Source organism: Electrophorus electricus, chromosome 3 (genome assembly GCF_013358815.1).
Source record: "Electrophorus electricus isolate fEleEle1 chromosome 3, fEleEle1.pri, whole genome shotgun sequence".
NCBI classification, from domain to species: Eukaryota; Metazoa; Chordata; class Actinopteri; order Gymnotiformes; family Gymnotidae; genus Electrophorus; species Electrophorus electricus.
Window position 1 is genome coordinate 16,884,547 of NC_049537.1, and position 72,089 is coordinate 16,956,635.

The 72,089-nt window shown below is 37.8% G+C and overlaps 4 protein-coding genes across 6 annotated transcripts; 1 reads left to right on the forward strand and 3 right to left on the reverse strand.

Annotated features, from left to right (window-relative positions):
• Positions 1–9,955: 9,955 nt before the first annotated feature.
• mych (myelocytomatosis oncogene homolog) lies at positions 9,956–13,727 on the reverse strand. Of its 2 annotated transcripts, XM_027010775.2 has the most exons (3): positions 13,566–13,727; positions 12,240–12,797; positions 9,956–11,725 (listed from the first exon to the last, which is right to left on the reverse strand). In XM_027010775.2, exons 2-3 carry the CDS (start codon positions 12,784–12,786, stop codon positions 11,190–11,192), a joined length of 1,083 nt encoding a protein of 360 aa, XP_026866576.2. In that variant the 5' UTR covers positions 12,787–12,797; positions 13,566–13,727; the 3' UTR covers positions 9,956–11,189. The 2 variants fall into 2 exon arrangements, with proteins under 2 accessions (XP_026866576.2, XP_026866577.2); XM_027010776.2 differs by lacking the exon at positions 13,566–13,727 and having other exon boundaries at positions 12,240–12,987.
• Positions 13,728–23,304: 9,577 nt separating this feature from the next.
• On the reverse strand, positions 23,305–32,307 carry ergic3 (ERGIC and golgi 3). 2 transcript variants are annotated; one of them, XM_027010732.2, is made up of 14 exons: positions 32,177–32,307; positions 31,756–31,826; positions 31,548–31,635; positions 30,151–30,270; positions 29,829–29,922; positions 29,116–29,281; positions 28,971–29,028; positions 27,827–27,841; positions 27,423–27,454; positions 27,228–27,324; positions 25,324–25,388; positions 24,769–24,905; positions 24,566–24,621; positions 23,305–24,176 (listed from the first exon to the last, which is right to left on the reverse strand). In XM_027010732.2, the coding sequence occupies exons 1-14, from the start codon at positions 32,265–32,267 to the stop codon at positions 24,097–24,099; spliced, it is 1,170 nt and encodes a 389-aa protein (XP_026866533.1). In that variant the 5' UTR covers positions 32,268–32,307; the 3' UTR covers positions 23,305–24,096. The 2 variants fall into 2 exon arrangements, with proteins under 2 accessions (XP_026866533.1, XP_026866534.1); XM_027010733.2 differs by lacking the exon at positions 27,827–27,841.
• romo1 (reactive oxygen species modulator 1) lies at positions 25,494–27,144 on the forward strand. The gene is made up of 3 exons (XM_027010737.2): positions 25,494–25,641; positions 26,267–26,397; positions 26,477–27,144. The coding sequence occupies exons 2-3, from the start codon at positions 26,267–26,269 to the stop codon at positions 26,583–26,585; spliced, it is 240 nt and encodes a 79-aa protein (XP_026866538.1). The 5' UTR covers positions 25,494–25,641; the 3' UTR covers positions 26,586–27,144.
• Positions 32,308–34,341: 2,034 nt separating the features above from the next.
• On the reverse strand, positions 34,342–40,444 carry LOC113577851 (cytochrome c1, heme protein, mitochondrial). Its single transcript, XM_027010736.2, has 7 exons — positions 40,337–40,444; positions 38,243–38,433; positions 37,728–37,854; positions 35,944–36,101; positions 35,417–35,577; positions 35,145–35,245; positions 34,342–34,682 (listed from the first exon to the last, which is right to left on the reverse strand). The coding sequence occupies exons 1-7, from the start codon at positions 40,415–40,417 to the stop codon at positions 34,578–34,580; spliced, it is 924 nt and encodes a 307-aa protein (XP_026866537.2). The 5' UTR covers positions 40,418–40,444; the 3' UTR covers positions 34,342–34,577.
• Positions 40,445–72,089: the final 31,645 nt, after the last annotated feature.

The following is a 72,089-nucleotide window of genomic DNA, read 5'->3' on the forward strand; positions in this document are numbered from 1 at the left end:
ACCTTCAGCCTTTTACTGGTCATCAGAAAGTTAGCTTTAGGTTCACTGAGGCCACATTAGTATGTGACTCCTCTCATAACCCCTGCTGGTCTACTGGGAGGTGGGACTTGTCATTCCAGAGGAGGATGGGGTGATGTCCAGGATTTGCTGTTATAAGGAGGGTGTGGGCCTCCACTGAGATAATGTTGGGCTCGAGGAGTGCATAATGACCTGAGGTGGAGGTTCCTGCTGATGTTGCATTCACTCACACTGTTGCTTGTATAGTAATCATAATATAGTAATAACGTGTGTATGTTTGCAAGTGTGTGTGTGGGAACATAAGAAGACCAACTACACATGCCTGGGCTCCTACCCTGCAAGCTGGTAGGCTAATTCAAACGGACTGCCAACTTTTCCCTGCCCCATGCAGCCACAAATTTTTTAGTTAAACAGTCCAGCAGTCTAGAGACTGCTGGACTACATGGGTGCACTCTAACCAATATGTAACAAAAGCCCTGCCTAACCATAGAAATCCTACAGACTTCCTGAACTGAGTGGACTCAATTCATTAAGATATTCTTATTATATATGTCTGCACCTGAAATTACCTGCCACATGAATTTTTTAAGATATGAACTGTAAGCAGTCATTCTTGTTCAAGTGGTGAATAAAAATGACTCTAAAGGACACATTCATTTGCAGGAATCAAAATCTGAATCAACACTGTATGTATTAATTAAATTCACAGATAAATTTAATTAATGTGCTCCTTATTCTGTCTTCCAAAAACAGTTAAGAAAAAATCTATAGTACAGGTGCTTAAAACATCAAGCACATGCGATTTTACAATTAAATATTCGTGTGCAGTACGATTTTCAGTTCATGTATACTCTATTCTGAATACCAAAGCACATAGGCCAATATTGTGAAGAGCATTTTTCAATGTACAATGTAAGGATATAAATTCAACAATAAACATTTTCATGAACGTGGGAAGCATTATGAACAATTTCCACATTTGTTCTTCACAGTTTGAACATGAGGGGGAAAAAAAGTAAAAAGAAGACAGGACTGTGCAAGTGCCACACTGAAAATACAAAGTGCAAAATCTGTCACATAGTTTAAATCCTAGACTTTAGCTTTAATTTATGCTCAGCGATAACGATTTTATTAAAGGAACAGTACATTCAAACATGCCTCTGTGGCTGGCAGTGAGTGAAAAATAGAAAGTAAGGACATTTTTATTTTATTTTATTTTATTATATTGTTTACCAAAGGACTGAATAGAGAGTATATGAGTATGCAACAGTTTTTCCCCCCATTATATCCACTCTTCGTAGAGGTATACATTTCACAACACTCACATACTCTTATCCTCCAGTCCTCTGTTTCTAAAGGCTAAAGTATCAAAACTAAGTTTTATGTTTGTATTTATAAACATACAAAACATAAGTTTGATTTCAACCCATAGACTATTCCAACCCTTTCTGTTTTAGTCAGGTTCTAGGAATTGTAACAAAGCTTTTGAAGATGACTTTAAGGATTTAGAGGTGTTATATGGAGTTAGCATATGCAATGTAAGAAGTGGCCAGTCCATTCAGTGGCCAATTCAGAGCCTTAAAAACAAAGAAAACTTTATATTGAATCCTATTAATATCCATTAATAAATGGTTGTACTCAGTCTATATAATGCTATTTTTTAAATATAACTGATAATTTATTAATTTATTAATAATCGAAATGCTGTAAAAGCTTAGAGCACCACCCACACCTAGTTTTGAACATGGTAAACATGTACTCTGCCCACCAGAACAAAGAGTCCCTATTACACTACTCTGTCCTTCAGAAGATGATGGTCTCTTCACACTGCCCTCTCCTTCATGGAGCACACCCCTCTGCTTCACACATTCCCTGTAGCCCTCACACATCCATGCTTTACCAAGGGTCACACCCGTGTGCCTTACCAGGGCTGTAGTATAGACTGAGGGCATTAGCCACACCCTGCCTCAAATTCAGGTGTTGCAGGCAGTAAATGCATGCTTTGACCACCAGACGAACGAGCCAGCTCTCTAGTGTGTGTTTATTGCCTGCAAAACCTGGGTTTGAAACCAGGTGTGGCTCCTGTCTTTGCTACAAGAATGTTGGTCTGAAAGATTTTTTTGCTGAAGATAAAAGTCTTTGAGGTTCCAAAATGTAAGACCATTACACTCTGTGAAACTCTAAGGTATTAACAAAGCACATTTGTAGCAGTTTAAATTCGTAATAGTAAGTGAATATGGTAATGTATACTGAATAAAGTGACTATGGTAAATTTTTGGATGTCAGGATTTTCCGTTCCTTCTTTGTACTGAGAAAGGTTCTTGCACCCTTGCACCATGCTGCTGTCACATCCTCTCTAAAATAGCCTCATTATATAACATAAGCCTCTCTCACAGCTTCAGTTGGTGACCTGACAAATTAGTGACACAGCTAGGGGCAGTGTGAGGAATAGAGGATACACCGACAGCCCTGATGGCGATAATAATTGCAAAGGACATGCAGTTATTGAATTAGTTTGAATTGACTGCTCTCTCTCTCTTTCTCTCATTCCCATTCTCTCCCTCTTCCCCCCATCTCTCTCACATTCACCCCTCTGTCCTCTTTATTCCTCTATTTCTCCCTACATGCTCCCAATTTTCTTTTCAAACACCTTGACCCCCCCTACTAGCATTCTTTAAGAAAAGCATCAGGGGTCGGGGGGGGGGGGCATTAGCTGCAGAATAATTACACTGAGGAGGGTTAAAGAGGTGCAACACATTTTGCCCAAGCCTTGCAGGTAGGATCAACAGGCAAAGAGTCATGTTAGCTAAATACTCTCCAAGAATACACGCACACATATTTGGACACACATAGACAAACATATATCAGCATGCTAGTTTGACCTCTTGAGAGAGAAAATTGCTTGCCAGTATGATGTGATGCCAGTGTGAAATAACGCTGCAATTGTATATACACACAGCTGTGAGTTTTATAAGTGTATAGTTTGTTGAGTAAAGAGGCAGAAAAACACCAAAGCACTTAGGCCAGTATGATGAAGAACACCTTTCGGTGCACTCATTGCCTAGATAAGGCAGATGTTCATCCTCATCTTCACACCAAAACACAGAGGCCAGTACAATGAGAAATAAGACAGATGTTTACTTCTGTATATGTTCTTTAATATTCAGGCATATACAGCTAATGGTGCAAATTTTCAGTCAATGGACACAATTAGACAGGTTCACACACACACACACACACACTCACACACACACACACACACACACAAACACATTATCACACAGATATTAGTATACTTGTGTGTGTCATCAGGAATGTTTATTTTCTAACACATGAGCCCTGTCAACAAATGACTTCAAAATTCAACAAATATTCAGGGTGTGTGTGATGGAGAACCACTAAATGCATGAGTGAGTTCACAGGAAGTACAATAATAGCCTCCATGTGAGTCAAAGGAAATACACAATGTTCTTTATGCTTTATTTTTAACACCACAGTATTTATGGGTCTCTCTCTGTCATGTACATTTACTTTCTAGCTTTTTATCTCTCCCATCTTTAATTCATTTTTTTTTTTTTTTTTTACAGTTTTAAACATGAAAGGACTAATTTCCCCTTCAGTTCATAAGTTGGAAGTTTTTTATTTGTCCAGGCCAGACTTAAGAAACTATGAGACAGAATAGTAAACTGAGGCTCAAATATGCTTAAAAACATGCTATTTCCCTGGGTGTCCTCTTTGGTGTATGCGTGATTGAGTGTGTATAGTTTACAAAAATCATTAAAACATGTCATTCATAAAAAAGTCAGGACAGAAGACTCTGAATGTGCTCCAAGGAAAATACATCCTCTCAAAGCTCCGGTGGGAGCTTTATAGTGTGTCCTATGTTGCTGTAAAAATGTGCAAGGCTACAAGCTTTGTAGAGTAAGGATAGTGGGCTACCAAACACACCGTTTTGCCTGGGGTGGTGCCCCCACTGTGAGGGAAAGTGACCTGTCTAAAAGCCTCTGGGCAGGAGGGTGATGAGCCCAGCTGACTCTCTCAAGCACCCTTATGATGAAGCATGTGAAGAATTTAACACTTCAGCATATTGCTACACTGCAATAACTCTCTCTTAGCTACACCAAAACTCAGAGGGATTTCCAAGAGGAGTCAATTATGTATATGAAATGAAATAAAGCAAAAGGAAAGTATTCCAGGAACGTGGATCTAGAATGACCTTTTGGGGAATTAGGATTCATTAAACAATGACCAGTAAACCTCCCAGCAAGGCCATGTTAATCTTTCCAGGATTAATGATTTTTGATTGAAAGGAGCCTTTTGCTTAAGATCCATAAGAGGACTGTGTGTTTAAAGATTTCTTTGTGCCATAGGAAGGACCACATCTCCAAAAGTGGTGGGGCAAAATTTATGTTACTGAAATATGGTACCATGTCTAGTTTAGGCTGTTTCTGGTTATTGGAAAAAAAAAATGTGAAATTTAATTTCTGGTTTTAAACCCAAAATATTCAAAGCCTGCTGTATGTCAATTTTTCTATTAGCCATTTTTATAAAACCACAAAGTACACACATTGTTGAGAAAGCAATTAAAATGAATATAAAATTTTATAATTATTATATTATGAAATATAAAATTTCATTATTATTATATTATAAACTGTTTTGAAAATAATTTCGTATATAGGCTATCAACTTTTACTATGTATAATTGTTTTAGAAACAAGCTTAATCCATTAGGTTAGAAAGCCTTTATTACTATTAAAACATGCATTCAGTCAGGTGTGTCCAAACCTTTGACTGGTATTGTATGAAGAAACATTTGTTTTTCTATTTAAAGCATGTCCTTCTCTTGTTTGTGCTAAAAATATATAAATAATCTTTATACTGCTGTAAAAGAGGCATCAGCAAGCTAGCAGGCTCACATACATGACCAAATCACCAAGGGAGGCTAGTGTCATGTTTGCAGAAGTCGATGCTGTAACTATGGGGCCAAAAAAAGCTATCAGCATAAGACTACAAGTAACTAGAGCCATCTATGCTACTAGCTTGTAGGCTAGCTATATAAGCAATGATTTATAGTATTTTGGGACAAGTTCAGTAAAATACATATCAGTAATTCACAAAATAATTCAACAATGAGAAATATGGCTCCTGAACCAAAGCTTCTGCCCTGAGGAGTTCTAAGAGACAATGTCCATTCAAAACTCCAAACCACTTTAAAATTATTTAGTTCTGATTTACTAATCTTTATTTTATTTGTTTAGATATTTATTTATTTTCAAGCTTTATATTCCTTTCAGGTGGCCTTTCAAATTGTAAAAATCTGTAAGGGTTTTAATTAAAGTCAGAGAGACCTGCTTTATGTTTATCTGACACTTTTATCCGAAGCATCTTATAATTACAACTGAACACATCCTGAGGGTTAAGGGTCTTACATAAGGACCCAACAGTGCTGGGGCTTGAATTGGTAACATTTTGATTGCAAGTCCTGTACCATAACTACTGAGCTACCAATGTCCCATAGGTTATGTTGTTTATTTTTTCAGTTCTTTATATCTTAAATGCGTATGTAACATATTTGTTCTCTTTGGTTATATATAATTTGACCTAATGTTTTTATTATTATGGGAAATATGGGAACTTTGCTACAAATATCCAGATAAGGATATCATAAAATTTAATCCCAGCTCCTGGCAGTTTCATAAATGTACATTTTCTGAAACCATTACAGCTCTAAGATTCAGAGTTCAGGTAGATGATGCTGTATCTCTTAGAAATGGAGTGGGGTTGGGGGAGGTTCCTGACAGACTGTGCTATTCTTTAACTTGCCTGTTACTTCTCATGGCACACACAGTACAGTTTTGACACTAAAACATTGATAGCCTGCTTATATAGTCTAAACTATTTATATACTCATCTGATTTTGATGATGTCACTGTATTTTAACACACTGGCCTACATATGCCAAAGAATATTATATATTAAAAATACAAGAACAAAGATTTCCCTAAGTGTCTATTGCTGTTTATAGCATATTTGTGTATACCTATCATGGTCATAAACATTTTGTGACAGATGCAATGAATAAATATATAAACACTTATTCCTATATACATTATACATATAGATTTTTTTTTACTAATATACTTATTTGAGAACACAGATTTAAAGAGGCTGACAATCACTACAGCAATGGTGGCAAACGGCAATTTGTCCCATTCAATATTTGCAGCAAATTTAATAAAATTGCGCAAAAAAAGCAGGCTTTTAAAAAATATTAATCTCAAGTGATCTTACATGTTGCCTAATTCAAATGTACAGCTGCAAAAAGGCTTCTAAAATGTATTATATTCCATATTTTCAGAGGCGAGAATGCTGGAGACTTTAAATATGATCTGCCAGATTAAGAAATGCACAGCAAAGTTTATCGCTCTTCCTGGGTGGTTTTCAGAATAAGAGTGCTTTACTAATATTTAAAGTAATTTTATTATCAAAACATATAATATTCTTCATTACAAAAGAAAAATAAAAAAAGCCCTCTAGAAAACATGATTGCTTCTTTTTTGCTACTAGACTGATATGTGATATATGATGTTCAGGTCCTACTGCGCAAATCACTTGTGTTTGTAGCTATCAGGATGAGGTCTCCTGGAATTCACATGCCTCCTCACATGGGTAGTAGAGAGAGAGAGAGAGAGAGAGAGAGAGAGAGAGAGAGAGAGAGAGAGAGAGAGAGAGAGAGTGAGAGAGAGAGAGAGAGAGAGAGAGAGAGAGAGAGAGAGAGAGAGAGAGAGAGAGAGAGAGAGAGAGAGAGAGAGAGGCCTGAATTTAGTTGTGAAAATACACCCTTTGGGCTGTTACACACACCCTGACGAGGTTAGCCACAAGTCCACCTTACACCTGTCCTTGTCCATCTTTGCCATGTTTTTTTATAAACCCCTCTTGTAAACTGAAAGAATTCTTTCCTAACAGGCAGCAGTTTTCCAGTCTTAAGCAGGTAGCAATCAATGATGTAGTAATCAGACTATTCCTGACAAGTCAATGTGTTACATTATCATATAAAATCATTCAACTTCAGTCTTTCACATGGTAAGAAAACGTTTAAACATCATAGAGTACATAATCCTAATGACGGTTTGATGGTATCACTGAGCTGAATTAAAGTATAAAAAGTTATATAATGTATTAGTCATATTTAATGGCATAGCAGTTCTATTGAGTTTCTACTATCATCACGTGTAAAAAGGGTGTTGGTGATGTAATTTAAAGGTTCACTTGAGGATTTTTCCCTAGAGATCTGTGCTGAGGACCTGAGAGTTCTGTAGTAGCTATTTCAGTCCTCAGACCTTCCTCCATGTCTTATTGAATTGGACAGGAGAAATGATAATACAAAAACAACCTTCCTTCGTTCATCACCTTCCCATGGAAGACACCGTGAGCAATTCTAATGGACCATGTAAACTAATAAACCCCTACAATAAAATTACTCACACTTTTGCCAAGTTATGACACAAATAAATATAAATGACAATATATTTATTTGAGCTTTTATACATACAGTTCCTGATAGGAGCTGTGACTACATGGTTGTCTGTAGTCTAAAAAAGCACTATCCCCTGCAAATTCCAAAATTATTGTGTGTGGGATTTGTGGGATCCCCTAATTCTAGATGTGTGCATACAAAGATCATTTTAATAAAGAAAGGTACATCACCTAAAAATGTACTAATGGATTGCCTCATAATTATTTCTGATGCAAAACATGACATCAGAATCGTCACAAATTTGAACAGAAATAAATATATTGCATCAGCTAAAAATGGATGAGAGACAAAATGCAGGCAATGTTGGTTTTTTGTTTGATTTAATTGGAGCCATTAAAGAAACAAACATGGAGATAAAAAATGTTGGTAATTTTCTTTAAAGCACCACTTTTTTGTTATTGTTTTATGTGTTTGTTGTTTGTTTGTTCTGTGGATTGCTAAAGCAAACAAACTGCTATCCATTGGTAATTTTAAAAAGAACAGCTGTTGTGAACACCCCAGGCTTCAAATAGATAAAGGCAAATTCACAAATTCTGCTCTTCTCCTATTTAAGAAGATATGGAAACAGAAGAGCTTTTCTTTACGTTTTCCTGAATGTGCATCCTCTCTATATACTTTCTTTGTCTGACTCTTTCTCTGGCCAGTTAGGCTAAAGGCATCACTCTTTGGGATGAGCATGGCCAAACTGTGAGATAGAGGACATACAAAAGATTGTGTTTGATCACTAAATTGTTGTTTTCTTATCAGTTGTGATAAAGACTGGGGCAGGTTTGGAATGTGAAAAAGGTTGGAATGTGAAAATGTTCCTAGGGAATCCTAAGTGATATCTCACTTCTGGCTACCCTGAGGGGTGTCAGGTGAACATTCATTGACATGGGTGTGTGATATGTGGGCATACGTATATTGCTTCCTCTTTTCAAAAAAGTCTTTGATCTAACTGCTGATAACCTTTTTGCTGAACTGGACCCTAGCAATTTTTTCATAATATATGGAAAAGAGCAAATACTCTTTCACATGATTTCTCAGTTATTTGCATGGGTAATTGGCAGGCTTTGTTGCAGTTTGCTCTGGGGAGTATTGTTTACATTTTTGTGGATTCATATATATTATTATTTTCACAACTTCCAGTATGAAACCTTTCCTTTGTACTCAATAATAGCTATTTGGCTGCATCTGACACTGAAGAGAGTGATTTTCACCTTTCTCCCTGAATGTTTTACTAAAAGATATGACATGACATAGGCCACATACTGATTCTCTATAAAATGAAAGGCATCCAAAGCCATTTGAGCAGTTTCATTAGCACCTCTGTGCTCCAAAGTACCCAGGATCTGCTCAGGTGGTGGTATATTTACATTCTAAAAGATGGCTGAGCTTCAGACAGAAATGCTGTCGTTCCAACTCAGACTGCTTGGAGACTAGCCCTTCTTTAGGCAGCTTGATAGCATCTACTGCCACAAAAGATGAAAGGGAACAATGGAGCTCTAAAACTCGTTGAGACACTTTTGTTCAAGAGCCATCAGCACATTGTGCCATTTGTCGGTGCTATGTGAAGGACTTGGTAGTAGTCACTTTACTACTGAGGGAGAGCTAAGCAGTGAATTGCCATTATCATGGGCTTTTATGATTCGAGGTTTTTATCATTTGTATTTAGATTATCTTGTGAACAGTGTCTTTCAGATTACTGCTCCAGATGTATAAAATGCAGTTGAGGGTAGACGACTAATAAATGGCTAAGATAAAACATTAAAACACTGGGCTAGCTAACAACGCTAGATAAGCTTAATAAAACCATAAATGTGGAGTATAATCATAAAAACATAAATATATTGGCGTATTTCAAGGGATCTTTTTAAGCATTATTTTATGACTTCAGGTCAAATAAACAAATCTATTAAACTATAACCCCAAATGTACTTTCTTTGTTCTATGGAACCAGTAATTGCCTTTGCATGTAGAATGTGGTAAAGTGAAAGTAATGGCACATCAGTGGTCACATTGTCCCAATGTGTCCACCACAACAGAAATCTGTTTTCTACCAGTTCAAGTGTTTTGAGTACCACAGATATGCATGGGTTTTTTTTAAGCTTTCTAGTCAGCCTCCTGAAAACTCAAGAGCAACCACCAGGTTTAAAATGTTATAGAACTGTGCTGAAACACTGCATAATTTTGGATTACTTCAGACAAAATTATTTACAAATGCTCGATTGTTTGAATCGGAACACCCAGCGAACATTTATTTGGAATGTCTGAGATTACTCAGTGCATACCTTTGGCATTTGTGACAATACTGCAATGGCACAGCTTTTAAAGGCCAGGAGTGCATTGTCACTATTACATAGCCCTTAGTGAACAAGTGTGTCCATGTAGAAGATAAGCACTTGTAAGAAGCATATGGAAGCTGGCATACTTGGCAGTACCTTTACTGGGGCAAGAATGTCCAGGTTGACTGGAAAGAACACAAGCTTTTTATACAATGCATCAGGTATTTACATTTTGCATGACTTTAGTGGAGTGTGTATGGAAGGGTAGACACCATAACCGCATCCTTTTATTATCTACTTATTCTAAGCATTACCAGTTGTGGAAACCTTACCACAGAAAGCCCAGCTATGGCATTTATTTTATGGAGGGAATATTTAAGGAGCATGTGAGTCCGGTACTCAACTAAAATAAGCCAATCACTATTAGTTTAACTTGGGAGAGCTTTTAAACCATCAGAATGACAGCTAACCACAGGACCATACATTTTGTTTGAGGTACAATATTCTACCTGTCCAAATATAATCAGTAAGTGTGCAAGTAAACAATGCGAAGGAAATAACGGACTTAGACATTACATGCATTTTCACTTTTTATAATTGTATAAAACAAAGTGCTAAAAAATGCAAAATATCCAAGAAAAAAAAAGGCTAAATAAGTTATAATACAATAATTAACAAATATTTACAAACAAAAAAGCAGAATGATTCTGTACATTTGCCATTATGAAGGCAATAAAATTTCTAGTTTTTTGGTGGAGGTAGATAAAGGAAAAAATTACAATATTGAAAAGACAAAAGAGTGGAATTCAAGTACACACACTCCTTTTTAACACTTCAAACTAAACAGGATAAGCCTTGCTCAAATTTCATCCAACTGGCCTTGTCTTTCCAGTTTAAATATGCCTAGATCAGATTCTAACAAGTGGCAACATGATCTTTCCCTTAGTAAAGAAAGTAACTCAGACATAACATTCTTCCCCAGAAATATAACTACATTTTTGGATCCAGCCCAAAATAGTATAACAGTAGATCATTTACAAAGGGAAAATGTTTATCAAGGGACACAAATTTTTCCAAACTAATGATGTAGATGGGCAATTTCATCAGCTAAACATATAGTATATAAAATACAGCTTTCATTAAGACTAAAGATAACTCCAAAAGACTAATTTGAGAACAACTCTGCATTAAACATGCAAGTTTCCAAAAGGTGGAAAAAACATTCTAGCCATCTCCTTAGAGATAAACAATCAGTCAAAAGTGGTGCAATGCTTGTGCACTGCATCACTGTCACCCAGCCTACATGCTTGAACTGCTCAATCAGCCAGCATACAGGCTGCCTCCAGTCCCAGAACCACCTGCTACAGTCAATGTCTCTTCAGCTGCTCCAGTCTGGCCTTAAGTAGCTCCTGCCTGTCTCTCAGCTTATCTCGCTTTAGACGCAGTCTCTGGTCTTCGGACTCCAGGTTCCGGATGCTCTCTTTTGCCCGTTTTAGAATCACCACCTTGGAGGCCTTGTCATTGTTGGACAGTTCAGGGACATTGTCACGGAGGCGCAGGAAGCAGTTTTTCAGCTCATTGCGCCTCTGCCTCTCCATTACGTTGTGGGTCCTCCGTCGCTCCTCCTCGTCCTCTGTGTCAGCGCTGTGGCGCGAGGCAAAGCTCCGGGAGCGGCTGGTGTGCTGTGCAACCCGGCCAGACTCTGCGCCTCCCCGGACCCGCTTGTGTGATGGTGAGGGGGGCGGGGGGGAGGCGGGGCGAGGAGCAGCGTAGTTGTGCTGCTGTTGGATCTCGAGGTGGCAGCGCTTCAGCGCACGCTGCTGCTCTCGCCGGCTCTCCTCTTGCTGTTGCGAGCGGGTCAGAGTGCTGCAACGCCGAACCGTCACCACATCAATCTCCTCCTCTGTTGAGCACACGCAGAAACCACACAAGATTAGGCAAGTCAACAAACAAGTATATACTACAGACAAAAACAAATTAGACAAGTAAAAAGCACTGTGCTATTACTGCTACAGTAGACTGACTTCAATAACCAATTTAAGTTGCTCAGACAATCAAGGCTTTCCCCTCATATCTGATGTGATGCATGTTCGGCTTAAAGTTAAATCAGAAAACAATAGAAACCTTTTCCATTTCTGTGTTGGTTTCACAGTACACACACACACACACACACACACACACACACACACACACACACACACACTCCGGCATTAAAAGACCTAACCTAATTTGTGCTAAACTCAAAAGAACATATAATCGGAAGGGGAACATATTGTCACGTGTCATTGACGAATATTGTACTTTCTACTAAATAGTTGAGCAATACAAAATAGACGTTAGCAGTCAATATATTCACCCACTTAATTTTTTAAATTAAAAATTATAGCACCACACTGGAGAAAATAAATGTCACAAACCAGAATCGCTTGCAGAAGATTCCCCGCCAGCCGAGAGTGAACCGTAATCGGAAGATGACTCGCTCTGCTCTGGACTGTCCAGCAGCAAGTCCTCGCCATCAAGAAGCTGACATGCTAGCGCCGCATTGTGGCAGTCCAACGTAGAACCGGCAATTTCGGCAAAGATTTCGGTGTCAATGTCGGAGAGAAGGGGGCTAGTGGAGAGTACGGACAATTTACCCTCGATCGATTTCTCAGCAGCACAATGCCACATGCAGTCGTCAGAAACGGAGTTGCTTGAGCTCGCATGGCCAACGTTGCCACTAGTAAAATCACCATTCCAATTCAAGTGGAAAAGGTCGTTGTCCTCGAGTAAAAGTTCGGACACTAATTCCAGCTGATCCACATTCGACAGGGGCTTTCCCAATCCGGTCTTCAAAGGGGGAGACTGGGGCGGCGTGGGAATGGACTGTAAGTCCTTAATGAGACTTTGACAAAACTCATCGTCAAAGAGCAGCGGCTCCGACTCGTTAAGCCAGTCATGCGAGGGAGAATAACTGGGCAGCATGTTGACTGAACCTGGAAGGTAAAATATGACCAAAGCTTAGAAGACAAACCTTCGTTAGTCGTTATTTAAATATATCCAGTATGTAACGACGGTCAACGAATCACGCATGCACGTTTTCCGCCAAGGCTGCTCAAATTGTTAAGTTTCCCGGCAAGTGCAACTTTTTATTACTGTTTACAATGATTAACCCCGCCCAATTTGAGGGGTGGTCTTCAACCGGTCTCAGCCACCCCCCCCCCCAGTCTATGGTGACATCAGTAGTTTTAACAGCTGGAAAGCCCAATATACTGTTTTAATTCCAAAGTTTCCAAATTACACAAGCATATTAAAATCAACCATTCAAATTCAAAATGAGGGCAAATTCTGTTCCCATTAGCTACCCCAGCTGGCAGAGTCGAAGATTTCACACGATTGTGTTTTAAAAGGAAAAATCTCACGCCTCCCCCCCACTTATTGCTATAATCTTTACTCTAAGCCATCGATTTAAACAATGTTTCTTTGCTTTCCTTAAACTATTTGTAAAGATGACAAACGTTTTTTTTTATGCAAACATTTGCAAGATTTAGCAATAGCGACAAACCAGAATGTAATATATATATATATATATATATATATATATATATATATATATATATATATATATATATATATAAAAACCAGTTAGCTAAGATAACCTAGCTATCTTACTCTACCCTAGCTTTGCTACAAAGATTCAGCCGGCATACCGGCAAATGAGGCACTTCTGTAGAACGCCGGACTAACAGTGAAAGGCTTCTTACCTTATTTCTCAACGGCGACGGTAACAATAAAATAATAATTGTACCCGTTGTCAAAACAGTAGCTAGTGAATGCAAGCAATATTTAACGAAAGCTGAGAAATTGTTGAATGCCCAAGAATCATGTCAAAAGACCATGCGGTCCAGCAAGGCAGTAGGTGTGGCAGAGAAGGGATTTAACTTTATATTACCGAAGTGCTTTTCTGTGTCCTTCCACATAAAAATTCGCGCCAATTTCGTCCTGAAAAATGTTGAATCAAAACTATTATCATTATTATACCAAATTATTCTATGCATGCGGTTCTATCAGGTCGTTCTTTTCGTAAAATATGTTAATCATAACAGTTTTCTAAACCAAAGATATGAGATGAATAGAATAGTGCATACGCGGAGTGATACCACGAGGTGGTCATGCACGACAGAAATTCCAAGAAAAATGAGAACAGGAGTTGGCTTACAGTTAACACGTGTCCTTGCTCACAAAAGCCGGGTGCAGTTGTTGGTTAGCGCAAGGGTAGTAATAGCTTACAAGTCTGGGAAAATGAAAGTGCATATAGCACTTCGGGATTCGGGGAATTTGTCGAATAATAACAGACGCATTATATTTGTGCTCATGTTATCTGATGCTAAAACATTCGATCGTATCTCGGCTCACTAAATGACGTGGAATACACTTGGATTTCGAGTCCACGTCTGTTACATAACAAAAGTTCCATTGTGATAATACGTGGAGAAAAAAAAAAACAACGTAACACGTGTGTAGTTATCCCCCAATCACACAACAGAGAATTCTGCTACAACTCTTCTTGCACCATATATGCTATCCTGTGTCTTTCTTAAGACATATATGGATGTAAAGTTTAGAGGAGAATCCTCTGAGCGTTCGAGGCTTTTGTTCTTACATGCAAATGCAGAAAGCAAAGCATTTTACCTATCAAACTAATTCAGTTCATTGTGGTGTTAACACGGACCTGTACATTGTAAAGTATTTGCACATTTGATTCATATTTTAAACCAGGTGTGTATTTGCAATTATTATAGTGTTTATATAATTGTTGATTACTGTACTATAGTAAAACATTATTGGCACGAGGCTTCATTCAGTTATCGTTCAGTTTTGCAGCTCAATGAAGTAGAAAAGGCAGGGAGTATGAGTTAACACAACACCTCGAGGCCACTGGATGGGAATAGAATTCTACTGAATTCGACAAGGATCACGCGCAGGCTGTAGTGTGATACATTTATGATCGACTGAAACGGAGTTTTGACGTTTCATTGTGGTATAAAGAACACGTTTGGGGGTTTATATTAAGTTCTCTCTAAGTTTCTTCATCATGGCGATTCACCACCAATGGCCTTGTTCACTTGTGATCTGGAGCTGAATTTGAGTTTGTGATAACGTCATTGTCTCTTATAAAACACAGTATGGAAATAGAAGTAAATGTAACCTCTCGTCTTGTTCTTAAAACCAAGGATTATGGCTAATTTGGAGAGTTAGTGCCAAACCAGTTTTTGTTGTTTTCTTGTGACTAGCCTATGTGGTTCTTAAGAGAGACAGCTCAGAGAGGTTTCTAGAAAAGAGTAAGTTTAAATGGTTTGCAGCAGTCATTGACTTCACATTCAGCTATCAACTATCTTTACAGTATTTACCACATGCAACCACTTACCTTTAAGGTGAAAGAACAAGCGTAAATAAACCTATGTTAGATAGGCTATAGTATATAAAAACTTAGGGGTGGTTAGACATACGATAAAGAGATTACTCAGTGTATTAAGGTGTCGGTAATACCGCGCATATTATATTAAGCTAGATGTATAGAAATACGCCATACTGATTTCCCTTCTTTACATAATTCTTTACATAATTTCTTCGAATAAGTGGTATATAAAAATGAATCAGTTATTTTTTAAGTAGTTACTCAGCCATTCATTAACTCATTCCGTGATTTATTAGTTTGACAGAAGGAATTGCTGCAGTATAGATGTGCCCCAGTGACTGTTGTATCCTGATGGCTGTAGCTTCACCTGTCATGGCTTCACCCATCAGAGCTTGACTTGTGACTTTGCTGAGTAAGCTAACACTGGTAAACCTAGGGTAGGTTCCCCATCCTGTATTCTGCAGTGAGGTTTTGTAAGTGCAGGTTGACTGTGCAACTTTACAGGCTTATGTCCTCTAGTCTCCCTGATAATGCTGGCTAGAGGGGGACATGTGGAGGGGGGTTCATGTGTGTGCCAAAAGCCCACCATGCAGTATAACGATTTTACTTTCCTTAGGCAATCAGCTATTTCAACACTAGTCACACTTTTCCTAAGAAGTGCCAGGAGGTTGGTGGCTTTTAATGTGTGTGTTGGGGATTGGGGGTGGGGGAGGAGGTGTGTGTGTAAGGAAACACATTTACTGCCTGTAGCTGGGTGATAGGCATGCTAGTAAGCACATACATAGTCCTAACAACGATATGTTGTTAGGTGGTGGAGATAGCCCCAGCAGGATTTCCATTATCTCAGGTTGCAGAGGGCAACTGATTCCTGAGTGGGAGCACAACATGAGGGGTGTGTTAAGGAGGGTGGGGGTGGGGATTGGGGGGTTGGGTGTTAAGCAGCTACTTAATGGGAGTCCTCCGTTTCAGTGGGCAACCTCAACCCATCTCAGTCTGCATCTGAGTTTATGCAAACACAAGAACTACTGACTATGGCCCAACTTCCCGAAGCATCACAGTGCAAAGATAACTAACTATTAGGGTGTCTTTTCTGTTTTTGGGAAACTCCTTGTAGAAGTAAGTGTAATGTAATGTAGTGTAGAAGTGTAGAAGTAATGTAAGTGAATTACATTTAAATTACATTATGGCATTTAGCAAACATTCTAATACAGAGTGACTTACAAAATTGAACAATGAATCACAATTAATGATCTCATGTAAAAACAAAAAATATTTCTGAACACGATTTGCATGTCAGATTTCTCTGAATAGAAGATCTAGATTCAGTTTCTGCATAAGTTCATGTATTAATAAACATGAGTACCTGTATTAATAAACATGATCATATGGGAGATGGAATATGATCCTAGAATAGTTCAAAAATGTAAAATATAATCTCTGGCTCATAATTATTTGAAAAATAAGGTGAATTTCAGGCATCCAATCAGCAATCACTTATTCCAGGTGCCAAAATCTTCCAACTATCCCTCACAAAGTGCATTTATGTGTATGATGAAGTGGCTAGTTTTTCATCTGCCTACAGCCATAAGTGTGCACAGAACATTTTACTTCTGCTTTTGGCATGTCTTTCTCACCACATGGACAATGAAGAAGCCAGCCTTATACAGGACCCCTGCACACAGTGTTCCGAAAGCATGGCAACTAAGATCTAAGAGCCTACTGACTAATTGTGTTTTTGTTTGTTTGTTTGGTTGGTTGGTTTTTGCAATGATCAAATATTTTAGACTGCAAAATGGCAATGAAAGAGTTTTACTATAACAGTTTATTACAAAATGTAATATATTTTTTTTACAATAACTTTATTATTAAATGCTGGTTAATAATATTTTAAAACAGAACTGTGAAGAGTATTGTGGCATATTAATATTGTAAAACAAAACTGTGATAAAGTACTTGTATGTTAGTGATCTACTATCCATGTAATACATTATCAGTATTTTCTTATCAAAAATAATGATGTATTTTTATTTAAGAAAATGATCTTCATTCAGCCACAGCGATTTTGCAGCAATAATGTATATTAACAGAAAACATATGTCTTAATTATCTAATAATGAATCCAAAAATACTGATCTTGATCCTAGATCATTCCCCATTCTCCTTAGGAAAAGCTTCTTTCAATGCCTCATTTCAAAATGAATCATTCAAGCCAGAGGAATTGCATGTGCTGCAACAGAAAGAGCGCTTGTGTAAAGATTTTGAATGTAAAGGAGGAGTGTGTGTGTTAGGGGAAGGGGGGAAGGGTGTAAAAGTGGAGCCTTACAGTCATCCTCTACAGCTTCCCCAAAACCATACACATACAGACACACACACACACACACACACACACACACACACACACACACAGGTCCATCTACCATGGACACTATCAGAGGAACAGAAGGAGCTTAGTGTTAGAATAAGAAACAGACGTTCACTCACACACCCCCACACATGCCCTGGGATTCCGGTCCCTCTGAGGAACATGTGTTTCTTTGAGTTAGGAGTCTCTCCCAGCTGGCGCTGCCCCTAAATGTTCCCTCATCTCTGATGGTTCAGACTACAGCTGGGAATCTAAACATCAGTCACATTTCCTTACAGCGCAATTACTTTTCTGTGTAAAAAAATCACTAATTGGCATGTCTAAGAGGTGTGTTTCTCTATATTGCACAGTGGCGCATTTATTAAATACCAAAATACAGCAAGCTAAGCACAATCATTTAAAAAGTGAATTAAAAGTAGGGAGGAGTAAATAAAGAGATAAAAGAGTCTGAGATGGCAGCTTGGCAGAAAATATTTTGGGGAATGCAATGTCTCCTCCACGAATTAGAGGGGGATACATTTCTTAGAACTTTGAGAACTCAAGAATACATGTGTAACTGTGCAAACACGGATAGTATGGGGAGAGGAGGATCAAAAGAGAACGAGAGAGAGACAGACAGAATCATGACTCAGGTCAAGGCAGAAGTAGAAAGTGGATCTAGTGGAAAGGACAGTGAATGAGTAGAAAGCCAGCGGCAAGGCATTGCCTCAGTAAGTCTATATTTATAGTGTGCAAAGAAAGCATATGTGTGTAAAAGTGCAATCACGATGGTGTCAAACTACCCCAGATGCCAATGGAGTCAGGTGACAGAATTCCCTCAGCAGTGTGCTCCTTCTCGTCTGCACCTTGTAGGGCAAAGAGTTGGCGCATGTCTTCTGTCAGCAGTTGGTGTCCACACGACTTGCCACCCAATGCCAAGCAAGCCACCCAGCGTTTCTCAGAGTCCACCATTCACTGGAGCAGCAGAGCCAGCTTCTCAGAACCACTTCCTCAGGCCTGGCTGGCTTTATATGGCCAACTTACACTTGTGCCAACTGATACACTTGCCAAGCATTTTCTTGGCTTCTCATCCCTGTTCCCAAATGTGAGGACGGTTCACATGGGCCAACATGTTTAGGAGTAGGACTGTATCAATTGACATTGTGTAGCCACAAAAGTGAAAGTGAGTGGTCAGTTTCATTCAGTTGCACCTTTTAATTGAACTGTAGTTCCGATGACTTTTAAAACAATGTGTTTTCATTCGGACAGATGCAAATGAAAAATGAATAAATAAATAAACATTTTAAAACATTATCATTTATAAATACCAATAGGTTTTCCTCAAACTGTGAAATATGAAAGTTAAATAACTCAGACATATATTTAGATGTAGTATCTTAAGTAGCTACTTGAGTTTATCACTTCAGGAAGGAGAAACCCAGTAGCAACTGACAGAGCAGTCAGCTGACTGAATTTAACTCATAGCAGCACTGAGTTCCTGGGCAACATTTGAGCTTTACTTTCAGAGCAGTTAGTGTTATATCAGTTTAAACACCACTGTTAGCTTAAATCTCTCTCCTACCCCTATTTTCTTCAAACAGACCTCTGGCCTTTTGGGAAACCATTTTTGTGCAATTATTAAGTAAATATTGTATGCTCATGAATAAATATAGGGGCACACGCCTCCAGAAGTGTAATGCATAAATGAATGAATGAATGAATGAACAAGTACAGTTATGTAGTCATTAGACTTTCAATTAGTATTCACAATGATTGTTGATCAAATGTAATGTTAGAAGAATTTCATAAATTAGTGCTTAGGATTTCATTGGATTGGAGCTCCTGCAGTACTGTATGTCCTCTTCACTTCCTCATGTGTTACATAACCTGGTTTCACTTCTACCCTACATTACAAAACTCATCTATTGCCATGAATGACACATGACCATTTAACATTTTGTGCTCTTTCAAAGGACAAACCATATTATCAATCAGACTGACTGATTTTATGGGTGGCCACTCACATCTCCATATTGTACATTTTGAAACTTTTTAAAACAATGTACATTTGCCATGTATGTGGTGGAAAATAAAATCTGTCATGTGGCTAGAACCACATTAAACAGAATGGGCAGATAATTAAATCATACTGCCATGCTTCTTATTTAAATGTTTATGTTCGTGGGCTCTGTATTAACACCATAGAGTCTATTTTAAGTACTGCATAAAGAATGTCACATGATGCTCTACAACAATATTGGAAAGTAATAGATTGTCCACGTAAATAATGTAGCATAGGCACAGTGTGAGTATTACTACTAAATTCCTGTAATAAGATGTCCCAGGCTGCAAACTCAGTGACACATCTGAACTCTTTGATAAGTGCACTCATGTGCCTATTTGGTGACATTGCAGCTGCTGGGAATGTGCAGCAATTGTTATGGGATGTCATTGATGGTCCTAGATAGGATACAGAATGGCAGGAGATGGAGGTGATTGTTAACTGTTGTATAACTGGCATCTTGTGATGGCTTGTAGGCTACACTCAATGACTCTACTACTACTACCCCCTTACCTAAGGTATATGAGGAGAGAGTTAGGGCTGTTTACCCCTCACAATACTTGATTTCTGAATGTGCCATGAATGTGAAATTAATACTTTGACTGATAAGGCACTCATCACCACTTTTACATTTGTGTCACCTGTTTCACCCATATCTTTATATAAACAAAATGCCAAGTGCATTTTGGTTATGCCCTCATGTATTTGCAATACATAGAAGCTTTGGTCACGCTAACTGCCTGATGAAGACAGGGCCTTGTATCTCTTTGTAATCTGAGCACTGTTAGGATGGCTCATCAGACTGCAGGGCAACTGCCTACTGATACTGCAAGTCCAGAACAGTCAGATCAATACAGCCCTGTACCTCCCAATGCTTAGATACAAGGCTGATGTATACAATACCACTAGCCCTCCCCTTCTAGAACCTCCCCTAATCAATGAAGAATGCATTAACTATCAGGGTGAGTATGCTTTCCCCCATCTATCCAAACCATTTACTTTGTTTCTTTCAACATGATGTAATGGTTTGGATCTTGTGTAACACAAAGCAGAATTAACAAAATTTATGACAGAGATTGGCTCCACAGATTAGCAAGAGCAAAGAAGTTAAACAGCACTCTAAATTCAGATTTCACTAATCTATCATCAGTGAGATGGCTGTCATGGATCACTATAAGGTGCCATAGATTTCCAATAAGGCCTGTATTCATGGTCTTTCAAATCGTTATGGCTTTATTGACTGGTTCATGTAGCACATGAATGCTGACTTCGCAAAGTCCCTTTGCTGGAAAAACCTCAAACAACCAAGGCAGCTACTGGGGAAACCACCTGATAAGGACTATAGTTATAGTTTACACAGGAATCTCTTAAGAATTGTCTCTACTCAACAGTGGGTATTCAATTCATCCTTTGTACTTTCTTATAACGAATCCCTGGTCTTAGTGAGGCTTAAACCCAGATATCTTCTTCATTTCAGACATCACTAAATTTTCAGAAGGGGATTCAAAGTTGAATTTTAAATATAAATGGAGGTAGAGAGTGGGACAGGGATATAGAACACTTGACAATATGTCCCAGTTTCTATAAAATGTGCAAACTTTCACAAAAGCATTAAGACAATTGTAAAATTCTTTCCTGATGCAGCTACAATATAAATTAATTTACAATAAAATCTCAGTTTGCACTTAAGAATGAATACATACATTTAAGAATCTTAACACCACTACACTACACCACTATCAGTTAGTTTTCACTGGCTCTGAATTCTTGAACTACAGTCTGGCTGCATACACAAGTCCAGATGAGACTCATTGATACTTAGCTGGATAGATAATTAGCTGATAAAGACTTGATGACATTTTTAAAAAAGTTAGTAGTACATTAAAACATATAGTAAAACTATTCTTAGAGGGATCAATGTTGGAGTTTCTCCCTCTCTTATTAAGATATATCAACAATTGAAATTTGACTTGGAAACATTGCTTATTTGTGTGCTGCCATGAACCTACCCATTAGCCTATCAGAGGCACAAAAATATACACCAAAAGATCTGCCAATTAGTGGAAAATAAAACTTTCATTACATATATTTCACGTTAACATCTTCCAAGTAAGTACCCAGACTGTTTGTTATGTTTGCTGTAGCAGCCAAATTGTATGTATCTATTTTTCCAGGCCTATATTTTTCAAATAATTATAAAGAACTTTGTTTATCGTGATCGCAAAGAAAAATGGTGAATTCAAGCCAGTATGAATAAGATATTCAAGTAAGATAAACATGACACCAGACTGTTGAAGCTGTGTAAGACTGGGGTAATAGGTCTTGCTTGGACCCAATTAGAAAAGTAGAAGTTACAACACAAGCCGTAGATATCACTAGGACAGCAGCAGTCTGGGCAAAATACCCCGTTAAAATGACAATTTCTTAGTCTGTTTCAGTACAGAAGCATGCATGACACACATCCTGGAAATTACTCATTGCAAAGTGTTCTGTGTGATCCACACTTTCCCTATTTCATATCAATTTTCCTTTTTGGTTTGACCACAGCTGCTCTGGGCTGTAATCATCTGTTCTAAGTATGTGTATAGGGCTCCCTCTACTGGCAAAATGTTTCTACTGCAAAACATCCTAAGGATGTTTAAAATTTACACAGCATGTCATTTGTGTTTCATATTGATAAATGGACTATAAGGTCACTGGATAAGTCACATGAAATAAGGCACACCATTGCCTTTGATCCAACATGACTGTCTCAATATATTCTGGAAAATACCATTTGATATACTGAGGATAGAAAGTTATCTGCACATTAATTAAAGTCTGCCTGCTTTAACATTTGAGTCAGAAAGAAGGATTTGCCCTGCAAATATTTTAAACATTGTTTATGTGATACAGTGGCTTGTTTCAAGTTCACATTCATCAGTTCATATGAAGCACAAGATGATATGTACAGCGTTACATTTATTTGTCATTTTAAAAACCGCCATGGACAATCAAAATATAAATACCTCTCTCTCAAGCACAAGACAGGCCATCCACAGCACATGACAAAAACACTCGCACTATACACTGGCACACACAAAAAACACAAACACACACACACACACACACACTCACAGACACACACACACACACACACACACACACACACACACACACACACACACACACAAACCCAGCCCCTGATTTTAGTAGAAGGTACAATTATATGAGAACTCCAGATACCTGTACATATTGTAGTCGCTATTGTTTGAGTGTGCTTAAAGAATGAAAATTCCACTGTTTACAGCCATTGATATAAAGTTTAAGGAGGTCAATCTAGGAACTGCTTTCCTGTATGTATAAATGTATTCAAAGGGGCATGAAACGTAATATCTGATGCAAGACCAGGACTTATCCTTTGACCATGAATAGATGTGACCATAGAATGTGCTCTTTTTCTACACACTGCACAAAAGGCTATTTGCTCTTTCTATCACAGACTAAGACAAATTCAGTGGGCTCAATCCATGAAATTTTAACTGTTTGAGCTCAGTTTGACCCCATTTCTGAAACTGTGATTAATATTATGATTATGAAATGCTCTTACCCACACACTTGGCTTACCTATACTTTAAGTATGCCATATCTTAACTCATTTCTAAATGCTTCATGAGGAGCTACTTTTTGTGCAATGTTGTGATGTGATAAAGTAGAACCTGCTTTAGTATCTGCCATGATCAGGTTGTACATTTGAGTTAGTCACCATGATGATCATAATGATAACTGCTGTTCAAATACAGAGCAGACACCTTATCAGCTACAGTTGCAGATTTCTGAAAAAGCATACACACAGAGCCTACAAAAGCAGTTATGTTTTCCCTAGTATTGAATTAAGTAATCACATAAGACAATGAATCAAACCAAAGTATGATTTAGTTAAGAGAAAAACAAATAAACAACAACAAAAAAAAAAGTTATTTGGAATTTGTCGGTCCAGCCCAGGGGTACTTGGAGATAATTCAAATTAATCACACTTGTCCTATGTCATCTTAAAACACACCTGGTCTAAGTAATCAAGAATTATTAGATTTGTTAACAACTGGAACAGAACAAAAATGTGGTGAGATCAGGGGTGCTTGACAACCGATGCTGCAAACACCAGGCTTTCAGGAGAGCAATTTTCTTTCTCTAACAAATAATTTTGTTCAGTAGTGCATCACTGTTACAAATTAACCCTGCAGCGGTCCAGTTACTGGTGAAACCCAGTTACCCAGTCTCTCTGGTAAACTGCAAATCCTGCTGAGGTACTTGTGTGTGGTAGGGGCATGTTCAAAGAGGAATCTCTGTGGCCACACACACACACACACACACACACACATACACACACACACACACACACAAAAGCAGGTGGGAATCATCCCTTCCAACAGATACAAGTTTCCTGGAGTCTATAATGCACCTGTAATGTTCATAGTATGGACAGAGATGTCGCTAGGAAGCTTTTCCCAATTCAATCTTCTTCTGTATGGCCCTTGCTGAGTGGTATATTAAAGAATCGATCAGCCCAGCAACTAGAAGAAAGAAACTGAGTTTACTGAAAAACAGTCAGTCAGTGTTGACTACTGATGTGAACATTCTTCTTGGTTTAAATGCAATGAAAAAAAAAATCTGTTAGCACAAGTTTGTCCTAGATTAGCACACCATGACAGCTTTTGATGCTAAATAATGCTTTACTAAGAAATGTCAATATGTATAACAATGTAACCAATCAGCAGCATACAATATGCTTACTGCTAACTGTATATGGCTAGCTTATAATGACTGCGGCTCCACTTCCTGGAGAAGCAGTCCTTTAACACTTTAGCGTAGTGAATACAGTGCAGTGATCAACTCACACCTACACAACAAACAAGGAATAACAGTCAGCAAACAGGTACAGTTTAATTTTGTGCCAACTTACCTGTGAAAACCCCACCTATAATAGCACATACTCCTGTTAAAAAATGAGTGAATGACCTGGGAAGACAAAAAAGGCATCAGTCAGAGTGCTGCCCTATATACATTTTCACGAATGACTTATTTACACTTGCCTGTGTTTTATCAGTTAATGCAAATACAGCTAAACTGCACTCACGCATGCATATCAGTACTCTGAAAACATACCGCTGCTTCTCTGTGAATTTGACCATCATGGGAGAGAGTTCGTAAAGCACAAATACACCAGGCAAACCCTGATCTCCGATCAGTCCATTGGCTACTTTTTCATGCCTGGTCACTGAAAATTGATTTGTTTTCACCACCTGAGGAACCAAATAGAAATATAGCTAAGCTTATTGGGGGAATTATATCATCATCATCATCAGCAGCAGCATATTAGAAATAATGAGTTATCCTATTTTAATGTTATTTTAAGACTACGTCAATTCCTAACGTGCCTTAAAGGCCATGAGATGAAGACAACATTAAATAATTAATTCAGATCAACAGCATTCAGGACATCTTTTAAGATTATATCCCAATATTAAACAGGCAACATTCTTGAGGATAACTGATTTCACATGACTTATATTGCCCATGTCTAGGTTTATGTAATATGTAACAATCGCTAACTGAGATACAATTAGACACAAAGTGTGGACTTCAATTAGACTTCACAAATAAAGGACTAAGCAAACAATCTCAAACCTACTGCCGAATTTTCTAGTTCAATACACTTACCTCTCCATCTCCTTTAACGTAAACTGTTGGTACTATTTTCACAAAGTACTGATACATCATCGACGCTGAAAGAGGAGAACAATTTTAGAATAAGATGTATTACAGGGTCTAACCAGAGTATGTAAATTCTTTGGTCGAACTATAGGAGGCGCTACCAATTGTGACAGCGATTACTTTTAATGTTTGCGACCGTTTCCTCTCAAGTAATGGCGTCTTTATAAAGCGTTCGTGTCGCAAACAGCTACTGGACAAATTCTGCCCCTGAAGTCATCATTTCAAAACTTTTCTCTACAGCCATCAATCGTTCATCTGGGAAAGGTATGAGGTTCGAATGTGCCCAATTTTAGCATTATGAACTGAAATCCATTTTGGAGATTGTTCAAGGCCAGATGTAACTAGCTAGCAAGATGGGTGACATTCCATCTTAGCTAGGCTATGCCAGTTTAGCTAACTAGCCAACTGTAAACTTTATTTATATGTGTAGAAATGGTGAATACCTACCTAGCTAGCTAGCTAGCCACCTTAGTAATTAGTCATTGTTATCTTATACTATAAATACTATGTGAATACTAGCTATGTGAACTAATTCTACTTTGAATTCTTATGGCCAGTATTCAATAGCTACATAGCTATCAGATTAGCTGTACTAATCTGTCTTTCGTTTGGGTTTGGACGCATGTTAGTTAGCTAGCTAGCTAATCGCAGAAATTTTAACAATTCATCATTTTTTTGGCAATGGTGCGCTGAAGCCAGAGTAACTTAAGTTCTGGGTTAGCTAACCTAGCGTTAGCTAGCTATTTACCTATAACCTAGCTAGCTCTCGAGCTCAAGAAAGCATACTGCCTATGACACCTAAGATAGCTATCTTAAACAACTTCTGAAAGGAAGCTAGCTAGGTAGGTAGGTTTTAACAATGTCTCATAGAACCGTCAATACTTCACAGATGCCGGTTTCTGTAGGACCATATGGACAAGCTCAACCGAACTGCTTTGACAGAGTCAAGATGGGTTTTATGATGGGTTTTGCAGTTGGAATGGCTGCAGGAGCCATGTTCGGGACGTTCTCCTGTCTAAGGTAACTATAAATCCTAATCATGTACTTTGAGCCGAATTCTGCAGTTGGTTAGTTACAATATGATGCACCCCTTTTTCAGACTTGGCATGAGAGGTCGAGAGCTCATGGGTGGAGTGGGAAAGACCATGATGCAAAGTGGTGGCACATTTGGCACCTTCATGGCCATTGGAATGGGCATTCGCTGCTAAGACTACTGCTGAATGCTCTGTTCAATTTTCAGGACATTTCATCTGTATATCAATGTCACCTTTATAAATTGGGAGTGTATGAATAAAACTGATTTAAAAATAACCAAGAGAACCTGTTATAAAACGTGGAATATAACCCAGACCGGCACTTTGGATTGTACTGTACTGTTGACTACACATGATTCCAGAAGCCCCATCTCTTCACTGTCAAAGTACTATAGCTGTACAGTCAGCCCTTGTTTAATATGTTAAGTCAGAAAGATGTGTATTGCTCAATGTATACATTGTGAATGCAACTAATCTATAGATCTCTCCAGATACTTTGCCTTTAATGACACAAAATATTGTTTTAAATACTGTTATGCTGTTTTGTTTGGGGTGGAGGGTTAGATGGAATGACGATTACATAGAATTCTGAGCGAGTTCACAGATAATGCTTGGAAGCAAACTTTATTTTAGACTGGCAGTAAGATTTGATTACACACTTAAATCCTAGACTCATTTGGACAGGGAAATAAATGATTCCCAAACAAGAAAAATAAATACTCTTGTTTCCCAAGATCATGTAGTTGTATTCATCAGGATGTGAAAGGTAAAACTCTTTAGCACTCAAGATTTACACTATTAACTGAAGCTACCTACCTTGAGGTGCGGCAATATTAGTGCCATCTAGAGGGTTGATGATTCCAGGATAGTCTTTCCCAAATGAGAGATGTTTAATCAGATGAGTCATGTTGATCTAGGGGCGTCCAAGAAATGGCCAAAACAAATTGTATTAGTTGAATAGATGACACAATCAAGAAAAACAATGTAATACATACAACCACACCAACTTACATTGTCCAGTCCAAAGCTCTGCAAATCATGAACTGAGGGGGGAAAATGAAGTTAATTGCTTGTGATTTACAATTGTACATTTTCTAAGTGGTTTGGCTGTACAAATAAGTTGACTGATTACGATTAGACTATAAAGTCACAATTTTAGGCTGGAAGCACAGCATAGCATATTAGACAACTGAAGACTGTCTATAGAAAACAGTCTGAATGCAGAACCACTAGAAAATTCTGTAAATTCACTTGAGCAGATAATTAGTTGCTGAAGACTAAATTCAGAGCTGAGAAATCAAATTGGCAATCACTGATTTATTAACAAGGTATATCCTAACTTCCATATTTATAAGCCTTATTTCAAACAACTATTTGGGGGAATAAAAATCTATGAAAGTGAAAGATTGACTTACTTTCCACAGCATGCACTGCAGAAAGAAGAGAAAAGAGTCACCAAGTGGCTATTTTTATTTTTTATTTATTGGAGAAATAAAGAGGACATCCCCAGTCCCATAGGTTTATTGCACTGACAGAATGGGAATGCTGGATTACTAAAAATGGCCAAATTCTTTTATTCTTCTTATTTTTGATCAGATATGAAAGGGCTCATCATCTCTTTTTTCTGTAGCAGACAGTAGCAGTATGAGACACTTAAAATTATGCTTGGATTTGTTTTCTGTGAAAATTTCTGTTAACTATATATCTTGTTACTTAAGACAATAATCTCAGCGACAAGAGGTAAAATTGCACTAGAATTCTAAGGTGTACAGCAATTTCACCCAATTAAAACATTTCTCGCTCTCATTCCAAGTTACTATACTGATGTATTTATTTGAAATACATTAACTTAATTTACCTTCACAACCTGCCTTGATTATTCCACAACAGGTTTAAGTTAAACATATGTTAAAGTTCTGTACCTTTTCTTTTAGGGTCATCAATAGTGTTTTTAAAATGAAATATCCTGATTTGGTCACACTTTTGATTTTAATATTCCCACAATTTAGTGATGAAATTACTTTGTCCTCTATTTTTTTCAAGGCTGTCTTTGACAAATCACATAGGTCAAGATTGGTCATTTAGCAGGTGATTTACAAATTTTACTCATTGAAGCTTCAAATATCAAGATAAAACTAATCAGTGAATCAACCCAAATAGTTTAGTGTCAAGACTATGCATAGTCAAATAGCACAAAGAGCGAGCGATTGAGTGACAACCAGTCAAATCGCAAGGAAATAACAGATCACATGCATTAGCCACCACAGACAAGGAAGCGCTAAATAATTCAATAGAGGTGTTGTCTACAAGCAAAGGCTTACACATCCTCTGATCTGGCACACACACCTCATGTCTCATAAAAGACTCCAAATAGTTTGAAGTAGCTTTTCTAAATCACTAATTTCAGTTCAATTAGCTGAATAGACGGCTCCTTAGAAGTGTCACTTTGAAGATTAAAAAGTGGCATGGCCTAAACTTCATGACAAAGGATGTGTTGCTGCTACAGATCAGAGGTATAATTATGTATTGAAATCCCACTTCATGGGTTTTAATACTTACCATGTACATGAGACTGTTGAAAGCTCTTTCCAGGGGCAAAATGGAAATTACCTGCCACCTAAATTAATGGAAAAAACAACTCAACATAATGTTGACTGGAGAAGCAATCATCTCAATATTGTTTTGAGTGTGTCTGTGTTATTACCTTATTGACCTCGAGGAAACCATAGACCTGGCATCCCTCATTCTTTTGCTCCTGCATCTTTTGACTGAAGCCCTCTCTCTTGCACTGCTCAATGGTGTCCGGCGTTTTAAAGGCCCAGCCACGCCTCCGGTATGCCTCTCGAACATCCTCACAGGTGTTACAGCACCTAAAAAATACACATAAAAGGAACAGCTTTTTCCTGTAGTGCCTCATCTGCAACCTTTCAAACACCTGCAAAATATTACTATTTATTTATAGGTTATAAATGAATTTATCTTTGAATTGGTAAGAAATTACCTTTTGTTGTGCCTTTAATTTTGGTTGGCAAAATGTAATTCACAGTAACAGTAAACTGGCATTACAAATGGTGGAGGCATAATAGTCTGTCTAGTGCTGATTCAAGGTGTTTTAAAATAATAAATGGATGGGAACAGCAATTCCACTGTGGACTAGAAGTCCCAACATGTCTTTGCTTGTCCACTGAAGAGAGTTCAGCACTAAGCCCTTAGAATTATGCTTTAATTGTACCAAAAATGCATTTCAATGGAAGCTCATAATTAGCTCCAAGTTTTTTATATTCGAAATGTAAATCTTGTTTAAATTCTTTCAGTTTGCAGGCTCTCTTACTAATCCATAGAGTGACCCTCTCTCAGATAGAGATGTGGACTAGTTTTGAATCGTGAAAACATGTTTGGAGGCAGAAAAAGACTCACTTTAACTCTTCAGTCTCTGCTCCATAGCAGCTCTCACAACGATCAGGATCAAGCTTGCTAGGGTCAAAGATTTCACCCTCATCTTTGCCTAGATCTGTGCAGAAAACAAATGCTTAAAAAGTGTTTAAAACATTTGTTTGAAAAACGTATGCTGAATAGTTATTTTGGGTTGTTTTCTTTTACACTCACATCAAAGACAGATGGTTGTGCGCTGGCTCTATGATATGTTATAATACAAACATTTTACATTTGCTTATTTTAACAGTTATATAGAACTTTCATCAAACAAGAATAAAGTTTATCTAATCAAATGGATACCAACCATGTTTCTCTGCTTCAATGTTGACTGGCTTGCCATCTTTGTCCAGCCTTTGTTTGAACAAGTTGTGCTCCACATCCAGCTGCTGTTCTCCTGCTACATCCATGGCATCAATACTCAGGTCTGTGAGCCACAAGTGACAATGGTCATACAGAAACTCTGTACATATTAACCCTATATAGTAAGAGTACCTCTGTCTGCGCATAACAATAGCAACAGTGAAACTGCTATGTGCTTAAAGAAGCAGTATGCGACCTGTAGAAAAATAACTATCACCATGTCCTGACAGGAGTACACTAGACAGATAATCTGAGAAGAAAGAAATAAAAAAATAAAATCAGGCGCTTCTCTCTTCTGGAATAACCTATTTGTCCTAATACCATCTACAAGAATCTATTACCCTCAAATCAAAGCAACACATCAGAGCAAGGAGGAGTGTCAATCACTGCTTCTATAATGTGCATTTTCTCACTCATCAGTGAGCGAGTTCAGGAACCTGCAAAATCAATGGCGGATAAACATCAATGAAAACTACCATCAATGAAAAAAGTGTCCATTCCTCCTTTCACAACAAGATCTTACACAGCAAGTAAACAGAATACTATAAATGAAAAAAAATCAAATTATAAAGAAAGAATTAGACTGAGCCCAAGATAAAACAAGAATATTGGTTATACTGGCTTTTCAGAGCTACAGAAGCTGAAAGGATTTAAAACTAATAGTTAGCCACATTAATGCTCGACAGGTAGACAGCTAATCACCCCTGCTTGATTTATTTTTTATTTGATTTTTAAAAAATTAAAAACAATGCTAATCTGGTAATGGTTATATTGTTATATGGAGCATTTCTCATTTTATTGTGTTGTTTCAGTCAGGCTAACTAACATGTTTATAATGCTAAGATTACTGGTTAGCATTGTTTTATTTAGATATTGCTGAAGACATGTTTGTGTAGAGTCCTTGCAGTCATATCAGTTTGATGTTTATGTTTGTTCTCATAAGTGGTTTACTGCTTGTTTAGCAGTTTCTGTTATCAAACAAACATCTATGCACTGAAATAAGTGTGCTAGCTCTTTTACAGAACAGATATTGCCGTAGATTATTTTTCATGTCTATAAGATTTATTTCTGCTTGTTTGTTGGCCAGAAATGTTGACATTTCACAATGTGCACAGCAGCATGTGCAGGGCAGGGCTCTGGTGCGGCAGGGCTGGGGTGCAGCAGAGGGGGAGGGGCCTGGCAGTTGTACTCATTTAGCTAAATCCACTCTCTTCTCAATCTTACTCACTACAGCTTTAAGCACATTAGACATATAGCTTTGCATTGGTTTTGCTGCCACTGTAATGAACGCCAAGCCAGAGACTTTAAGCATGCGAAAGCCAATGTAAAATGTTTACTTACAGGCACACGGCATATGAGGGAATATAATATCTATGTTAATCTTGAGCTTGTCTCCTCTTGAAGTATCCACAAACAGTTCAGGATGGACCTGTAACAAGAAATAGTTCCCATACGCAGAATGAATAATACATGAGTGAAAATGTTCAACACGTATTTATTTTCTAAACAAGTTTTGTATCCTGATCACTGTTATATCTTGCACACTCACCTCCTTGGTTAGATAATACTGTAACTCCGAGAAAAACAGGATCAGCATAATAAGTCCACTAATGATAGTAACTGCCATAAGAAGGGAAACGGACAGTCATTTCAAAAGCTGTCAATTTAGGCCTACGAGTTGGATATCTGATTGACAGTAAACAGCCTTACAACAAAACATCTGGCGAATTGCAGTTACTTTTTATTTCTAGTAATTGAAGCTATTGGCCAAAGACAAATTATTATGAGGTTCCACTGCGAGATAAGTACCTCAGAAATGTTCTACAAAATAGACAAGCTAGCAGCAGTCCCAAACAATACTTAGCTAGCTAGGTTATCTATGCTTACTAACCTAGCCAGCTGCATACTCTCCCTATGCTAGCATGCATTGCTTGACGCTTTAACTCACGCAGATGTTCAACAATACTCACCCGTCGCTCCACCACATGTTTTGATTCTAAAGTCTTCTAGAGTTTTCGGGTAAGCATCAAATTGTTTAAGCTTATGTAACGTATCCATCATTCCCCTCTATCCAAGCTGCTAGCTAACGCTAAACGTTCCGTCACTTCAGTGCCCAGTGATTCACTTCCGGTACACACAGGCAGCGGAGAATACATGTTGGCCAATAAGATTACACCGCGTTGCTCACCGAGATTTTATTAAAGCGCTATTATAAATGTTTTAAAATGAACTACTGCATCGAATTTTCTAATATTTTAAGTATACGGTAACTAACGCACATACATTAGGATATATTGTAGGCGTCTTTCAAAAACAAACAAACAAAAAAAAACCTCATTCCTATAAGACGGTTCAAGTGTCCTGTTCGACTGTCCAGTATGAACAGTCATACTTTTTAAACCTACAAATACGTTTATGGACAATAAATAAAATATATATTTAACTGTTCTGCTTTCCAAAGCACTTCACCAGAGGTCACTGTTAGTCCATTATCTTAGTGTTCAATCGGCCACGTGCAAAAACATTTTCGGAATCCTACCCTAAATACGTCGAACTAAAGTCTGTGCCACGACAGATTTAGCAAAAGCTCGTAGTTTCTCCAAACTATCGTAAACGACCTTTGTAGACTACCTGTCCGGTTTGTCAGGGAGTGAGTTCATAAAAGGAGCAATTTTCAGAGATCAGTATACAAAATATTACTGTAACAATAAGGACAGGAAACACATTTTTACTTGAGATGTACACACTGTCACTTAAGGTTTGTACCGTGACATACACAAATAACATACGGTTCGACATTTATCCAAAACTCGGCGGTACATTTGTAGAACAGGAAGGTGTGAAGGGAAAGACGATAGCTGATGTGCAGTGTAAGTAAGATTTGTCTCTGCACAGCGACTGCCAGCTTTACGAACTCGTAAATGATGAGTGAATTTTTAGTTTGTCACTCTGTACAAGATAAAATGAATAGGCCATGTACAACATCATATTTAGTATTTGGAATAGTATTGGAACTTTGAGTTTTAATATAATAATGAAGTTAAATAATTAATCATTTTGCGATTATGCCGTTTGACATTAATATTCCCCATAATGAAAATAACAGCATAATCTCAAACTTAAGATTGATTGATCTTCATTTTTATATTCAAACTCAAATTTTCAATAATATTCATTAGTCTATACTAGCATGTAACGGTACAGACAGGGCCGGACAGTTGCTTTTGAAACATCCATGAATGAACAATTGTGCCTCAGCTGGAAAGCACACTTTTTTCCCCTCATGCTAATCGCAAACATTAAGACATATCTTCTGGAAAGGCTAGATTTCTTTTCATTTATTTTGAAAAGAGAGTAGTGCGAGTTAGCTCCACCTAGTGTCGTTTAGTCCCTCCTGAGGAAGCTGTTACAGCCTGCAGCGTATTAAGCAATAAAATGTAAACAGTGCATATACACTCTCACATAGGTCATTTTTTATGTAGGGCAGATACAAAAGGGCAATGTGTCAAAGTCACATATGTTACTAAAGTACGAAATAAATAGAATAATAAAGAAAATTTAATTCGTCCCACTTAGGCTATATTTCAACATTTAAAGCTGAAGCCCAACCTGACTGACTTGCTCGCTCGCTCTCTCTCTCTCTCTCTCTCTCTCTCTCATTCATTCATTTTCTGCACGACTGCATGCGCCGAAACATAATACACTATTTTATGTACGACCGCATGTACCGTGACGATTCGGGACAAAGACACGTACCGTCTAAACGCACCTGGTCTATAATGGTTTTCTTTGCGGAAGAGATGCACGTGACTATATGCTTCTATATGATAAATAGGAGAAAAATAGTCAATGCAATCTCTTAATTCATTTAAATCGTTAGAACGATTTAGGAACGAATTTGTTTGTACCAATCGTATAATTATAGTCCGAATAGTACATTTGGAAAATCAAGTCTTTTTTTGGATTGGATCAGAGTGCATAAATATTCCACACGTAATACTCTCGTTTGGGGTATTTGGTTATGGAATTAGGTATGGAAACGATTTACACAAAAATAGTTGCTAGACCCTTCCACAGATACCAAGAAGTAGCACATGGAGGCCAAAAACAAATAAAAACAACAACCAACAATAAATCAGCCTTTATCAGTTTTCTTCAGATAATTTATTTTTGTACATTAAAGCAAAAATACAGGTTTAGTTAGCGCCCACTCCCCAAGTCCATAAACCAAATGGAACACTGTGACAATCCTCAGACAACAGATTAGGACAACCTTATCTCAATACACCGTGCATGTTGAAAAAGTAGACAATGTGAATCAGTTTAGCAACTGTATTGAAGACAACTAAGGCTGAAGGCAGCTAGCCAGCCTTATTTGGGAGGCCTGTAGGCAATTTTCCTACTCTTCAGCACAGACCACCTGTGTCTCTTTAAGTAGTAGACCAGAGGGATGACCACAGCACAACCCATTAGCAACTGGAGCAAAAAGATAAAAGGAGCAAGTAAGAAATATGTTTAGGCATAAAGAAAAAACAGTTAAAGGATGATAACTGATGAAGAGTCATAGTAATGGACATGACAAATATCCTGTGACCTATAATAAATATGAATCCTCCTGAGATGGCCCAAGTCAGCACCTCATCCCAATATGAAATCAAATATTCAATATATATTCAAATAAACTCAATAATATTAAAACATTGCGGGTGTGGTGGCTTTCTTAAAATGTAAACAAAATAAATCAAGCTAATTATTCTGATATCCTGATTTGTCTCATGTTTATAAATTTTGAGTGATATGTAATAAAGCCATCTTTATCGAACTTCACTATGTCTGATCTGTTTCCATTTCATTCAGTGTGGGCACTGAATATATCAGCTTGATATACAGATGGTATATAGGCTGGACTGGCAAAAAGAACTATAGAGAAAAGCAAACCTTTAGTCCCATGCATTTGCGCTGGTCATGCTCTGGCTCGGCAGCCCACTTTAGGAAAGTGCAGACATCTTTAGCCACCTGACTCATAGTAGCTGGTGTTCCTGTGGGCAGTTGAAGTGACACAGTCTCACAATACAGAACCCAAATGTGCAGTTGCTGTGGGCATTTTTTTCATGCCAACAAAATACTGCTCATGTGGCATGACCCTAAGCATGGGTTTTAAATGTGTTTTTTCATGTACATATTTGAAAGCTTTGACTACCACAACTCACCATCTTCATATTCAAGAACCTCATTGTAGATTGGTGGGGCCATGGCAATAGCCTGGCCAGGGAAGTAGGGGTTGTAATAAAGTTCTTCCCTCAAAGGCACGCCAGCTGGTGGATCACAATAACCAGTCAGCAGAGAGAACACATAGTCCTCACCTCCATGCCTGGAAGAGAAGGAGCAAAAATATGAGAGAGAGAGAGAGAATTAAATTGATTTGATAATGGGTGACAATCCAGAAGAGCTACCATTAAGCAACAGCGGTTTCCGTTAGTAGTGTACGAAGTATTTTCATGTAAGCACCTACTGATTTGCAGGCTCAATCCAAGTTACCATCCAAACCAAGTATTTTAAATGGAAATTTATCCTTAGACATGAACATTGGTAGTAGTGGCCCACCAGCAGTATGCAAAAGGGATCATGTTCATTGTTCAGAATACTGAATTCTCTGGATGTCAGATTCGCTCAACTCTTTTCCACAAAAACTGAATCCAGCCTAAACTCAGTTAACCTAAACAAGGGTGAATGTTACCTTGCACTGACAATATAGCTGAGGTCAGGAGGCAGAGCTCCACTGTTAGCAGCACGAGCTGCTTCAGGATTGGCATAGGGTTTGGGAAAGTAATCCGAAAGCTTTCCAGGCCGGGTAAACATCTCTCCCGACTCATCAGGACCATCCACAACTTCAATCTGCAAAAGATGTATAATGTTACATTAACATTCAGAATAAATATGATCTATTGCCAAAGTCTTGGAATGACACAACTCAAGGCCTTTGTGGTGAATTATGGCTTCAGTCTAACAGATTACAATGATTTACTAAAGTATCCTGGCATAGAATACTTTTAGTTATAGAGCTGTTATCAATCAAAAATAAGTGTATACTGAAACATTTAAGCCTCAAGCCTTTAAGGTGATCACAAGTGTACACAGACATGCATGCACGTGCATATACACACACACACACACACACACACACACCACACACACACACACACACACACACACACACACACACACACACACACACTCTCAAAGTGGCTCTGTTTACATGCAGATTTTTGCAAATATTAAAACTGACCTGTTATATGCACACACTACTCAAAAATCTGATACATTTCCATTTACATACACACTAGTACACAAGAAATCCGATCTAAAGGCATGTGCATACAGAGTACATAAGAGTACATAGTAACGTGACAACGGGCAGGATGAGAGTCCAGTCAGAGATGAGCAACAGTATGTTACCCGAATTTAAGGTTGGAGAAAAAACAAAACCAAACAAAAACAAAAACAACCCATACACTTGTTTTTAATAGAGGTGTAACAATGCATTGTGACATGATTTATCGTGATGCCAAAATGTTACGCGCATCGTGGTGATGGATGTTTCTGCGTTGTTTATTATGCTATCTAATACAGTCGCACTGCATTGTTTGAATACCAGCTGACCTATAGAGAAGCTGTTACAATAGCACATTTTGATGCAGTAGCACGGTATAAACTCTCTTTTAATTGCAGGGGAATCAAAATTCTTGTTTAATATCTGTACTGTATTTTTGCATTGTTTATGCTTCAAAAACAAAAAGGAATGCTTTCAGTTGATTACTTAATATATGGTTAAACTACAACTTGTTTACAGTACATTTTGTTTACAACTAAACTTTTGCTCCTAATTTCTTTAAATTGCAGCAGAATAAAGATTCATTTTTGTTTAAAAATTTATACAAGAAAAATGTGCATCAGGAACTCAGTATTGTGAATTGAATTAAATTGCGAGCAGAGTGTATCATTACACCCCAAGTGTTTACTTAATTTTAAAATTATAGCAGACTCAGGAAATTGTAGGCTACGTCACATGTAACTATTAAAGTAGTAACTATCAACTATTAAAGTAGTAACATGTAACTATTATCATGTCCTGCAACATATCAAATTTTAATTAATCAGATAAATAGATTTACTCTACATTTCCTGTAAAGCCACTGATTTAATTTGCTCATACAGCTGTCTAAAATGTGTCTGAAATGTGAGCTGTATGGCCATTCATCCCCATTACCATTTTAAATCTAAAATCTGAAGCATAGCCTTCATCTCCTCTGCAGACCAGTTCCTGACTCCTGCCAGACTGAAAATTGTAAATTTCTGCAGCCTCAAAATTTCCAATCAGGAATAGAATCAGAATAGCCTCAAGCAGAGCAGTTTATTCTGATTGAGGTCTATACATGGATGCATTCTCTTCTGATTAAGATTACTAACGGATTATCAGCATGCATGTAAATTAGCCAATGACAGTAAAGAGAATCTTGTTACCTCCTCGGCTAATGCTTTGACCTCTTCCTCTGTGTGCGATACTCCTACCAGGTTACGGAAAGCCAGGTACTCCATACTGTGGCACGCAGCACACACCTGCTTATAGACCTGGTATCCACGGCGGATACTATCGAAAGAAATAAAGCAGGCCAGACATTGTTCAAAGCAAAACTGCTCTTGCTCACTTTTCAAAACAATCAGTAGTTAAAATGATAAAGCAAGTTATAGGAATAAAGTTCATTAGATCATTTGCTGGATACATGACTTTCCCAACATCACTGTTAATTTTTTGAAATGTAGCAAGAAACAAACTGGAAAGGAAAGCTGAAAGGACAAACATTAAGTGCTGCCTCCCAATGTCTTCAACTGACTTATGGGTATTTTTCAGAAGGAAGCTTTGAAAAATGTTTACAACACACCTTTAAAACTAAAAAGCTGTTTTTACTGTGACATTGGCCAGGTGGTGTGACATTGTTTTACTGTGACATTGGCTGTGTTATGGCAGGTTGTGTTACCTGGCGTGGTCAAGGGAAGACAGCAAGCCGTTATGGCTCCAGGGGAAGGAGGGGGGGTGCAGCTCTAGATCTGAAGCCTTCACTGACTGATGGAGCATGAGGGCCAGTCCTGCCCCACCTGTTGTCAACACCCCCAGTGTGGTCAGGGCTACCTTCCTCCCCCTAGGTAAGCTGGCAAAAGACATCCTGGCCTAGAAGATATGTCACACAAACCAAGTCACAATCAATTTATCTTTTCTTAAAAGAAAATACTTCAGTTTAATTGTTTATGCTGCAGTGGACATGCCAACTGGTTCTGACCAACTTTCATTTACTGTTAGTTACTTTATCATTTTTGTATACAGTAAAATTACTTCTAAATTACTGGCTGAATGTTCAGCATTCTAGCATATGATGTGTCCCTACGTCTAAAGCAGTTAACAGACTGTTTTAGCCTGGTAAAGAGAGACATGGTCAATATATTTTAAACCCATCAAATATTTTAAAATCTTATAATGGAATACAGACATGAAGAATGCTAAAATACATAACATCTGAACAAGACCCAAAAGCCCTGACTTCTGAAACTCGCCCCCTAGTGATTGTTCTAGTATATGCAGATTAATGTTGGACAAGATGTCATTTACAAAATCCAACGTGTGTGAACTGTCAAGACCAGCCGTATCTCTACTTATAAAAAATATTGCAATTCCGGAAAATAAAATGATGGGTTTATCAGTTTAGTTTTGTAGTTAGATCATCTTAGTCACAAACCTGCAAGCTAACTGTGGCTACCTTATAAATATATCTGAAAAAGATTCCATGGAGTAACTGCCATACTTAAGGATAAAGAGGTAGAAAAATTGCAGCGCTCACACACACTCAAAAATAATATACAAGGCTTCCAAAAGAAAGGACATTTCAGCAGTGATCCACAGTGTATCGTTCTGTTTCTTTGGAAATGGCACTGCAATTTTTCCTTCACACACAGGCATTTCTCATATAATTTTTAATGCAGGTGAGCTCACCACACTGCACAGAGAGTAGAATCTTTCGAATGCAGCATGCAACTTAACATGAGAATATAATTACTTGTCAGTCTTACAGCTGCTTTATCCACATTAAAATGTGGAAAAAAAGGCAGAATGACATTCAAAGTGCTAAATATTTTTAGTGGACTTTTAATGTGACAACCACATAGGTTAATCTAAGGATGCATCGATATGAATACCAATAATATCTCCATCAGAACCAATATAAACCTTATTAAATTGTGTTGAGAATCGGAGTATTAGAACAAATTGTAGATTACATTTTAATGTGACTGGTATTCTGTATCAGCAGTCACCATGAGTTTTGGTATCAGAATCAGTTTTGAGAGAGTGGGATATTGAGAGAGTGGGATTAGTAGTTTCCTCCCATCTTAAAACAAACAGCTAAAACAAAATAACTCCTGTAAGTATTTATGAACTCACAGTGAACTAAGGCTGAACTATCTCCATTACCTAGCAAAGTTTCAAATATTGTATTAAATGTTGTGTAGGTGAGAGATAGGCTAGCTAGTTAATTGTTATAAACCGCAACCCTAGCTGGATGTGTCATTTCATTCACCAACAACGTATCTGAAATAGGTGTCTAGGGAAACGTCTATATTATAGCATGCATATAATGAAACTCCGTTCAAACACACAATCCAACAGTAGATTGTATGGTAGTAGATTGCGACGTAGCTAACTAATACATTTAGCAAAAGTTACGCCGCCTTACACAAAAGACACATACAACGGCAATATACACGGTGACCTAGCTAGCTAACTCAAAAGATTTCCGAACATCGGAAACCTTGGCTTAATAGAGGTGGCACTCATGTAAGATAATGCATTATTTTTGCTTGGTTTGAAAAATGAGCTATTTGAGCAACTTCAACATCAACCAGAATAAACAGAACAGATAGCTACCTATCGTTATACAAAAGACACTGTGACCTTGCTTAGGTTAGCTTTGCTACTTCGCTACATAGCTAAGTTGGACCGACTGTTACCTTGTATTTGCCAATCACTCATGCCAGAAAAAAAAATTAAATACTAATCAGTGAAATAACATATACTTTCATACCCGAGGTGTATGCAACGTTTTCGGTGCATTAAGGAGGACTCTCCCGCATCCGGAGAGCACAACCACCCGGAGCGCCGCCATCTTCTTGTCTCTCGGAAAGACTACCTCTCTGATGACGCTATGCGTAACCTTTCCATCTCAGAAAACTAAATAAAATTGACAAAATGCATATTATAAATTTCAGTAGCATCGGTTCGTCACATGAAAGAGGGAAAGATAGAAAATTGTTTATTTTTTTATGCGTAAAATTATCTTTTTTCCCCTGTAGAACTTGAAATAAACCTATCCCTTAACGTGTCGCCTCTTAGCGGTTGGAGGTCATATCTTCAATTATAATTCTAATAATTTATGTAAATACATAGTTGATATGTATTTTTTCTGACTTTAGTGTATTATTATTTTGATTGAATGATTGGTGTATGGTATTGGTTCGCTACAACATTTAGACACAACTATTACTCAAAAGAGTGCCTATCATCTGAAAACCTGGGTTAATAAGAGTGACAATCATGTCAGATAATGCTTTATTTTGCTTGGTTTGAAAGCTTTTCTGGTTTGAAAAGCTATTTTGGCAACTTCAACATCAACCAGAATGAGCTTCAACATTACCCAGAATGAATGCATTATACCGAAGCTAGAGTGTATTTATATCCTACTTTTATGCTAGTAATGTATCTGTAGATTACATTTTTCATTCAACAAGGTTCACCATACAACATCTTTTCACATTAGAACATAGAAAGAAGTGGCCTTACCTGGTACTTATAGATTCCCCTGATATTATTTCCCCATATCTTATAATATAGTACAATTAAAATTAATGTCAAATTCTAATCTCCTGTAACCTCCTAAAATCTCTTTTGAACCCCATACATTAAGACATATTCTTTTATAATAAGAAAACTGATTTAATCATCCTCTTTGAGAACAAGAGTATATGTAAAGTATTACAGTGATATTAGACTATAGAATATATACATTTCCTCACTTGTCCTTGTCTGGGTGGACTCTTTTCCTTTAAGCTTGGGTCCTCTACCACAGGCCTGGGAGCTGGAGGGTCTCAGATGTTATTCCTGGGAGCTACTGGATCCACTCTCCCAGTTTGGGGGTCACAGCCCCTAGTGCCTATATATATATATATTGCTATAGGTGCTTATTAACAAAGTCTTATTAACAAGCCACCATTACTACTTAACTTAGCTCAGTGGTTATGCTCCTTGACTTGTAATTGGAAGGTTGCTGGTTCAAACCCATCTCTGCCAAAATGCCACTGCTGGGCCCCTGAGCAAGGTCCTTAACCCTCCAATTGTAAATCTTGTCAGATAAGCATACATTTATACAAAAGATCTCTTATATGCTGTGCAGATGTTCAATGCCAACGATAAATTTGTGAAATTCCCAACTGTAGGGATTGAAGATTAAAATAATATAAAGAAAATATGCATTTTCATAAGATGATAATGTGAAAGACATTTATGCGGAACGATTTTGTGTGTATTTGTAGAATAGCCTATAGATTTGTCCCAACTGTTCTCCATCTTCCCCTGAAATCTTTGCAGTCCAGATGGAAAACAGTGACCTGTAATCAGTACTATAATCAGTGACCTATAATCAGCACCTCACACAGTTTGCAGTATGAGATATCATGTTTACACAACCCAGCCCAGTCCAGGCCACTAAAGACTCTCACATCAGCATTGATATTTATACCAACTCTATCCTGGATCATATCAACAGATGTGTGTACAGAGTGACAACTCACAAAATAATAAAAACCTTCCCTAATCAGAAGCCCCAGATGAACAGAGGTCCGTCTCCTGCTCAAAGCACAAGATGCTGCCTTCAGGTCTGGAGACTGGGAGACTTATAGCTTGGCCTGAGCCAAGCTGACATTTTCAATCTGTCGCTGGCCCAGGCAGTTGTCCCAACTATCTTCAAGACCGCCACTATTGTGGCAGTTCCAAAGCATTGGACTACATCAACCCTAATTAAAAAATAGGCAAGAACAGTGGAGGCAGAGATATAAAGGAAATATAGGAAGGTTTTAATTTTTAATTTTCTTCTTCAAAGTATTTCAGTCATCAAGGGCCCTCAGATTGTCTGGAAAAGAATTCCAGAGTTTTGGGCTATGGCCCCATGATTATACTGCTGAAGTATAGAGGGGCAAGTAAATTCTGAGTTACACAAGTAGTCAGTGCAACTCTAAGGACTGGTATAATATATTCTCATCTTTGCACATACTAGTACTCTGGTCACTGCATTCTGAACCCTCTGTAGGCTTGAAATAATGTCAGTTGCTGTGAGGATACTTTTGACATGTTACAAAGATGATAGAACACTGTTCCTGAGATATTGCTTACATGGCACTTAAAACTTAGATGTGACACCTAGATTTTTGATATAATGTTCAGCCTTAATTGATAGGGACTGCAGTAAAGTTATTGCATCAGTGTACTCACAACCATTCCTGATGATAATAAATTCTATTTTTCATGTCAGTGGAACCCAGGGGGTCAGTGGCTAGGGACCTATATAATACTGTGTCATCTGCACACTGGTGAAATGAAATATTATTTTTACTGACAACTGTGGCCAGTGGAAGCTACTGGCTTAAGAAATGGGACCACCTTTGCAGAGTGAAATGGAATTGTTAAGTTACTGTCAAAACTTATATTACCTTTAAGCCTTTGTTAAATGTGAGTTTTAGTGCTTCAGTTACCACGCTGTTTGGCACCACGCTGGTGATCTTGAATGCAGCTGGTACATGTTCAGAGGAAAAGAAGTTGATGATGGCAGAGATGAAAGGAAACAGATCTCTCGAGATTGTCTGGAACAGAATGGAAGGAATGGGATCCAGCGGGCATGTAATTGGATTGCTGGAAGTCAGGAGTTGAAGGCTTTTTTCTGAGGAGAGAGAAGAAAGAGAGTTGGATGTAAGGGAATGAACACTGTTTGGAAGAGTGAGAACAAAGGAAAAGGACTTGCATATTGCTGTAACCTTTTCCTCAAAGAAGGTGATAAAATCCTCATGAGTAAGAGAGGAGGGAGGGTTAATTAATTAACCTACCTAAAAGCATTTATGCTTTAAAACCATATTCAATAAGTTAGAACAACTAATGTGATGAATCCATGATCCTTATGTAACAAGATGTGAAGATGGAGTGGGATGCCGAGGCGAGTCTTCAAAACAAAAGTGTCTATTTACAACAAAACCGAAACCAAATACATGATGAACCGAACAAAACACACTAAACCACAACAAAACCAGAAAGCACTCACGTAATGCGTTACATGTAACATGCACGAGGTCGAAAACCAACAATAGAACAACAGGGGTTTAAATACCTGTTCAAATACATAACTAAGAACAGGTGTACATGATCAATTAACACAGTAGGGATGTGATGATGGACACATATACAGAAACACAGGGAGGAGTCTAGAAGAGGGCCCCCCCCCCCCGCAACAGCAGAACTCCCGGCACGCCTATCGGGCCACGGCCCACAGACCAACAACAAATGGCAAGGTCAGAGGACTGAGTGACCTGACACAGGCCAGCATGGACAGGACAGAGAGGAGGGCAACAGGGACCAAGAAAATGACAGACACAGGTATGGGCGCACTAACGGGAAAGGGAATTGACAAAAAGGGAGACAGAGGGACTGACACAACACCTGTGATGGGCAAGGAGACAGTGACAGGAACAGGAACATGACTATCAGACCGCAGGGGAAGGGTATGTGGAGGTCCCATGACTGGCCAGAAGGAAACACTGGCCTCACGGCGCTGGCAGGGGTGGGGTTTCATGAGTCCAGAGGGAACGCCTGTTGCCCGCTTAGGCGGTGAGGGCACCTCTGCCTTCCTGGCGGATGTGCCAGGGAGCGTTTCCTGCTGTGGCTCACCAGATGCCCCACCCGCTATGAGCTCGGGTGTCATAGAGACCCTCGCCGTCTTGGTGGACTTGTGAGGGGATGCGGAGACACTTAGTTGGCACATGCCTGATGACACCTGCACCTTCTTAGAGACCTTACGAGGAACCGCACAGGCTCCGGAGTGGTGTGCACTCTTTGTAGGCTCAGGCACAGGTGAGGCTTCCACATCCATGCAGGAGCACGGAATGCTCTGACTTGGAATCCGAGAGAGCCTCCAGGGGAAGCTTCTCCATGCCTTGATGAGAGGCATGCGTGACACTCACCTTGGCCTATTTTCTTGAAAAAAATAAAATCATTTTAAATGAGTTAAAAACTTCTATTAAATGCATAAGAGGTGTTATACACTATATTGCCAAAAGTATTCGCTCGTCTGCCTTCGCAGACATATGACATATGACATCTCAATCGTAATCCATAGGGTTTAATATGATGTCGGCCCACCCTTTACAGCTATAACAGCTTCAACTCTTCTGGGAAGGCCACAAAGTTTAGAAGTGTGTTTATGGGAATTTTTGACCATTGTTCTAGAAGCACATTTGTGAGGTCAGACACTGATGTTGGACAAGAAGGCCTGGCTCGCAGTCTCCACTCTAATTCATCCCAAAGGTGTTGGGTTGAAGTCAGGACTCTGTGCAGGCCAGTCAAGTTCTTCCACACCAAACTCACTCATGCATGTCTATATGGATCTTGTTTTGTGCACTGGTGTTCAGTCATGTTAGAACAGGTAGGCCATCCCCATGGCCATCCCCAAACTGTTCCCACAAAGTTGGGAGCATGAAATTGTCCAAAATCTCTTGGCATGTTGAAGCATTAACAGTTCCTTTCAATGGAACTAAGGGGCCAAGTAGGTCTCTTTGAGTGAGCGCAGTTATCAGATGAGACTGACATCTTAGGTCCTCTAATGTGCAGCCCCATCTCTTGGGATCTGTGGGTTTAAATAAGCAGATCAAGATTACGAACAGGTGAGTTAAATCAGTAATCCAGTGATTGTGAGCGGGGCAGGTAAGAGGTGTGATTCCTAGCAGGAGTGCTGCTCCTTATGACTTTTCCAGTCACTAAAATTAAGTTAATTAATTGTAAGATGAAGAAGCTTTAAATGTTTTTGCCTCTATCAGGATCTGATTTACTAAAGGTTTTTGTGTATAAAAACACTGTCAAAATAATCAAGTTGATAATTAAAATTATGCTGTGTCTGTTTTTGCATTAAATATCATGAATAAGCAAAATATTTTGCATTTAAAATACAGGTTGCATCATCTAAATTGTTTAATTTGTAGGACACACTCACTGAGAAGAATGACTTTTTTGAGGGCAAATTCATCATGGTAGTTATGAGGTAGTTTTGAGGGCAAATTCATCACGGTAGTCTTGGGTCAACAAGCGGTAGGGATCAGACAAGTAAATTAAACCAGAATACATGATTAAAAAGGATCAGAACACAGAGGCAAAATACAAAAAAGAAACAGGCAAAATGCTGACAGGCTGATGGAATGAACAAAACATAAAACCAGTTAATAGTGAAACAGGTTACAAGGCAGTGAAAAGAACACAAAAGAACACAAAAGTGCAACACGGAGACTCAGAACATACAAGCTTAGTGCAATGATCAGCACAAGACTGGAAACACAGAAAAACATAGGGCTTAAATACAATACTAAATAAGGGCAAACGAGAGACAGGTAATAATGGAAGGAAAAAAGAAGACATGGAACAAAACCTAGAACAGAATGAAAACACAGTAACATGACAGGTTGCCAAGGGAACTATGACACCAGCAGAGGAGAATCATAACAAGTAACAGCAATGCGATGTACCAGGCCTGAAAGGATTTTTGAAAATGTCTGTACAAATTATAACATCTAAAGGATACTGATCTTTTGAGATTTGCTGAACCTGCCCATTTTAGAATTTTTTTCCCCTCACAAATTGTATTCCAGGCATACTATTACTAAGTAATAAGCCTAAATAAAACAATTTGAAATTTCATCTACATTTCTTTTCACTTTTCTTTCAACATTTGTAGAACATAGGCTATTCATTTTGTTTATTTATTATTCAGATCCCTTTATTATGTTTATATATGTTTATATATATATATTCACTGAACCTTTGCTATCTAGGTTTGAGTACCAGGGCTTCATACAGTCCACTGTTTATTGCATCACAACTGAAAAAGAGAGGATGGACACAGGCTAGGCATTTGTCTTTAATCAATAATATTGATGTGTGTTACTACTGCTTCCTTCTGTTAATATGGAAGAGATTGGGAGACAAGTGCTAATTTATGCAATGTAATAGATTGTTGTTGTTAGTGGATGTTAGTGGATGTGTTTGCAGGTTATTTATAAAGAAACATTGAGAAACTGACATTGGCAGCCAATCTGGCAACATTGAGTTTCATTTAGTCTCTGCCCCATCTTGTGTTATGTATTTCCTTGCCTTTTACCTTTTTCTTCTGTTTTAAATTTTCCCTGTTTTCCTCTTTATCCTCTGTATATATCCATGTGTTCCTTTCTTCATCATTAGATACTGATTTTGCTTTTGTTTTTCTGGTGTTCTTTGTGGTTTTGTCCCCAGTCTTGTTTCAGTCAATATGCTCTCTGGTTTTGTTTCTTTGTTAACTGGCTTTGGAATTACTCCTGTGTTCTGCCTCACACTCCCTCACTGTTACCTCCCTCACTGTTATAATTCATCACCCAGGTTTTCTATTTCAATATGTATTGAATGCTTATTTTTAAGCATTAAACATGAGTATTTTTTTGTATTTTGCCGATAAAAAAGTTGTATTATATAGATTTATTAAAATAACCTATAATCTATAATAGATTTATTTAAAAAAAGAATATGAAAATACTATTTAGTTCTATTCAATACTTTTGTTGTTAATACCAGCAAAAATAACTCTTTTAAAACATGCATATAATGCAAGGATACTCATTGAATGTATAACTGTAATAAAAACAGTGTTTTGGGCTTTTAAAAGTTTTATTTCCTCAAAGAAAACAACATTCAGGCTTATCATGGTGAACACTGGTGTGTAATATCATCAGCTCTTTGTGATCTAAGTGACTTGGCATAGTCTAAATATTAACCAGAAAGATCATTTTTCAAGTAAATGTGTTATTACCAAAAAGTAAAGGCCAAAAGATCACATCAAATTATGCATTAAAGCAAATTAGATAGATTTTTTTTTTACACAAAGTTGCCTTTAATTTAGTTAGTCCCTCACATCCTCCATGTTCCATGATTTCCCTGTCTTGCATATTTTAGTTCCATGCCACAGTTTCATTTTCTCTGCCCCTCATTGGATCGCTCACACCTGTCCCTCATTTCTACCTTGTTAACTTCATGTATTTAAACCCTGTCTGATGCCTTGTGTTTTGGCTGTTCGTTGTGTTTGGTTGTATTGAATGTTTGGATGCGTTTGGTAAATGTCTGAAAGCCCGTCTGTGTTTCAAATGCCCTGCCAACACCTGATGTGATGTTTAGGTTTCTTCAGTATGGTATTCTCTTGATAAAAGGAGTGACACAAAGTACACAAAAGTCACAATGGAAATGAAATATTTTGAGTCACATTTGCCACTATTTTTATCCATCATGTCAACAGAAATGGTATTAGGCACAGAGTACCTGGTGTTTAGGTCAAAACAGCAAACAATCAGAAAGAGGCTCTTTGGTGTATTTATGGATGCAGAGTGGTGTGTGTGCAGCAGTGCTCTGGTTTGCTATGCCATAAACAGCGCAGGGCACATTCACATTAGGCTAGGGGCTAGAGCCTCTTGAATGTGTTATTGTTGACTGACTAATTTATTGGTATGAAAATACACTGTGTGCACAATTATTAAGCAAGAGAGTATTTTGACCATATCATCATTTTTATGCATATTGTTCAGTACTCAGAGACATGGCCAAGGTAAGGAAGGCTAAAACTCGACCACCACTGAACAAGACACAAGGTGAAATGTCAAGACTGAGCCAAGAATTATCTGAAGACAGATTATTCAAAGGTTTTGTAGACTGATGAGACGGGATTGACTCTTAACGGACAAGATGAATGGGCCCGGGGCTGGATCAGTAACAGGCACAGAGCTCCACTTTGACTAAAATGCCAGCAAGGTAGAGGTGGAGTACTGCTATGGGCTGGTATTATTAAAGATGAGCTAGTTGGACCTTTTTGGATTGAAGATGTACTCAAAATCAACTCCCAAACCTACTGCCAGTTTTTGAAGACACTTTCTTCAAACAGTGGTACAGCAAAAAGTCTGCATCTTTCAAGAACACCATGATTTTTATGCAGGGCAACACTCCATTACATGAATCGAAATATTCCACTGTGTGGCTAGCCAGTAAAGGCCTTAAAGATGAAAGAATAATGGCATGGCCCCCTTCCTCACCTGACCTAAAACCTATTGAAAACTCATGGGCCCTTCTTAAATGGGAGATTTACGGTGAAGGAAAACAGCACAGCTCTCTGAACAGTGTCTGGGAGGTTGTGGCTGCTGCTGCACAAAAAGTTGATATACAACAGATTAAGAAACTGACAGACTCCATGAACCGAAGGCTTATGACTGTTATTGAAAAGAGGGGTGGCTATATTGGTCACAGATTTTTTTTTAAATGTCAGAAATGTTCATTTGTAAATTTTGAGTTGTTTGTTTATTATTCTCACTTTAACTAATTAAAATAAACAAGTAAGTTGGGAAAATTTCCATTTTTCATTTAGTTGCATAATAATTCTGAGGGAGCACTGAGGGAGCACTGAGGGAGCGAGAGGTGTGTGAAAGTCAATAGAATCTTTATTCTCCATAACAGCTCAAACTTGAAACAAAAAATCTGGCAAGAAAGCAGTAATAGCTCGATGCGTAAGTTAATGCAGGAATGAAGGGGTGCTTGAGAACTAGTTCTGGCGAAGGCTCTGTGCGCAGGACGATTTGCAATGCACAGCACCAAAGGTAGGTAACTGTGGGCTTAAATAATGGAGAAAAAAAGAAGGCAAACAAAGAACAGGTGTGTGCAATAATTAATAAATGGGTCATTGGGACAGTGGCAAGTGTGTGTGTGTGTGTGTGTGTGTGTGTGTGTGTGTGTGTGTGTGTGTGTGTGTAAGTAAAAGGGTATGTCCTCCCTCCAGGGTGCCCAGCGCACCGTGACACAACCCAGCTCTTGAGTATATGGTATACATTGAAACTTCAGTGATTTTAGTATATAAACCCTTCTACAGCAACAACTTTCAATTCTGATGTAAACCTAGCCTGTTATACTTAAATATGGAGTAATAAAAACAGTGAATGAAAATCTATGTGAAAGCTGAAGCATATGTTCTCAGTATACTAGGTAAAAATCACAGTCTTGGGAATTTGCAAGAGGAGAACCTGAAAGGATTTAAATAAACAATGCTCATAAAAAGTGCCAAACATAATGAACACCTTTCATTATGAATCTTTAATAGGGATGTCCATTTGAAATGTTGCTGCTTCAACACTGCAAACCAACAGTCTTTCACCTCTTGGTTTTGCAATCCATACTTGTGCTGTGAAGAGTAGAGTCGTATCTTAAACCCAGACAAATGTGGTTCATTAGCTGCAAGTTTCTGAAAGTACATAACAGTAAGTGATGAAGTAATTAAAATGCTTGGGACAAATCTGCTGACACTAAAGTTAGCTTAATGGTCAAGCTTCTTTCCCTCTTTGTGTGTTAAATCACTTGTGCTGCTGAACAGGAAAAGAGATTTTACAATTTTAACTGCTACTATTATTAGTAGCAGTATTATGTAAAAAATGTCTATTACTATGTTTTCAACGTTTGATTAATGACTTCCAATGGCGTTACAAAAGATTTACAAATAAACAAATACATTTAAAGAAGAAAACTGAAGTATGGACATATGTTGACAGGGCTTGGTAGTTTCCTGTTTTACTCTTATTTATGCTCATCCCCTTCCCATTAACCTGTTTAAGTCTTTTGTTTGTTATGTGAGTTAGTTCATTTCTGTATATTTTGTTTCTCTGGTTGCTTCATTTGTCCCATTAAACTCGCTAATTGCTTGTTTTAAATCCTGTCTGTCTGATTCCTCATTCTTGTCTTGGCTTTGTATGAATGTGTTTTTGTGACTCTGATTATCTGCAGAGTCCTTTTCTGAGGCAAAGCTATTCTGCACATATTCTCCTTTAGACTCTGTCACTTTTAAAATTAATCAATTTATTTATTACCAGGGATAAGAAACAATTTTTTCAGTATCCCCATAGGGACTGTGGCCCTAAAGAACAATCAGTTTATATACTTCCATTCTTAATGTCTTTTAATGCAGGCTACATACATACTAGATCTCCAAACACTATAGGCTGTTCTCTTTTGCCATAACATAAGTTGCTGAAGCTTCAGTGATTCTGGAGAGTAGTGATAAAGATAACAGAGCTTTAGAGCCTGAGGGCTTTGATTCCACTGATGAAGAAGAAAAATAAAAGTAAAATAAAAGAGATCAGTGGCTAAATGAATGTTATTTTACAATATTGCTATAACAGTGGACTTCACAGCTGCGGTCACATTTAGGCACGATGTCTGCCACTAGCTAGCTAGCAAGCTAAATGCTGCATCTGTGCAAAAGTCATGAAATTGATTTGTTTGTTTGACAAAATTGACTGTGCATTCGTAAAAGTTTACTTTGTTAAAGTTTTTTGGGTGAAAAAGGGAGTATAGTATAGATGAATGGATATTTTTGGCCATACTGAATACTGTTCTGTGCTACTGAGACTTTTCTGATTTTTGCCATTTTTTGTTTCTAGTTGCAATGCTCATTTTTCACTTGCACATGAAACTTGATATAATGATGCTTTATATGTAAAATAAAGTCATTGTTCAGTCACATTTTATTTAAATCCCTCTAAGATTTGATAAATATATGTAAGATATGATGGCTGTCTAAAATTGGACCTCATTTTAAGCTTTATGCCCATATTTCCTTATGCAGTGCTCTAGGTCAAATGGTACCTCATTGGGAAAAGAGCTGATTGGTCTGAACATTTTGATATGAAATATATGGGTATCATGCTGTAAATAAGAACCTTAAAAGTGAATTTGCAAAAGCAGACAAAATGCCCTGAGACTTCATTGGGTAAACTACCATATTTCAAGATGTGTTGTCTTCTATTAAATTAGCTTCTTGATTTAGTTATATATTTACAACTTTGAGCTGACTTACAATTATGACTGAATACAACTGAGAAGTAAGGGCCTTGCTCATGGGTCCAATTGTGGCAACTTGGTAGCAATGGGGCTTGAACTGACAATCTTCTGATTACTAGTCAAGTACTCTAACCACTAAGATACCACCACCCATAGCTAGATTATAAATGTGTAGAGACAATGGCTAAAACAGCAATCAGGTTAAAGTTTGATACATTGATACAAAGTTTGAAACAAATGTTGACAGTAATTGTATATAAGATATTGTAATTTATTATGTGGATGTTTTTTAAGACTAGTTTGAATGTATGACAAACGTAGATTGTCCATAATCAGCTTGTTTAGAATTAAAAATTTTTTTTAAATAGTTTTTAAAAAATTTATGTCGGTTTGTTTCCCTCATTTCTTCCCCTTCTTGCAGATATTCCCATTGTTCCTCAATTTCAGTCCTTGTTTTGGTTTTCGTTGCTCATATTTGCATTTGTGTCTGGTTTAGTGTTGATTAGTTCATGTATTTAAACCCTGTCTAGTTCCCTGTATTTTTTCTGTTCATTGTAAGTAGGTTCATTGTATGTTTTTGAAAGCCCCCGTCTAACCGCTGTATGTAATCCATATATGTAATTCGAGTTTGTTGATCCTAGCCTGTATGCTAATTCTAGCCTTCATTTGTTCAAGCCTCCATGTGTTTAATTCTAGCTGTACTCTCCGCATTGGTAAACTGACCCTGGACTTCCCTAATGACTATGACTCTGGATTTGTCTCTAATAAATCTCGCTCTTCTCTGCACATGTGTCGACCTTCTTACTGCTCACCGTTACAGAATAAACAGCTTAACAATGACACACCGAGAAAGACAGACTCTGGTAGGTGGTTGTTCGACTGGTGCAAAACGTCAGATGTTTTCATACAGTCCGAGTTTGTTACGTCTCAGCGCCACCAAACCAGAAATAACAAATCCCCTGGCACTGCAGGTACATGGGCATCACGTTGTTCCCTGAAAAAACAGTATCCTGTGTATTTTGATGACAATGATGAGATCCCAGGTAAGCATCAAGAGTCATCTTGACCAACACTGCTGGGGAAGCAGCCTGCAGTGCAAGACATGAGTAGGTGGAGTGAATGCACAATCCATGGTTTGGCATTCGGTGTGGACTGTGTCTGTGTTTTCCTCCAGGGTCACCCCACCAGTACCATCCTGTTCCTGTTTCCGGCATAGTGGAATGCTGCCCGTCTGATCCTGATCCCATCGTGTTGCCCGTGTACATTGCCTGCCCTGACTCCAAGTCTTGTACCTGACAATGCCCTGTCTCTTGTGGCTGGTTCTGTCAAGCCTATTTCTGTTCCTGGTTCTTGTTCTGTTGCATCTGCTCCTGTTGCTCTGGTTCTTGTCCTGTTCCCTCAGTTTCTTTGTCTGTTCCCACTTCTCCTCCTGGTTATTGTGCTGTTCTGTCTGCTCCTGTTGAGTCTCTGGTTTCTGTGTCTGTTCTTGTGTTTCGTCTGGGACCTGTCCCTGCTCCGCGTTTTGCCCGTTCTGTTTCTGTCTGTCTCATCCTAGTCCTGTTTTTTGCTTTTGGTGTTCTTGTTTTGTGCGCTTTGAGGGGGTGTTCTATCATGATTGGCCACCCTCCTGGCGTCCATGTTTCTATGGTTTCCCTGTCTCGTGTTATTGTTTTGCTTCCATTCCTTAGTTTCGTTTGCCCCTAATAAATCTTGCTCTTCTCCGCACATGCATCTGCTTCCTTTCTGCTCACCATTACAGGTTGAAGCCATATTTAGCCAGAAAGAAAAGAAGTCTAAAAAACAATCCAGAACTCATAAAAAAGTGCCAAATATTTACTATTGATCAATTTGTTACTGACAGTTAGCCTGTTTGTAGATCTGTCAATTTAACAGATGAATGTATATTTTTCACATTAACATAAAATGTATATAAAAAGCCAATCACATGAAGAGTCTATAGCTCAGCAATAGCTGCAAGTCATGCTAACTAGAGAAGCCAGCAGCAGGATCCATAGAGCAGCAAGTAATAGAGGCAAATGGGATGGAAGAAGGCCTATCAGTCTGTTTTCTGGTTGCTATATTCTATACTTGGCATATGCCATGGATCAGTCATGTTCTTATAGGATGACCCCTTTTTGAACTAAGATTTTTCAATTACATACTGTGCTGTGATCTCTGGTGCTGAAGAGGAGTTGGCCCAGAATAGAGGTTGGCAACACCATGATTTTGTGAGTCAGTTCTCCTTGATGGCCTCCTAGTTATATAAACACATATGAGATATATAGGAAACCCCCTTACATTATTGGTACCAAGGACCTATGTTAAATCCAGTTGTCACAGCTAGATGGTTAGAGTCCTAGACAAATTATGTTATTGTGGGAATTGTCTTTTCATCATGCTCCTATACAGGCAGACAACCACGATGAGTCCTCTCTGGTGTCCATTGTCATTATAGTATATGGTTGCTCAGAGTGCTCAAGCAGTATTAAACACACTACAAGATGCAGAGCAAATTTCACCAAAAGAATCTCTCATGCCATTGGCAAATACTGTATCCTGCTGAGATCCACATTGAACCTATACAGTTAAAGTTTTAATATGGGTATTGCCTTCCCTTATCTAGGGGTCAAGTGAAGACAAGTGTTTCTTCACCACAGGAACATTGCAAAGATTAGGAACATACTATCTTCACATGTTGCAGAAGGGCTAGCCCATGCATTTATCACTTCAGGATTGGACTACTGTATTGACTTACTAGTTAGCTACCTAGCTAGTTTGCTACCATTAGCAACTAGAAACTTAGCTACTAAAACATCTGTAAAGAACTTGGCCCAGAGTGTCTGTTAGAAAAATTTACTGCGGAATAAAAAATTGGTTAAATAAACAAATAATCAATCAAAGCTTAATACAGATGCTGTTGAGTCAGCTGTTTCTGCGTTCACATCAATTGATGGTTAGCATTAGCTGTCAATCAGCACAGTCACAGTCAATTACCTCACTGCCACACCACTTTATCCTTTATCATAAAAAAATATTGGGAGCGATATTAATATGAGGAGAGTTTGTAGAATTAACAGCGCACAATTGCAAAAAAGCTAAATAAATTAAAAATAAATAAATAAATGGATGTGTCATTTGAAATGAAAGTTTGTCTGAATCATTTACATATATGAAAATAGGCAGGGTAAAAAGTTATACTGCAGCCAGCCACTAGCGGGAATAAGACACATAGTGGCTTCACATGTCACCCATTGTCATCCAGCCCATGTATACACAGTCTATGATGTAGAATGATGTGCAGGACACTGCACATGCGCATAAGAGTATATATGCTGACTACAGAGCATGTGTGAATGTGGGCAGGTTGTCAGGTAGGTAAACAGGCCATCCAATCCAAACAGGCAGACAGACCACCTAATAATTTTGTGTGGTCAAAATGAAATGATTGGAGAGTGTTTTTTACAGTCTTGCAGCTGGCACAAAATAGATGCAACTTGCCACACTACTTCTGGTGTAAATATTTTTTATCAGAGCATTTGATGGGATGTAAAGAACATTCCAAAAATATCTAAAAATTCTTTTACTATAAATTACATAGTCTGTTATGTAACCTGTTAAAATGCAACTACCATTAAATTGGTTGTAAAAGGGTTCCAATAGGAAAAATGCAATATTCCTCTGTATTATGTTAAATGTTTGGCTCATTGTAGTCACTATCACTGTCTTCTTAAGATTCCTTTGCAGGTGAATTTTGCATGGGATCATTACATATCCTCAAATGTTACGCAGAAGATGCTGTGTGAGTGAGTAAGAGTAATAGCAATAATAACAATAATAATAAAACAAAAAAATTGCAAAATGATGCTAATTTTATTTGTGGCTTTCAATGCAAATCTTACTCAAACTATTTCAGTTTGTATATTAGTACTTTGTGAACATTATCAGCACATTTTAATATTACTGTGATAATACTAATAACCGTGTCAATTTTGGTTACAATAATCATGATATTAAATTTTCATATTGCTTCATTTCTTTATTGTCCATTATGGAGAATCAAATAGGTCACTGAAGGAAATCATACATCCCTCTGATATGTCTTACATGCTTGTTTTATTTGTGATCATTTCTGATTCTGTTTTACAAATTTACATATAAGGTTTATGTTTACATGCTTCTATAATTTGTCTCTGTGGCTGTTTTCTGTGCCATGATGTGATGCGCACAATGCGCTTCTTTGAAAGGTGGCACCAAGGTCAGGAGGTGATAACATGCTCTGAACTCAGGCCTCCGAGGCCTCATCCACCCCTTTCATCTTCTATGCCATCATCAGGACAACATCTATCTGACGTTATACCCATGGAGGGCTCCCTCACCTCCTTTGTGCCCGCCAGGTCTCACCTGATACACTGGCAGATTAGGTAATCTTTCCACAGCTGCATGACATACAGGACACCTGTGGTTATCTCTTAAGCCTATATTCCTTATTAGCACACAATCTTCTACATTCAGTGTCTGACTCTTTATTTATCTATCATAAACCTTCTTGTTCCTCTGATGGAGTTTGTTGGCAGCTTCAGTAGCTAGCTGGTATGTTCTCAGAGGATCCCTCTTTAACTGCCCCACATACTGTACATGGTCTTTTACCACAGCTCCATCAGAGGATGTCCCAAAGCAAATGTCCACAGTAAGTTAGGCCTCTCTTCCAAGCCTTAAGTAGTTAGGAGAATGTCCAGAGGTATCACTCTTTGTACTATTATACATCTGAACCAAGTTAGCTACAAGCTGACTCAATGTACTTCACTTGTACCAAGGTATCAAGAATGGATAGCAGTGTATGGTTAAAACACTCTGGCTGCTGATCTACTTGGGGGTGGTATGGAGTTGTGCAGGACTTACCCACACCCAGCATCTTCAGCAGGTCTCGAATTAGCTTGCTTTCAAAGTCCCACCCTCAAGTGGAGTGGATTCTTGCAGGTAATCCAAAGTAAATTTCTCCACTAAGGATCTTTGGCCACAGTGGCTGCTGCTTGGACCCTATTCTGGAATTCCTGAGTATAACAAGTAAAAGGATCTTGAGTCTAGTTGCAAAGAGAAAAAGTCAATACATTGGGCCACTGGGCCAGTGCTAACAATCTGATGTAACAGCGCTACCATTTTGAGTTTTGTGACTCACACACTGCCCACAGATTTTTATATGTTGTTAAGTATCAGTGATTCTTTGGATAAAATCATTAAAAAAGTGTTAACAATGAGAAAGACAACACTTCTGAAGCCAGTTTAGCAGAAGGAGGTTAATGAGTATGCTAGCATAGATCCCAACCCAGAACTAGACCATGAGTCTTCTTCAGTTTCATCCAGCGCCAATGCCACTTTTTGTTTGTAAACAATGATTTGTGAGTTCTTGTTTATTAAACAATATACTGAAGGTACAGAGTAATGGCAATGAGGCGCCATCCTATAGGCCCAGCATGGGTCAACCCACCCGCCCCTTGAGAAGGCCCTGCACCTAATCCAGGGTGTTGGGGCCTTCGGTTGGACACTGCACATGGTGGAATTTTTGAAGTTTAGATCTTAGAATAATCTGGTTGGTCTCCTGCTACAATGAAGGTACTATTAGAATGAACATTCTGGTGTATACTGATGGTTGAGTGCAGCTGTACTAGCACTAACTTAGGATCAGTTTGTGGGGGAATATAAATAACCATAATAAAAACCCCAACAGAGTTGAGATAGGGTTGAAATAGAATGACCTGTATTTAAGTTGCAGAAATTCCAGATCCAGTGAACAATAACTATCAATTGCAGTGTTATTATTGCACCAGTCAACATTTAGAAGCAAAACACGAGGTAGAGTATGTCTGTGGAGAGCCCTCTGCAGCCTTGCCTGTCACTTCTGCTTTCTCTCTTGGTTTCACTTTAATTTCCTTCCAGCCAGTTTTTTGATCCATGGGTGAGCGTGTTCCATGAAAAAATTAATGTCAATTCATAATCTCTATATGGGTGCAAGTGAAAATGTCTACATACAGTCTACAAAAATAGCCTAAAGCCTAAATTATCCAAATACATATAAATGTACAACTACAGATATAACTATAAATGTAACCCCAGTTAAAAAAAAAGAAATATGAACATATGTGTTTAATGTGTTTAATGTTATAATGCTATAACAAGCAGTAGTTGGACGTGTTTAATGTATCTAATGAGAATGAAAATGTGCTGCATGACACCATGGAAATGTTTAGTTTAAGCATAGCGGTGGAATCTTTGGAAGTATCTTTACAAATACTTCTTCCTGGAGACTAGCGCACACACACCCAAATAAATGTATATACATGGAAGGAAGTTTGAGTCAGGGTCAGCCCTCTATATGGTAAGTACTTTATAGGTTAAGGCCTAGCTCAGGAGCCCCAACTCTGGAAGGATGAAGCAGTGGTGCTGGTGCCTGTCTGGCTACAATCTTGGTCTTGGCACCTCTGTCAGCCACTGCCAGCTCTACATTACAGCTTACAACCTTCCAGTCACTAGCTCAGATCCTCAACTGCTGAGTTACAACCCCACATATTTACATAACACTCCCACTGGATGGAACAACACAGCTCAAAGGTAATGAATCTTATATGCTGGGAGGTATCTTGGCATTAATAGTAATATAAAAGCAAGACTAAAACTGTTTCGCCGTGAGGTGACAGTGCATGATTACTTGAGGCCAATTCTATCCTTCAGAACTGGTATGACTGTTTTCTATTTGTATTTTCACTATTATTCCCAAGATGTTTAACTTATATATTTTTCTTTTAATTATACTACCAATGAATGTATATTTTTTCAGTGTGGGCCCAACCTTGACTTGGGCTACAACAAGTGTCAGTAAATTTTCCAGGCAAATTTTAAATGTTCTCAAAGTCATCTTTAAGCTAAATTAAGTCTGTTTGATATGCAGGATAACAAAGTATAATAAACCAGGTACAGTACCAGATGCAGAATCTGATTGTTTAAAAAACTATAGTATAGTATTTTTCTTTAAATGAAAAAGCATTTATCGGTGTTTATGTCTTAATTTAAGTTCATTTTATTGTGTGCATTTACTTTATGGTAAACATCTTTTCCTTTTTTTTTTAGATTTCAACATCTTGATCAATCAAGCATAATGACAACACACAACTTTCAACACTGTGTGCCACTCTTATTCATAATCAGTTTTATTTTGCTAAGTAAGTACTTGCTTTATATTGCACTGAATATGAAATTATAATTTTTAGGTTATGATAAAATATTTTTGCCTATTTTCAGAAGATTAATGGTCATTTATTGTAAATGTACTGGGATTTGCATATAAAGAATGTAATTGAAATTTTAGAAGTATTATATAATAACCTACAAAAAGTAATACTGTAGTCTTATGATACTAAATTTAACATTAAAATCAAAGATTTATATCTTAACCTTCGAAGACCTTCTGGTTTGTGTGATTTAAGAAATACAATTTATTATTCATCATCATATTTGTCTCTTTGTTTTTCTTATATAGATGGTGTAGCAAAGACCCAGACAGGTGATTACCACCATGTAAATTCAAACTTTAATTTCCATCCTGGGATCTCAGTACCCTGCACAGTCTGAAGATTTCCCTGCTCCAACTCGTTATGGGCTTCATAATTTGCTGATGAGTTGGATCTGGTGTGCTAGTGCAAACCCCCCCCCCCCCCCCCCCCCAAAAAAAAAACAACAACAAAAAACTAGAAACTTTGCAAGGCATTGAGACCGCAGGGCTGTACTTGAAAATCCCTGCAGTGAAACATTTGCATTTGGCCATGTAAATCAGTAGGTCTTTTATTTTCATGTTCTAAAATTTTCCTACATTTTCATAAATGCTTTCAATGGCAGTGTAATGTATGTGTTTCTCTTTCTCTCCTTGTGTTTAATGCTTCATCCCTCAACTTGCTCCTGTCCTGCCTCCAACTAGCCCATCCCTTGCTATAAGTGCTTTCTTTAAGTTTAGGAAAGTTAAGACTTTGCCTTTTTGCCACCTTTTTTGAAACTTGTCTATGAGAGACATGAAAGCAGACATATTTGTCAGGATAATCTTTGCATTTGCTTATTTGTTAGCTAATCGATATATGGCCTGCAGTGCATATTTGTTTCCATGATTTTTTTATAGACTTGTGTGTCATGCAAAAAATACTGCCAACAATAATGACATGCAAATGTTTATATGAAGTTTCCTGTGAGATATATTTATTTACACGTAAAGAAGCAATAAGTCATTTTTACCACCTGATGAAGAAAACAATATTAATGAAATTGATTTTTTTTTAAAGTTTTTTTTTGATAAAGTTCAAATTAATTCCTGCTTTGTAGTCCTCAAAGTAACCAGTTTATGTTCAATTGAGTGGGTCCCCCACATGGATATGGCCATGTTTAAAATAGATTTAGTGCAGAATCTCTGAAATACCAAACTGCTAGTTTTATGTTCTTAATTAGAACATAATTTCAAATTGATACATTCAATACCTTTCACTTTAATAAAAGATATTGACAATGGGACTTAATAAGATGGAGTATTTTATAAGATGTTCTGTAATAAATAACATTAGAATCCTTTCATGACATGCCACATCACAAGATCTTGACCATTTCTTCATAATCATTAACTTTACATTTACCATCCAGCAGGTAAATTACAAAACATTTAAAGATTAAAAGCTTTACATTTTAACATCTGTGCAGTCAATGAAAAATACAATTTCAAAATTAACAACCTTATGTAGTTACATGCAAATTACAAAGCATTCCATAATAAAAAAGTGCAAAACCTATTAATTTTCAACCTTTCCCACTACATTTACAACATTTAGTCATCAAGTCAACTAGCTACCACTGCCCCATCTATGTCTCAATCTTTTCCCCCTTTCCTTATCAAACAAAGTTAGTGTTTTCTGAATTCAAAGCATTCAACCCATTGTGCTAATTTATCTAACTTTAACAGCTAACTCATGAAGTTGATGATGTCTCCTCCTTTACACTTCACACTTATCTGTGATGGTCACTGGTTCAATAGTTGGCATATTTTTTATTCATATTATATTGCCATATTTATTTATTTATTTTTTTTATTAACGATCCTGAACACTTTGTTTTTTGTATAATCCAGACTTGATCCTAGGGAGAACTAGACTGAAACCAATGACTGGAGGGCATGATTAAGACTGGACAAAGCATGTGGCTGCTACTCTCTCACTATCATCTTCATGTTCTCTTCCCCATTTTCCAATACACTAATGATCCTAAATTCCGCTGTTGTCTATATGTTTACAAGTCACAACTTTTCCCATAAGTGCCTGATCATGCCGATCTCAACTAAAGGCCGATCTCAGAGGGACTTGGGCACTATCAAAGTGAATATTGAAATCACCAACAATGATGGCTCTTTTTACTAGAGTGAACAGATTACATAGGAAATCTGCAAATTCAAGGGTCCTTGTGGTCTGTAGATGCCAATTAGAGGTAGAGGATGGGTGGGCTTCTTATCGCTGGCTACATCATTTATGCTAGTAAAAATAATTTTCAACAGACTCAATATCATAACCAGATTTCTGGTTTATGCCTAATATGTTAGTATAAGTAACTGTAATGCCGCATCCACGGCCAGTTAGACGAGGGCGGTGTACATAGCTGTAGCTAGAAGGACATGCTTTGTTTAAAGCTATGTACTCATTTGGCTTGATCCAGGTTTCTGTTAGACAAAGTGCATAAATCTATGTTGTTAGGATTTCACTTATCATGAGCATTTTAGATGTTGGGGACATAATATTTAGTAAACCCAGCTTTAGATGAAAAATGCAGTCAGTGTTCTGTGAATAAGGTACTTTAATACCAATTAGGTTATTAAGACATGTTTTCCTTTGTTTTATCTATTTCTGCTTAGCTCGGAGAAGACACAAAGCATGAATATCATGAACCTCAGGTGATGTCATGTAGCAACCAGTAGACGGTTGGTTTAGCCTCTTTGTATACTGCCTGGCCTCTGGATTGTCATAGATTAATTAGATCTGTCATAAGACTATGTTTTATGTTGCAGGAAAGGAGAGCAGCACCCTCCTTGGTAGAATGATACCATCCTGCCTTAAAAGGCCATGCTTGTCCTCAAATGTGTTCTAATTATCTATAAATCCCACATTTTTTTGTGAGCACCACCACAACATGGGACACAGGCTTCACTAATTGACACACCTCTTCAATATTATTTTTAGTAATCTCTAACTGGCAAAGGTATATATTGCTAGCTCCTATGTAAATAACTATCTTAGAGAACGTATGCTTACATAAGACCATAAGATTACCTGCAATGTTCAATACCCTGGCCCCTAGTATACAGATAAGTACTGCTGCTGGTGTCCCTAAAGGCCGAGCTAATTTCACGTCTCACAAAATAGAGTCCCCTATCACCAGAGCTCTTTAACAGGCATCTCAACGTGAATTGGGGATGTGTGGTGCTCCCGTGGGTAATCTGAAGCTCGGCTATTTCGCTGTAACATCACCCATTTGCCTCATTGCAAGGGCTTTAGTGCTGTAGTTGTGGGCTTCCTAACTTTGCCTAAGGCATCCGGAGCTTGTACCTCAATAAGTCTAACACTTTCTAAGGTCTTGATGTGCACCTCTAGCACTAGAATCTTCTCCATCAGACTAGCAATTAATCTACACTTCTCACAGATAAAACTATCACTAATGATGGACAAAGAATGGCTAAACATGTTGCACTCTGCACACTGAAGGAGAATGGAAGTGGCCATGATAATGTTAATGTTACTTACGTTTTAGGTGTTTCTTTGGATGTAGTTTTTGATGATAAAGTAGTTTTCAATGTCTAGTGGAAGTTGCCTGTTTCCAGGTAGAATGTAATTTGATAAAGAGTTAGAGAGCAGTTTTTATAAACTGCTAAAAAATTGCTTTAAAAAATGAGAAACCGTTAGAGCGCAGTAATGGCTAGTATTCCTAACCAGTGGCGTTAGTGCAAAACAGTTAAAAAAACAAAACAAACAAAAAAACCCCCATTGTTGGTGGTCTCAACATTGTTGGTGAATAGCCCCACGGAGCTGGTGTCACCAGCAAACATTATGATGGTATTGGAGATGTATCTGGCCACAGAGTAATGTACAGCAAGGGGTTTAAAACACTTCCCTGTGGATTACCAGTGTTGAATAGGTGGAATAGGTGTTTTGCCAATTTACACATCTTGGGGTCTGTTGATGAGGAAATCCAGGATCCATTTGTACAGGTTAGCACTGACTTTCAGATCTAGCAGCCTTCGGATCAGTTTGGATAGGATAACCGTGTTAAATGCTGAGCTATAAATAGTAGTCTGGCATAACAGTTTTTGTAGGCTAGGTGGGCCAGGGTGGTGTGAAGAGTATAATATGGTGTCCTTAGTGAATCTGTAGTGGTAGGCAAACTGTAGTGGTTCAAACTATCAGGGATGATGTCCTTAATGTATTCCAGCTGCAGCCTCTAAAAGCACTTAATTGCAATTGAGTTTAGTGCTATAGGGTGATTGTCTTAGGCAGCTCACTTAGTTTTTCTTGAGGACAGGCATACTAGTGGTGTTTTGGGGGCAGGTGGGAAGAACAGAGTTTTCTAGGTAGATGTTATATTTGTCTGTAAAAAATAACAGATGACTGGTAATTTTTTAAAAATGCGACCTGAAATTCCATTCAGACCTGCATCTTGCGGATGTTGATTTAGTTTATATAGGGACATGGGAAACTAAATTAGTACATATGCTACCCAACTTGGAGATTATTTGTGATTTAGTAATTACTGAATTAGAAATAATTGCTGATTAATCTTTTTGAGATGACATTATATTCCAAAGTCTAACACAAAACACAATTTCTTTTAAGAAACCAATTTTAATGTTAACAATCAGTTTGGTGAACAATTTAGATCCATGTTTTTTGTGGAATGTCTCTGAGTAATATCTAGTGAAATTTCTTTTCAAAATTTGAGAGCAATCATTTTATTTGTCAGGCATATAATTTGCATAACTGTTTGTTAAGATACACTTAAATCAGTATAATTAGGCAACAGGTCTGCAGGTAGGCAACAGTAGACAGGGTGTAATTAAACTCACTCCTGCAGGGCAGCTGGAGTCTTAGAATTAGATAAGGTCATAAGGTGAAGTGATGGGTGAATCAAGTGTGATCTTAAATGATGGGCAAATAGATCAGGTGTTAGCATTTATATATTTGTGAAAATATGATTGTAAATGCAAGTAATTGTGGGTGACAGCTATCCAAAGCCTTTGCACCAAAAGCTTATTAAATCCAATACTAAATGAATTAATAATAAAATTAATTAAATTAATTAAAACAAACAAACAAATTGATATATATATATATATATATATATATATATATATATATATATATATATATATATATATTATTATTTATTTATTTATTTTTTTTGTTTGTTTTGTTTTGTTTTGTTTTGTTTCTAACAGTTGCCAGTATGGATCCATGCTATAGCTATACTGCACTGGATGAAGCCTGGAGAGCCACCAACTATTCAAACCCTGCAAACAAATATTGTGATACCTCTGTTACCTGGGTTGGCTGGTACAGACTTTTGTATCATGGACAGGATATCCGGATGCCAGAGTCATGTGTTAATATATATATGTGTAATACTCACGCTCCACTTTGGCTCAATGGCTCACATCCAAAACTGGAGGACGGGGTGGTCACACGACAAGTCTGCGGTCACTGGTTGTCCAACTGCTGTTATTTTAAATCCAGTCCTATTCAAGTGAAAGCCTGCCCAGATAATTACTACATCTACAAGTTTGTAAGACCTAGCACCTGTGTTTTGGCATATTGCGCAGGTAAATCTATGAGACATTATATATGTTATTTCTTGCAATTATGCTACTGTATTTTAAGCTTTAAAGTATTAAAATGCAAATTTATATAAAAAATGTGCTTTTAGTAGGGAAAAGTTAATAATTTATTTGTTTTGTTGTATCACATATTAGATGTTAATACACTAACAGTGACAACACCAACAACAAAAAAGCCACCAACCAGTACGTTATTGTCATTTATATATATATATATATATAATTATTTCTTGTTTTAGATAATAAAAATGTGTAAAATATACATATGGTCATACTTGTACCATTTTGACTTCACTGTCAGTGTTTAGAGAATACTGTATAACAATAATCACAAATATATAAGATTTGTTGTTCCACAAATACAAATGTGAAGATATGTGCTGTATTACAGAGAGAGAAATAATATTAACTGTTCACTAAATTTCAGAATATGTTGCTATAATAAGGATGAAACTTACCTCATTAAACTGCCTGACAGAGTCAGACTTGAATGACATTTTTTTGAAAGAGGTAAGTTATTACTACTTTTTTCAACTTATAAATTATCATGACAACATCACTGCTTCACATAAATGCAAACAGTACTTAGTGTCTGGTCATGTGTAGCAGTGTTACTTGTCTGAAACTTGTCATGTTATTAAAAGTTGACTTGGAGTGTGATTGTTTTCTTCTTTTCTATTTTACAGTTTAAGGAAGAACTGATTAAAAAAGGTCTACCTTGCAACATTACACTAAATTTGAGGAACATTTTACCAGAAAAGTCATGGCATGCATGCAATTAGACAGAAGTCTGAGAAATGTGGACTGTAAAATTGTTTTGAACAAAATTCAGTACAAAGTTAACAGACTTGATTGCAATCAAGTAAATGTGCAAGCTTTAATGTGTAACTATGGCTTATGTGAAACTGTCATGGTGCTTTGAGTAGGGTCCTGATACAATACCTTGGCATTGTACATATGATCATGCATGAGTACTTTTATGGCCACTGCTGTTTTGGATTTGTTCTGTGCCATTTTGCTTTTAGTTTTGTTTTGCAGGTCGTCCAGGAGATGGCGCTGCGACAAGAGCAGTAACAAGAGGCTAGTTCGTCATGTGACCAGTCGAATAGGCTCAAGAGCTGATTGGTCGATGGTCTTATCAGCTACTAGTTAATTATGCACGCTGAGAATGTGATTCTGCCGTGTGGCGTCTTGAGCGGTAGACTCCATATGGTCACGGTAGAAGCAAGTCTTGTAAATGAGTTCTTTAATAGGGCCTTATGAGAATTAATACTTTGTAGTAGGTTCTTCTAGTAGTGCCTTATGAGATTGTACTGAACTCTGTGTTACAGGTTCTTAAGAGACATTTAATTGCTTTGTAAGTTTTGAGAAGTTATGCTTAGGCATTATGCCTAGAGTGCTAAGAGAAGTACTGCGCCTAGAAGTGTGTGTATACAGAGATAAATATTTTGTTGTTTATTTTCTTTCTGTTGGAACTGTAGGGGGGGGTGCGCCATTTCCTTTTGCCCTTTTTCTCCTGTTTTGATACTGGGGACGTATATTGTATTTTTCTTGTGTTTTTCTTTTTTGTTTAGGGAAGTGAGTTTCCGTAGGGTTGTTAAGTGTTTTGTTTGTTATTTTGGCCCACCTGACATTATGCTCCTGATATTGAGTGTGCGATTCAATATAAACAAGTATAATGAGAAAGTGGTTAATTCTATTTCAAATCTTGCGTATCCGTGTTTTTTCCTTTATGTTGCGTCCTTTTAGCCTTAGACCATTGAGCCAGTAAATTATCGTCATAACATTTTATTTAGAACACTGTAAGCTAATTAGACATACTTTGGCATAGTTAGTCAGCATAACTTATACGCTTATATAACGATATATAATGATGAATAATAAAGCTACCTGATTACCAGCTATCAGGAAGATTAGGAGAGTAAGAATACAGGTAGACGAAGAATGAAAAGTGATGATGGGAAACAAACATGGGGTTTAAATAGGGAGAGTAATGGAACAAACTAAAAGCAGATGGGAATTACAAAAGGCAGAGAACAGCAACCATGTAAACCAAATGAGAACATGAAAACACAGGAGTCGACAAATCACCATGGAGACAGGAGACGCTCAGAGATGGGAACATGACACATTTTTGATGTTTTCATGGCATTCACACTTACCTCAGTGACTCTCACAAAATGTCACATGAAGTAGCAATTTCCAAATATTCACAGTGTCATTTTTGTTTATATTTATTATTTATAATTTGTTATGTAATCATTATTTTAATTGTTGTCTCATTGCAAGTAAGAATGAGTAATAAGTTTACTTAGCTTTCATTATGCATATCATTTGTTATTTTGTGATTATTATGATTTCTTCATCTTATCATTCATTTGATTATTAATTTATGTTGGGTTGTACCTAATTTTATTAGTCTTGTACTTCTGTGATTCCCTCAAAATCAAAAAAAAATTTTTAGATTGACTTTCAGAGAACTGTACACTTGTTACCAGCAATAGTCAAAACAGTGCCTCGCTCACAAGATTTGGTTATTTTCATTGACACGTGTGGATGTGACTGTATACTCCCATTTACGTGATTATGTCACCAACAGATGTGAGACTAGGTTGATATGAAATATGGGGGAGGTGAAAAGCCTATATTGCTCCAGTTTGCTACAGGAACAAACTGACATTTCTTGTTCGGTATACGTAGAAAGAGGTTTGAGTTCTAGTAGATTTTGAAAACAGGTGGGTTTTTTGGACAATTATCGAACAAGTCTGCAGAAATAAAATAACTTTAATTAAAAGGTTAAATTACAAACATGCAACATTCAACAAAAAACCTGATAGGCTACTAAATAAGTTTAACTTTAAACATTACAAACAGATTGGGTTTGATTTTGCAATCAATGTTGAATTTAGCTTGTAGTCAGTGGGCTGCCATGCACTTCAAAATCGGATGGAAAAGAGCACATTTGGTGTGTATATACTGTTGCTAAAGGGTTCAACATATGTTGAATTGGGAATGAGAATGGGTTGTTTGGTCTGTTGGGTGGTGTGCTGAGTTGTAATAAAAAAAAATCTTTGTGAATTGTGTTTAACCTTTGGAAGTTTGCAGCATTGAATAGACATGAGCTCTGTTGCAGCTGGGCTACAATCTGGGTGGAAAGACCCACTCTAGTACAACTTTGTACATGGCCCTGAGTGGGTTTTAAGCCAATAAGATAAAGTTCAATGAAAATAAACATAACCCTCTACATAAATTTGCAATGTGCTGTTATGAGCCAGGAATTTGAACTTGAAGTCTACAGATTTTGCTGATCACTGGCACACCACATGAAATTCACCTGAGCAGATACCCTACATTTAACTTTTGCTGTATTCTATTAACTTAAGGCATCCCCTCTTAAGAGCCTGGACTTAACTGAGACATAAAAATAGCAAGTGAACAAGCAAATGACAATTTATATATATAAAAAATTGCCCACTTCCCCTTCCCCTGCACGGTCTTGTTTTTCCTCTACCAGAGGCCAGGGAGCTTGGATTCCTGCATAGAATCTTAGCTGTTCCCAGTACTGTACTCTTCTGCACCAAGATCTCAGATGTGGCTCCTGAAGCCATTCACCCAGTTTGGGGGTTACAGCCCCCAGTGCTCCATTTACCAAAGTTGCCTTCAACTCCCACATGCTACATTAAACATACTGCGGCAGAGCAGAGTACATTGTAAACAAACAAAAAATGTTTTGCATTACATTTCGGAACAGGCATGAGAAATGTACGCCATCTTCTTTGCATCATGCATTCTTTGTTGCGTGCAGCATAGGAATTTCTGACACTGTTTTTAGCCCTTTTAACATTTTTGTTTCCAGATGGTAAAAATAACACTAGATATGCACAACCCCGACAGCTGCATCTGTAAATCTGAGAGTGTAAACACTAAACAAACCAGGATTCAAATATAACAATGTATCATTTTCTTGTTTGGTTTGGACCAAGTGAACCAAATTACAAGTATGAACACAACCTCAGATATACTGAGGATACATCTTTAGTATATTGTCCAGTATATTGAAAAAAGGTCTCTCAACAAATCCACCACAGAGGTTTGTATAGAATGGTTTTATTTTAGTACCCAGTCTTAAAAGAATATCTGTGGAATTTTAATTATAATTGTATATACAACTGTAATTACACACAAAATGTCAAATATCCTGTGCCAATCCATTTAATTCACAGAGGGCCCATCTCACTCACTTCATATTCAAAACCACATCACAAGCTTTTCACAGGGGTCATTATCAGGTAAATGTCTCCCTTCTTTGGTGTTTGCTGAATTAAGCCCACAACACTTCCAGAAGACTCAACAGTGAGGTTTGAAATCCCAGCCACACCTTCCTCCAAGCACATTTTAAACTAAACATAAACCCACAATGGCTTCGCTGGTGACTAGCTGCACTGACATCATTAATGTGTGCTCTGTGCCATGACTGCACAACACAAACTCATTGAAAATTTAAGCAGTGCAGCTAGTGGTAGTCAATGGCAGAGGCGTTGATAGAGATTTGTGAATGGGGGTTGAAGCCCTCCAGGAGAATAGCAAAAAATGAAAAAGAACAAGCGATACTAAACATCTAATTGTTTAATGCAGAAGTTGTTTTTACTTAGCTTTTTAAACAAAAAGTTACATTAGCATTTGTTCATCAGGGTTCCTCTGATAGCTTAATAGTATTTTCACCAACATGTCAATGTGGTTTCATTTTGGACAATTGTAACAGACATCTGAATTATATATTTTCTTTACTTTTATGTTGAAGTTATAGTCTTCAGCAACATTCTCTGACACAAAGATCCACTGTTTCACACAGAACATGTCACAGACTGAGACTTTAGGAAATCAGTGCAGAGCGATCGGTAATGGTGTCACAGATTGCCTAAAACAAAATCTTTCAGACTCAATTTGTCATTCAGGTTTCAGGTCTGTTGTATGGAAGCAGCACCCATCCTAGGTGCCCTATAGCAATTTTGGAGACATGACAGCATGGTTGAATAGGAAAATAATTATATTTACAGGAATTCTTTTGAATATTGAATATGCATGAAACGAGGCATGCCTGTCTCCCAACATATACCTGGAAAGTTCAACCCCCTTTTCGGTCTAGTTCAAGGTGGGAAAGAGAGACCCATGGAAGGGGGGTGTTCCCTTCCCTCCCACCCCACAGAACTTCTGTGAGGGGAATCAAGACTCAAATTTTACTTTTGAACTATGTCAACAGTCTTTTGGTAAGTGGTTAGAAAATGCGAATCTCATGTTTAGTTTATTTTTTTCCTCTTCTTTCTTTGCTTATTGGTTTGCTAATTTCGTTAGTTTGTGTTCATCAGAATTTTCTCATTACAGCTTATATCAACCAAACTCGCCTGGTTGTGACTGGAGATCCATCATGTGGCCGGCAATGAATCGGAGGTCAGCAAGAGAGTGAAACCACTGAGGTAGAGTGTGTGTAAGAAATTGGATAGCACTAGAGCCTATATCTTTCTATATACTTCTATATCATTTTAAGCCCAATGATGCAAATATTGCACCTCCTGCTTTGGACCTCAAAGAGCTCCATCTTGAGCTTCATGTTGAGCTCCATGTCATCAAATGACTTCAGTTTGCTTTGGAGTTCGTTAGTGAGGCTAGCTCCTTTTTGATAGCACTTAGCTTTGCATCCGTGTCTTTTCCTATCTGCTGAATTTTGAAGGGGTGGGGGATGAAGTCACACTATTTGTCCAAAACAGGCTCAACAATTGCCTCAATATCAGGCTGGAGTCTATTTTAATTTGAAACAATACTCACACTAGATTTATGTAAAATTGGAGAGAATAGCTGTCAAACAGGAAAAAAATAATTTAGCAACACTGGGCTCGGAACACCAAATCTAAGCTGCCACCTTGTCCAACAGATCACATGACTCTTCCCCCTCATTTATTTATTTTAAGTATTTTGGAAAAGTGCTTGTGAACAATAATGACTACTTGTAATTAAAAGGCATGAGTCACTCATTTTCCTAAATATAGTTTGGCTTAGTTCAGTCATTAAATTCAGTTTAATTAGTGACTTTGAGCACTTTTGGATGCAATTTGACATTTAGATCTTCAATAGAATTGAATGAACTGTAACCTAAACTTGGGCCAAATCAAAAACAGTCCCATTTTAAGACAAATAAGCCTTGACTGGGCACATGATGCAGGAGTGAAAAAATGTAAACAGCCACATTGTCAACAGAACGTTAAAATAACAATAAAATCACACACAAACACACCCCATACAGAACTGATGCAGTTAACATGGAAAAAAAAAAATGTTTGTGAACAGAACACCAAATTTCCTCATGAGAGTTAAAATCACTGTGGCAACAGTGGCTCATCTGTCATGTCGCAGTCGGGTGCAGTGGAGAGTAGGGGCCAAACACTGATTAAAGAGTAATCCTGCTACAGGGGGTTGGGACGGTGAGGTGGGCGGGGAGAGGCTGTGGAATGGACTTCCAGCAGCACATGACTGATGAGTCTGAGCTGACAAGATCTCAGGGCACAACACTTAAAAATATTTCTGGAGGCAGTTGCTACCCTCTCAGTTGTACCAGATTATTTTCCAAGGCTCGGATCTAGGCACCTCCTTACCTTTGTGGCGGATGGAGTATTTTGGTAGACTAAACTTACTCCAAATAGGGCTTCTTATTTGTTAAAAACAAAAAGAAAAAGAATGTAAAATCTTGTGACATTTGACCATAAAAACTACCTAAAGGCTTATGAAGGAATTAATGTTGGTGCAAATTAAAGTTCAACTCAGGAGCTATGTGGGTAAACCCACTTACTGATATACATTCTTGTATGCAACTACAATTTTAATTTTTGTTTTGTTTGAGATGATGTTGCAGTGTGTAATGTTTTAGCAGGGACGAGGTGAGGGGCAGAATGCAAATGCAGGAGGTTCTTTAATAAACAAGGGCAACAAAACATGGGAGGCTAGGAAACAAGTAACACTGAGGCAAATTAACACATCACCTAAAGCAAATGATAAAACAAGGATGATAACAGCAATAACAACGACTCTACACATGACCAAACTTACCAAAATAACCGACAACATGGGGAAACAAAACACAGGGTTTAAATAACCAAGACAATTAAGGACTAACCAGGCACAGGTGAATATATGAACAGGGAAAACCAAAACAAGGACTGGAATTGAACAGATGAAGCAGGGATGTCAGGAGGGTAGCCAATTGTGACACGGTGCTGCAGGAAGAATTATGTACAGCAGCTGAAGACTCAAGATATTGGCAGAAGAGAATAACTCAGTAGCCCATACCTTCTGATAATGAACATTTTAACGGTAAATAGTAATGAATGCAAGCCAAAGGAGAAATTATTGAATCCAGTGTTGTAGCTCAAATAAGTACCTTTTTATTTTTATTGATCCCCTAAGTAAACATTTAAATAGGCTAAGGGTTAGGACCAGTCAGAGTTTGATTGTTTAACAAGACCACTATGAAAAGGTTCCTGTCCCTGTCCATACATCTATGCATGTCAGTGAACTGCTTCGCTGTTCTGTATAGGTCATCTGTTTAGGTTTTCTAAATAGATGTGCCACATTCCAGGAAAGAGAATCTTGTTTTCACATGACAAACTATTAAAATCTAGACTTGGACAGGCTTAGCCTGTGTCCACTTGATAAAGCGTAAAGTAGCAACAGTATTAAATAACTGAATTTG

Bases quoted from the DNA above. Each gene is read 5' to 3' on its own strand.
- mych (XM_027010775.2), bottom strand. From the start codon at position 12,786: ATGCTGCCCAGTTATTCTCCCTCGCATGACTGGCTTAACGAGTCGGAG. The intron at 11,726-12,239 runs GTTTGTGACATT...TGTGCTCAACAG, and splicing joins ATCTTCTGCAAGCGATTCTG to AGGAGGAGATTGATGTGGTG.
- romo1 (XM_027010737.2), top strand. From the start codon at position 26,267: ATGCCGGTTTCTGTAGGACCATATGGACAAGCTCAACCGAACTGCTTT. The intron at 26,398-26,476 runs GTAACTATAAAT...CCCCTTTTTCAG, and splicing joins GGGACGTTCTCCTGTCTAAG to ACTTGGCATGAGAGGTCGAG.
- ergic3 (XM_027010732.2), bottom strand. From the start codon at position 32,267: ATGATGGATACGTTACATAAGCTTAAACAATTTGATGCTTACCCGAAA. The intron at 31,827-32,176 runs GTGAGTATTGTT...TTCTTATGGCAG, and splicing joins AACATGTGGTGGAGCGACGG to TTACTATCATTAGTGGACTT. The intron at 31,636-31,755 runs GTGAGTGTGCAA...TTCTTGTTACAG, and splicing joins AGTATTATCTAACCAAGGAG to GTCCATCCTGAACTGTTTGT.
- LOC113577851 (XM_027010736.2), bottom strand. From the start codon at position 40,417: ATGGCGGCGCTCCGGGTGGTTGTGCTCTCCGGATGCGGGAGAGTCCTC. The intron at 36,102-37,727 runs GTAACAAGATTC...CATCTTTTGCAG, and splicing joins TCAAAGCATTAGCCGAGGAG to ATTGAAGTTGTGGATGGTCC. The intron at 35,246-35,416 runs GTGAGTTGTGGT...AACTGCCCACAG, and splicing joins GGTTCTTGAATATGAAGATG to GAACACCAGCTACTATGAGT.